At 32.3% G+C, this 72089-nt stretch overlaps 3 protein-coding genes and 2 pseudogenes across 3 annotated transcripts; all 5 read left to right on the top strand.

Annotated features, from left to right (window-relative positions):
* Positions 1–13598: 13598 nt before the first annotated feature.
* LOC122580959 lies at positions 13599–15832 on the top strand (annotated as a pseudogene).
* Positions 15833–24929: 9097 nt separating this feature from the next.
* LOC122583849 (SAP-like protein BP-73) lies at positions 24930–27850 on the top strand. The gene is made up of 3 exons (XM_043756226.1): positions 24930–24959; positions 26134–26457; positions 27529–27850. Exon 3 carries the CDS (start codon positions 27603–27605, stop codon positions 27837–27839), a length of 237 nt encoding a protein of 78 aa, XP_043612161.1. The 5' UTR covers positions 24930–24959; positions 26134–26457; positions 27529–27602; the 3' UTR covers positions 27840–27850.
* Positions 27851–33366: 5516 nt separating this feature from the next.
* Positions 33367–34436, top strand: LOC122581677 (tetrapyrrole-binding protein, chloroplastic). The gene has a single exon (XM_043753928.1). It carries the CDS (start codon positions 33463–33465, stop codon positions 34252–34254), a length of 792 nt encoding a protein of 263 aa, XP_043609863.1. The 5' UTR covers positions 33367–33462; the 3' UTR covers positions 34255–34436.
* A 7192-nt stretch (positions 34437–41628) lies between these two features.
* Positions 41629–47809, top strand: LOC122582920 (peroxidase 19-like). The gene is made up of 3 exons (XM_043755348.1): positions 41629–41910; positions 42001–42201; positions 46918–47809. Exons 1-3 carry the CDS (start codon positions 41647–41649, stop codon positions 47494–47496), a joined length of 1044 nt encoding a protein of 347 aa, XP_043611283.1. The 5' UTR covers positions 41629–41646; the 3' UTR covers positions 47497–47809.
* A 3474-nt stretch (positions 47810–51283) lies between these two features.
* Positions 51284–57975, top strand: LOC122583249 (annotated as a pseudogene).
* Positions 57976–72089: the final 14114 nt, after the last annotated feature.

Genomic DNA, 72089 nt, shown 5'->3' with positions numbered 1-72089 from the left:
TGAAGGTTACAAATACAGAACACATTATAAACTCCACTCAAGTCTTGAGGGACTTCCAGACGACACGCTATCGGGCCATTTCGATTAAGAATCTTAAATGGGCCAATGGGTTGACTAGCGTCAAATCTCTGTCCACGCTAGTGGTGATCTACATTTTCTTCCGAATAAGGCTTTAAACGGCTCCATTTGGATACTAACATGCTAACTATCGTCATAGGATAATTCGTCAAACGGTAACTGCATAACTCGACTGCCACCAAACTCGATGGCGCAAGCTCTTAACATACTATCAAGCGTTTGAATCGTCCTTTCACTTTGACAGTCGGATTGTGCATGGAACGCCGTACTCATATCGATTTGAGTGCCCATCGCTTTTGGAACGCCTTCCAAAACTTTGAAGTATATTGTGTATCCCGATCGGCTATTACGGAAATTGGCACTCCAAGTTTGGATACTACTTCTTTGCGGTACAACGTGCCATGGTGTCAAATTTATCACCTTTCCGAATGGCTAAGAAGTGGGCTGTTGTGCTAAATCGAGTCTTAAATTTATAAAACAAGAACCACCTACAAACTGACTACTATGCACTCATGGGCAGTGGACCCGATCGTTTGTAATATAGTATTGAGGTAAATCCGAGATCGTTCGCAGGGATTGGTTTGAAATAACTGTATAGTGAAATGGTTTGGAAAACCGGGTGTTGCTTTAAATCTCCTTTTTGACAGAAATTAAACTTGTTTGAAACAAGAACATAAAATAAAAAGAAACATCAGACAATATAATTAAAAGTCATCCACCTTGACTTCCCTCAACTTCAAATGTGATTGCATTTAATTAAGACCAAATTCTCTAGAGTTTAAAGATAATCGTGACAAGATTAATGTGCTCACGTGTTACCACCAACCGTGAACAAATTACCGAATCACCTAACTGCTAGTTGAATTACCCAAGCCGGTACCACCAAAGCGAAGACAACTTTTTCCAACAATTAGTTATATTGACTACCGAATTATCAATTGTACCTATGTGACAACAACGTGGTACCACCAACCGCTATCAATCACGTTGACAAAATTAATCTTTTCTTAAATTGACATTCACTATCATACCATGAACTAGTGATAATTACTCATAAACAAGTAACCGTTTTAAAATCACAAACACATTCAACTTGTACTACCAACGAAAAATTATATGCAACCAATATCAAAATTAATTAATAAAAAGAATTAAAAGCATCAAGATCACGGAACAACGATAATTAAATAAACTCTTTTGAATTAAAATATTGCAATCACATTATCCGTCTCGTTTCATCAAGGTGAATGATAAATTGTTTAGCCACTCATGCTCAAATAAAAATAATAATCAATAAAAGAGAAGAACATATTGTACCAATCGTTTGAAAAAATAGAAAATTTCAAGACAGTAATTAATACGATCTAGATGGGTGCCCATGCTTCTTCGATGACTCCGCCTAAGTGAAAACTTGCTTGGAGAAGGAAGAAACCTTGTAGAACAGCTCCTAGAAAGACTTTGGATACTCGAAAGTTCGTCCTAGGGTTTGTATTTATACCCCCTTGAAAACTGATGCATAAGTCGGCCTAAAAGACCTCGTTGACCGACCTCTCACTGCGGCGCAGTGAAGGTGTGATGTCCCCCACTGCGGCACAGCCCAAAATCTCTGTCCATTTGCTCACTTTACTTTGGTCTGACTGCGATGAAGTGGCATGGTTACTATCCTGACTGCGGCGTAGTCAAACTCTTTGACTTAGTGCCTGTTGACTTCTGGATCACTGCGGCGCAGTGGGACTCGGTGACACCCACTGCGGCGCAACTCAAATTCTCTGTTCGAAATCCTTTCTTGTCCTGATGACCACTGCGGCGCAGTGGACATGTGTAACCCTCCACTGCGTCGCAGTATTAAATCTCTGATCAAAATTTTCTCTTGCAACGATTACCACTGCGGCGCAGTGGGAATGTGTACCCCTTCACTGCGTCGCAGTCAAGCATATCTTAACCGAGTTCATCTTTTTCCAGCTTTTAACCCCAAATTACATTCTCTCTACCACTTCAAGCTACTCTCATTATCAAGAATCTTTATCTTGGCCAAAGATCATCCGAAAATGTGCCAAATGAACGCGTAACCTGTTAAGCGCCTGAAAACACTAACAAACACCATAAACGCGCCAAATGCAAATAAAATCAACTTAAAATACTCAAATAAATAGCCATTAATGATGTGGGTAATGGGTATAAATTAGTCACATCAAATCCCCCCACACTTGAGCATTGCTTGTCCTCAAGCAAATCCAAACTTTAAGTAAAAACATTCCTTGACAATCAAATTATCAAACAAGTGACAAGTATCAAAAAGAAGCAACACCAAGCATTTCAAATGAAAAAAAGCGGGTGAAGCAGTTTTAATCTTGAATGAAAACTCGAAATGTTTGACCATACCTGAACAATCCGCAAGTCACGATAATCAACTAAGCATAAATGAAAACAAATGATCCTATCAATATCATTCTACTCCAACAAACTTACTTTCGGGGTTGAATATATGAAGAATCACTCATAGCTCAGTTGTAATGTATACTCTTTTACCATAGGCTTGAACTAGGATCGTCACTCCACCATTAAGGTGCAAGGATCAAGTACATCGTCAAAATAGGCATAAAGGGTGGTTGTATAGTTAAACTAGGGCTATGTATATAATGATATGGAAAATGGAAAATTAGAGGTTACAAGTAAAAGGTAAGAATCAAAAGTATATGTGAGAAATGTACAAAATAGTCTAACCAAACCCATACCATTGATTGCCATCAAACCACTAATCCATAAGATGCTATCCCGAGAACATACCTCCAAGTACCAAGCAAAACCCGACACCATTGTGGTATATCAACTTCAAACAACTTACAATCAACCAAGTCTTCCATAATAATGATACAACAACTTTCTAGACATTTGAAAATGAGAAATACCTACTAGTAGCCCAAGTTCTTTTTCTTCTTCTTTTTTTTCTTTAAATTTTTCTGTTTTTCAATGCTTTTTATTCTTTTTGAACCATTTTCACTCTACTAGTAGATACCCTCTTACAATGATGAACATGTCTAATACTCTTCCCTTCCTTTGTTTGAACAATCCAAGAAAATCTTCAATTACTTAACCCGTTTACGTATTCTCATAGACAAGAATATTCCACAAATCAACCAAGAAACTCCCCCAAACCATCCAAACAAACCATGACAATCAATGGCCCCCCAGATTAGACTATCGGTATAGTTAAGTGAAGGTTACATGTAAAGGTGGATTTGTAGGGGGGAAAAGCTAGTTAAATGGATTTATATGTGTATAAGGTTGTATAGGTGAAAATGGATATACAAAAGAAAAGTGAAAAGAAAGGAAGAAAAAGTATGGTCAAACCTAAATGCCAATTCATCATCCGATGTACTCGTCACGATCACCAGGCCAAGTTCTAGAATCAACACATCACCAGCACACTCTATTCAATAGAAGAACCCGGAAATGGTTTAGAAATACCTCAAACACGCACATCCTAGTGCAAGGCATCAAAAATGAATACCGTTACTCCCGAATAAATCCAAGAGCCTAAGAGAGGGACGTATTTACGAGGCAAACGAACCAAAACTGTCACCTGGACAAATATATATGAAATGATGAAAACTCACAATTTGATGTTTTGGATATATATGAGCATGCAAGTAATGTTATCAATCCCGAAGGACTAGCCAAATAACCGTTCAGAACACACTTCGCCAATTAAAAACTTTTGTCAAGGAAAAATTTTGTATTAAAATTGCTTAATAAGTAATCAATTAAGTGTCAAAAGCAATTTACCACAAAGACAAGTTCAACTCAAGTTTAAAAATCATATCAACTTCTATTATCCCGCCAAATTGATAGCACCAGTTTCAAACATGCACATCACAGTTAAGAGCTCAAAAGAGAGACTCATACCCCTAGATAGAATCCAAAGGCCTACGAGAGGGACATGTCAACAAAAACAATAGAAATCTTAATGGCAAAACAACAAAAGTGATAAAACCCGGTAGCTTAAACCTATTTGCCACCCCCCCCCCCCACACTTAAGATGGACAATGCCTTCAATGTCCATATTCGGTCAAACAAAAGTAAATAGGGGTAAGCGACATAGAAAAATAAGAGCACATACCGGAATAAGGACACATTCCGTTTTGAAACAAGTTATCGACCCCGTGTCACAAATGGCACTTCCAAAATAGGAAGAACACTTTGGTTGGCGGGATAAACAACTTGTACCAAAACGGAAGGTGCGAGAGTTGTGTGTGCATCAAACATACCAACAACAAATATGGCGCTGAACTTACTGCCAGCATATGCACAGCATCACATAATCAACACATTGATGCCATAGAATAGATGAGAAGAGAATCCAAGGGTTCCCCCCCACACTTGTGTTGCGCTATAGCCATCAAATAAATAACCTGCTTCACATTGCATTAGAACTAAACCATAACAAATTCTAGACAAATCTTTATCCTACTGTTCATGCAAATAAACCTAAAGAAAAAGAAAAAGAACCAAAATACAATGTTTCATCACCCTGTAGGGTGGATACTACAGAAATAAAGAGGAGAAGAAATAAAGTATCAAGTACATTCATCCAAATACCAACGTGAATGTAACCAATCAACCATCACATGACCCCATCCGACGGTGCCGGATGGAAGTCATCATCTCGCTATCATCATCAATCATACTGTCCGGGACGCATGAAACTAGGTGGGGCAAACAGATCTGTCACCCAATTGCGGTCCTCCTCCTGCCCGAAAACTGAACCACCATAGCCACCTTCCCCCTGATCACCCGCCTGTCCCGAACCACTAGCGAAACCAGCAAACCCTGCGGTTGTACCTGCAGAAAAACTGGGCATGGAAGAGGATATACCAGCATCACCACCTGTATAATGGCCAAACTAGACCGGCCCTCGGGGAGATCCTCCCAAGTCATGGGGCCGTGGGAACATCTGGTCGGGTGTAAAGAAGTACGATCCACCATCCTGTCGATGTGGTGGAATATAGATCTGTGGTGGTCTGAAATCTGGTACAGGGTCAGGCCTGACCCACGGCGTGCCCGTATACTGTGAATGCCAGAGGGGCTGATAATAATCCGCAACATAGCTCCTGCGAGCCTGCTGTGATCCTAACCATGACATCTCCTGGTCCATGCGCCTCTGGTAATCATCGAAGGCCTGGCTGCTAGCCCGCTGTCCATCATAAATCTGCTGGAGCTGCGTCCCTATCTCTGTCAGCTCAAAAGCTCGACCTCTCTTCCTCTGGGGTTGTGGCTGTGGCTCCTGCTGTGCATCCTCCATATCCTCATCCTCTTCCTCAACTTCTGATGGTGGTGATCCAATAGCTCCTTCATCATCCTCCAACCTCTCGGGCACACTCCCTTACTTCTTCCTCACAATCTTCGCCCTGATCAACTCTTTACTAGTAAAATCTACCTGATACACGGGATGAGAGAGATATGTCTGACAATCCTGTGAATCAAAGATCCCCATCCTCTTGTAGATCCTGGTGATGAAATGACCCAAAACAAGCTCTGAGTCGGTATGATTACACATACGCTCAAGTAAAACCATCGGTGGTAGGGCAAACTTCCTAGGAGAACCTTCCGTAAACAATTTCATCAACCACAAATCCAACTGATAGGCCTTATCCCAATGGGTAAACCTCTGAATGAAAGATGTCACTAAAATCCGATGAAACAACCGAAGCTTTACACTCTTAATCTTGTTTACACTAACATAACCCCCGGTAGGCCAATCCTCTCCACCCGAAATCCTAGTCCAATATTGAGGAATGGACTCATCATCTCCCAAATCCGCCTTCAAATAATAACCTTGCCTCAAAAGGCTCCTCCAATCCGGGTTACTCAACTCTTGCATCGTATACATACCCACATAAGCCCCAAATTCAGCTATGGAAGCCTTCTGTTGGACTCCCCCACACATGAACACTACAATTCGCTCTTCGAAAATATCCTTTACCTTGTGTAATTCCTTGGTCAATCTCAAGGTCGAGTAAAATTTGAAACAAAGCTCCCTATAAACAGGTTCTCTATTCAAAAACACATTATCCCAGATTCCACAATTCACCACCCGATTACCTACTCGCATTCCCATTGAAAACCATTGACGAAAATCAGCTTGAAGCCCAAAGTATTGAGCTTGGAATTGAGTAAAGATCTTTGGTGGGCACACTTTATGTCTCTGGAGCTTGTACAACTTGTTCAAGGCATTGTTCTAATGAGGTTGAGCCATAATATCAAACTGCAAGTAAGCGTGCCTTTCATTCAAATCATCGATAAAAACAAGTGGTGGTTCCACAACTTGACGCCTAGGGCGCTTAGGGGCGGTCCTACTTCCTTGCCCAACCTCCGTTTGGCGTCTCTGTTCGGCGGTCTGCAAACACAACCAAGTAAACAAACAAACATTAGAGAAATGTAATGCAAGACCGTTCCTCAACTCAAAACGACTAATCCCATTTCCGAACAGTGGTATCCCACTGCGGCACAGTGGGCTCACTTCAACCTTCACTGCGTCGCAGTGAGACATGGGTCGTATACAAGTCAAAAGTTACCACTGCGGCGCAGTGGCATACGCACACCCACCACTGCGGTGCAGTGGCCTTGTTTTCCTGGGCAAGTTCAACTTTCCAATGACATAAAGCTAAAACTTTTGGGTAACTAGCTAGCTATCCAATTTCAACAAGCATTTAATCAACACATAATCGACCATTAAAATTATTTAATTTGGTTAGTGTATTCTTTTCTTAGTAAACTTTTAAAATTATTTAATTTGGCCATCATGAGATAGGAAGCTAGAGAAGAGGTTTATGATGGGGGAGGAGGAGGAGAAGGGAGTGATGGGGCAAAAATTGAATGAATTTCATGAGAGGGGGGCCAAATGCAAAAGAATAGAAAGTTTTGTGGCAGAAGTTTAAAAACAAAGAAAGTCACTGTAGTTAACAATGTAGCTAAGGAAAATAGGGGCTGATGGAAAGTTGGGGGGGGGGGGGGGCAAAGTAATAAAAACCATAGTTTTGTGGAAGCAGTTGGAAATTGAAAAAGTGTACTTTACTCACATAGTTGACTTTTGTGTTTTGTTATATATATATAATATATACTAGGTGCGACTTTTATAGATATAGTTGAATTATTTGTTGGACGCAAGTTTATAGTATAGTCGTCTAACAATAGTTATTAATTTGTTTTTGTAGTTTAATAACATAATGTTCATGTTTTTTAATACATGAATAGAGGTAATAATTTTAGATGCAAAAACAAAAAATAAATGGATATCATCTTTCGACGTAAGAATCTGTCATTAGTGGACAAATATGGAAACCTTGGATATTGCAGAACATCTTCATACATTCATGACTTCATGTACCATTCAATATAGTAAAGGAAAGATGTGATATTCAATGAGGAGATTAGTTAATGATGTAAATGTTAAAAGTAGTTAAAGTTTAAGATTAAACAGAACATATATTAAGACCAAAATGGATGTCATTAAAAAAAATTGTTGAATAAAACTTACACCAAATGAATTTCATTGAGATCAGTTAATGATTGTTTTGCAACTGTGATTTCTTAAAAAATAGCAAAAATTTCATTGAACATTGACATTCACCTAGGCAAAAACTTTGAATGAAAAACAAAAAACTACATAAATTTAGCGTAAAAATGATGGCGGACTACAAATCAAGATCCTACAGAATGACCAGCAAACATATTTTACATTCAAGTATTAATCTTATGTTTTGTTTTTCATTTAAGCATTTCATCGAACATTAGGTGTGCTTAAGATAAAAAGTGAATACTCTAACATATAAGTTGATATAAACAGCAAGTATAGATCAAAATCAATCAGATAAACAAATATTTTATTCCATTTATATGAAAACTAATATGAGAGAAATGATTGAGAGGAAGAGATGTGAATTTTCACACACAAATTGTATATTCATACTGAAATATACACACATATAACGTATTTATAGGAACGGCTAGTAACCGACCTAACAACCCAAGTTCCAACTTGACACTTCCAGTGCCTCTACTTCTAATATTATTATTTCTAGTCCTAAACTCATATTATTCGTAACAATACTTCCCCCTTAAAGATTGTTTGTCCTCAAATAATCACAGGAAACAGAACACACCTAGACACACAATATAGAAGATAGAACATAGAATAAGCTCCAAGTCACACATCAAAGTCTGGGAAACGAAGTTGGAATTCATCAACATCCTCCCAAGAGGCTTCTTCCAATGGTAAGCCTTCCCAATGAACCAGTAGTTTGACAGAAGCTCCATTGCCTTTCTTGACCAATTTCCTATCAATAATGGCTCTTGGCTATAAAAGAAATCTAGGACCTTGTGGAAGAGGTGTAACCACTGACACAGGACCAGTAGCCTTCTTCAATAAAGAGACATGAAAGGTGTGATGCATTTGAGATTCCTTTGGTAACTCAGGCTTTATAAGCCACTGCACCAATTTTCTGAATTATCTTGAAAGGCCCAAAGTATTTAGGAGATAATTTTCTGTTGTGATGTTGTTTGAGTGAATTTTGAGCAAATGGATGCAGTTTAACCAAGACCCAATCCCCAACCTAGAAAACTCTATCAGTTCTGTGAGAATCAGCCTGTTGCTTCATTCTATTCCTAGCTACCTCCAAGTTAGCCTTCAATTTAGTGATCATAGCTTCGCTATCCCTGTGAAAATCCTCCACGGCAACCACATAAGTATTATTAGGAATGTATGGCAAATGAATTGGTGGTTTAATTCCAAACAAAGCCTCATATTGTGTCATCTGGATGTTGGAATGCTAGGTAGTGTTATACCACTATTGAGCTAGTGGTACCCATTTTACCCATGTCAATGGTTGATCCATACACATGCTGCGTAGGTAAGACTCTAAACATTTGTTTAATACTTCAGTTTGACCATCACTTTGAGGGTGGTAAGCAGAAGAATAAGCCAACTAAACCCCTTGTAACTTCATAAATTCCTTCCAAAAGGAGCTCAAAAAGATGGGGTCTCTTTCAGAAACAATAGTCTCTGGACAACCATGAATTTTGAAGATAGCATCCATGAAAACTCTGGCAACTGAAGCAGCTGTGTAGGGGTGAGACAAGGTAAGGAAATGGCCATACTTGGATAATCTGTCCACCACCACCAGAATAGTGTCTTTGCCATTAACTTTAGGTAAACCAGAAATAAAATCCATGGAGATATCAAAAAATAATGTTTTTGGTACTAGTAGGGGTTGTAATAGGCCAGGGGATGCTACCCTCTCATACTTTGATTTCTGGCATACCAAACAATCTTTGATAAAACTCTGGACATCCTTGTAACAGCCTTTCCAATATAATAGTTCTTGAATCTTATGGAGAGTAGGTGTGATACCAGAATGACCACCCACTGCTGATGAATGAAGTAGCTCAATAATCCTCTTTTTGAGATCATTATTGTTAGCAATAAGTATTTTATTCTTCCTTCTCAGCAATGTGCCATCCCATGATTTATTAGGAATAACTACACCCTGCTCCAACTTTTGAATGAGTTCCCTTGAAGTTGCATCATGCTTCCAAGAATCTTGAATTTGTTGCCATAAATCAGTATTAGTGGAAGAAATGCCCATCTCTAATAAAGCTAATCCTGGCATTCTGGATAAGGCATCAGCTGCATCATTGTCTAAACCCTTCTTGTAAGCAATCTCATAATCAAATCCCAATAGTTTAGAAAGCCATTTTTGTTGCAGAGGGGTGATGATCTTCTGTTCTAACAAATACTTGAGGCTATGATGATCAGTTTTGATCACAAAATGAGTGTTCATCAAATAGTGTTGCCATTGTTTTACTGCCATTAAAACTGCCAATAATTCCTTTTCATATACAGATAATGCTTTCTGTTTGAATGACAAGGCCTTACTTACAAATGCCAATGGATGTCCCTCTTGCATGAGTACAGCTCCCAATCCCTTAGAGGATGCATCAGTCTCAATAACAAAGGGTTTTTTGAAATCTGGTAATGCCAAAACTAGAGGAGTGCTCAATGCTTCTTTTAATGATTTAAATGCAAGTTGTGCATCAGCAGACCAATTAAAAAATTCTTTCTTCAACAAAGCATTTAAGGGCTTTGCAATACTTCCAAAACTCCTTATAAACCTCCTATAATATCTCACTAACCCCAGAAATCCTCTTAGTTGTTTTACAGTGGTAGGAAGAGGCCAATCTTGTATACATTTAATCTTCACAGGATCAGTAGCAACTCCCTCTTTGGAAATAATATGACCAAGATACACTACATGATTTCCAGCAAAAGTGCACTTTGATCTCTTAGCTCTCAATTCATTTTGTCTCATTATTTCCAACACAATCTCTAAATCAACCAAGTGTTGTTTCCAGGTTCCACTGTAAATCAGGATATCATCAAAGAAAACCAATGCACTTTTCCTTAAAACTTCCTTAAAGGTGTTGTTCATCAATGATTGGAAAGTGGCTGGGACATCGGTGAGGCCAAATGGAAGTACCAAAAACTCATAGTGTCCCATATGAGTTTTGAAAGCTATTTTATGTATATCCTGCTCACACATTCTGACTTGGTGATAACCAGTTCTCAAATCTAACTTTGAAAACACTACAGCTCCTTGTAATTCATCTAAGAGATCCCCAATCAACGGTATGGGAAACACATCCTTAACAGTTGCTTCATTGAGCTTCCTATAGTCCACGCACATCCTCCACGTACCATCTTTCTTTTTAACAAGGACAACAGGGGCTGCAAAAGCACTAGTACTGTTTCTAATTACCCCTGTATCAAGCAACTCTTGAGTCATCTCTTCAATAACATCTTTCTGATGTTTTGGATACCTATAAGGTTTCAAATTGAGGTTTGGTGCATCGGGTTTGAGGATAATCTTGTGATCAATAGGTCTAGAAGGAGACAGTCCTCTAGGAACCTCAAACACTCACTATATCTAGCCAACAATGTTTCTAACTCTTGAGTTGAGTCTATTCCCCCAATAACAGGCTCATGCAATGGTTTATCACTTCCAACTGGTTGCAACACAAACAACTCGGCTTGAGCCACACTCTTTCCATTGTGTAACATTGAAGTGAGTGTTTCAATGGAACAAGAACTCACATTCTGTCTTTTTGTTCCTTTTAATACAAAATTCTTACCTCCCACAGAAAATTTCATGGTTAATTTCTTAAAGTTCCAAATTATGTCATTCAAGGTCTCCAACCATTGTACTCCTAACACAATATCATAATTGGTGAGTTTTATGATTAGCATATTTGCTGTAAAATAATTCCCTTGCATTGTTCACTTAAAATCCTTACACAATTTTGCACAATTAGTATCATTTCCAGAAGCCACAGCTACCTTCACCTCAGAAATTCCATTTGTGATGCACCTCACTTTATTTGGAACTAAATCACTCATAAAATTGTGTGTAGAGCCACTATCTACCAATATATGCAAACACTTAGTCCCCACAGTTCCAACCACCTGCATAGTGGAATAAGAAGGGATGCCTAACATAGCATTTAATGAAATTTTTGGCTCTCCTTGGATCAATGCTGCAGAATCCATCTCAGTAACCTCAATAGAATCATTTTCCTCATTATTATCCTCTATTTCCACCAAAAATAATTGTTTCTTACCTTTACCAACTCTTTATGGCCAGCCACAAACTTCTCATCACAATAAAAGCATTCTCCTCTACTTCTCTTATCCTCCAACACCTTATTACTTATTTTCTTAGGCACAATAGCAATTGAAGGTATGGCAGTGATAGGAGTAGGACTAGGCAGTAAAGGTTGTTTAGAATAACCAGTAAATGCTGAAGATATACCTACATTTGATCTAGTAGTAGATGAAGATGCAACACTAGAGATCCTGCCTAAAGCCTTATTTGCTTGATCTTGCAGCTTAGCTAAGGAAATAGTATCTTTCATAGTTTTAGGCCTAAACATTCTAATATGACATTTCAATTCAGGCTTCAAACCCTCAATAAACAGGCTAGCAGAATACTCTTCACAGATACTAACCTTATTGAGAAGCATATCAAATTCATCACAATAGGTGTCAAGCTCTCCAGTTTGAGTAAGAGCTTTGAGAGCTCCCACAGCATCTTCAACGGCAACTGAACTAAATCTAGCAGTAATAGATCTGGAATATTCTTCCCAAGGTATCTCCTCCATTTCATGACCAGCAGAAGTCATATATCCTTGGTGCCATGACAGAGCCCTACCGGACATGTGAATGGCAGCATATCTGATCTTACTTTCCTCTGGTGTGTCATCAATACTGAAATAATGGCGGCATTTGTACATCCAGGCCTCGACATCATCACCATCAAACTTAGGAAACTCTAGACAAGTTAACTTGCCTGCACTAGACTCTCCGTGTTCACCACGCGCCATCGTACCTTTCTGTTTAAGCAATTTCTCCATATCGCGCTTCATCGCCTCCATTGTTGCGTTCAAATTAAGGATAATCTAACTTTGATCCTTAATTTCCTTCTGTTGCGCTTGATAATCCTTCTGTAATTTCTCCATATCTTGATTCCTTGTTGATATCATCAGTTTTTGAAAAAATTTAGGGTTAAAATTGGGGATTTTTGCAAAAATCAATGAATTATACTAGAATGAATGAATTACAACTGAAATTGATGAATTAATACTGGAAATTTGATGAATTAGGGTTTTGATTGAGTGAAAAATGATTTAAGTGTTTTCGTTTTGGTGGGTTTTTTTTTTTATATCACTCATAGTGTCACCCGAGAAGAAGAAGTCGCCGGCGATAAGAACGGAATCGAGGCCGCCGGTGAGGAAGAACGGCTGAGCTCTGATACCAATTAATATGAGAGAAATGATTGAGAGGAAGAGATGTGAATTTCCACACACAGATTGTATATTCATACTGAAATATACAAACATATAACGTATATATAGGAACGGCTAGTAACCGACCTAACAACCCAAGTTCCAACTTGACACTTCTAGTCCCTCTACTTCTAATATTATTATTTCTAGTCCTAAACTCATATTATTCGTAACAAAAACGAAATAGATGAAAAGTTTGTTAATTTATTTACCTCACGTCAATGTCGTTGTTTCCAGCCTCATAATCATTTAGAATAAACCTATAGAAATTCTAAAAACAATCGCTCATGTTTCAATTAGAAAAATCGCTCAAGATGATTCCCAGTAACTCGCAGTAACATGAAACCTGCCCCATTATAACAATTGGAAAGTGGAAACAAATTAAAAATTTTAAGACAAACCCATTAGACTATAAAACTATAATAAACAAACATAAATATTGATATTACATTTGCATACGATTGAGAAAGAACAAACTTGTGATGGCAGACCGAATATGCTATGCAGAGGGTCAGAGGGAGGAGGGAGGGTGATCGGTTAGGGATCTGATAATTTGGAAAAGATAAAAGGTTTAGTTTAGGGTTGGTTTCGCGGGTATGAAAGGCTCCGCGTGTTTTAACCCATCAATCATATTTATGGATGAACCTACAACTGGGCTTGATGCAAGAGCAGCAGTAGCATTTGTTATGAGAACAGTGAGAAACATCGTGGACACCGGCATAACGGTTGTTTGCACCATCCATCAACCTGGCATTGATATCTTTGAATCCTTTGATGAGGTAAATCAAAAAAGATACATTCACCTTATTTGCATAATTAATATCAAATACATCGTATGTAACTTTTTAGCCTTGCACTAGCTACTACTGCTGAAATCAGAAGGAGAAGTGATATACTCGGGACCATTAGGCTTGAAGTCTGAGAACCTTGTTGACTATCTTGAGGTACTTACCATCTTACAAGTTGCTAGATGTCAAAGGTACTTACCTCTAGAATTTTGCACTTTTAGAAGTAATCTCAAACTTCTAAAACTACAAAATCGATGCAAAAACTCAGGCCAGTTTCACACTTAATCGCAAACTTAATCAGACTACTTCACATTTACATGATGTGAAATGTGTGTAAACAAGTTATACATGCCTACGTAATACGTATGTCCACATGAAAATATATGAAACGGAAACAAAATTAATGACCTAACTTACCATGCATATATTCTAGGGAATTCCTGAGGTACCAAAAATAGCAGAAGGGCAAAATCCAGCAACATGGATGCTTGAAGTCACCTCAGTTGGAGTAGAACTCAATCTTGGGATTGATTTAGCGCAGCACTACAAGTCATCAAGCGTTTATCAGTACGTGAAGAGACAAGATTATACTGTCATAAGCGTCTTTGTTTCACTGTTATTTCATACTAACACAAATGTTTTCTAGCAGAAGAAATAGTAGTCTTGTAAAAGAAATAAGCATGCCTCCTTCAGGAGCAAAAGAACTTTTCTTTGGAACTCAATATTCCGAGTCAATGTGGGGACAGTTCCAGTCTTGTTTACAGAAACAATGGCGTAGTTATTGGAGAACTCCAGATTATGATCTTGTTAGATTCTCCTTCACCCTTGTTACTGCACTATTGATAGGGACATTTTTCTGGAAAGTTGGTACTAAATGGTCAGTCCTTACTCTATTATAGAATCTACAACGTAGACTGTGATTCAATCGCCTAAATCGCTTTATCCAATACTGCAAATTATTTGGGTGATTTACTTACTATATTTATTTAAAATATAGAGACTATATCGCTTTTGGGTCAACGAAAGCCAACTATTAGCCCGTTGTAGAGAATGATCTAGTTTGACTTTGACCTGAATCTGTTTTGACTTCTGACCCAACTCGGTCGAACCTCCGCATCTTACCACCCCTAACATTATGTATTACATTTCATTTCAGGGATAGTAGCACTGACTTGACAATGATTTTTGGGGGTCTGTATGGTGCTATATTGTTTGCAGGAATCAACAATGGCAGCACAGTAGTGCCAATAGTAGCCTTCAAAAGAACAGAATTCTATCGTGAAAGAGCTACAGGGATGCACTCAGCCTTACCATATGCAATGGCACTTACAGGTTACAGAACCTTTTCACAATTAATTATAGTTCACACATCTTGACAAAATGATTACTTTTCTACTTGTACTTGTGAAGAGAACACTTTGTTTATTTTGTTAACAGGTAATTGTGGAAATACCGCACGTGTGTTTACAAACAACATACTACACGCTTATTGTATACGCCATGGTGAGCTTCCAATGGACAGCAGCTAAATATTTGTGGTTTTTCTTCATACACTTCTTGACGTTCCTCTACTTCACATACAACGGGCTAATGGTTGTTTCACTCACACCTAATGACCAACTCGCATCTATCCTCACATCTGCGTTCTACTCTCTCTTTAATCTTTTTAATTCTCAGGGTTCTTCATCCCGAGACCGGTAATTTACATTTTAATTTATTTTTCTTTAGTCAAGGATAACTAACATCTTGAAACTACCATACTATATCTTATTATGTTTTGTATGACGAATTATCAGAATATTCCCAAGTGGTGGGTATGGTGTTACTGGATGTGCCCACTAGCATGGACGTTTCAAGGATTGATTGCTTCACAGTATGGTGATGTGAAAGACACTATTAAAGTGCCCGGTATGTCGTATGACCTCACAATCAAATGGTATGTTGAGAGCCACTTTGGATATGAAGAACAATGCTTGGGACTAGTGGCAGTAGTTGTAGTTAGTTTTGCAGTGTTCTTTGCAGTCATGTATGCATACTGCTTGAACAAATTAAACTTCCAGACAAGATAGACAACAAATCATGTATGCCAGTTTAAGTTGATTTGCACATAATTGTGATTTATTTGTATGCAATTTACTATTTGTAGGCCAGTTTTTTGGATCCTGACTCCTTTATTATAATAGATTAAAGAAAGAACATTGTACAAGGTTTAAAAATATGCATGGGTGAACATTATTTTTGTATAATGTGTGTTATGTGCTTACTTGGTATTTCGATATAAACCATAATCAATGACTCTAGCTACAAAGTCCAGTTCATCATCATACTAGGAGCATCTTAACCATTTTCAGAGTTTTAAGCACACCTATAAAATAGGATCTTATTCGAATCAAAAGTTAAAAAGAAATGATCAAGATCTCTCCCCTTGGGTTAAACATGAGAGGTCGTGTTAAGCTAATATCAACACAGAAATTAAATTAGAAATACAGATGTTGGGCCATTTGTGCGTATCGGGGCATCATCCTAATAACCGTTTTGGGCTAAGTTGTTTAGAATACTGATTGGTTAACATTTGGGCTCCAACCGAGACCTATATGATATTCGATGTGAAATTTCCTTTCTTGGTAATGTTGAGACCTTATATACAGTTGTCTTAGCTTTGAGTTTTCTGGTCCTTATTTACAGGTGGTGACGACAGGAGCATAAACTGAAAGTAGTTCATAAGGTTAAAACCCATATCTAATTTCTTAGCAAAGTGTTGTATTTAACGACACATGTCCTATTAAATCTATTTTAAAAAATCCTATTTTTTAAATATCATATACTAGTCATAATACCTGTACGATGTACGGTAGTTATATAGATTGTGTCATAAAGAAATTTAAATATGCCTCATACAAGATTTGTGAGTATGAAATAAATTGTAGATAAAGTAAACCGATAATCGAAACTAAGTTATAATAAACAATAGGGATAACTGCAGAAAATAGAAATGAACTTTACTCGATTTTCACGAAATTAGCAATATCCTTTGAAAAACTTACTTTTTAGAAATCATCTTTTGTTTATTAGCAGAAAAAGTAACATCTGACCTGGTAACTTGCTGACGTGTCAGTTTAATTTTTAATTCACGAAATTAGAAATGAACTTTGGATAAATTCGCATAATTAGCAATGTTATTATTTTAAGTAATACTAATAATAATAATAATGATGATGATAAAAAAATAAAAAAATAATAATAATAATAATAAAAGCACTTTTATATATAGTAATAATAATAATACAGTGAATTATTACTTTATATTTTCAAAATAAATCTAATAGATAAATTAATATTTGATGAAACTAGACTTATGTCAGCGCAATGCGACGGTGGTGGGGGTAGTGATAGCAGAGGTGGTGGTGGTGACAGTGGGGGGCGGCAGTGGGGACGATGATGGGGGCGGCGATGGTGGTGAATGTAAAGTAATTGATGTTAAAGGTGGCATTGTAGTTATTTTACATGTTGGAGGATTTATACTGTAAATTATTTCATGAAGATAGTGTTAGGACCAGTTTTGACTAAAACTAGCCAGTCTCCAGTTGCATCTGGAGACCAGAAGATTTGTCCAGAAATATAGAAGTCCAGTTGCAATGTACAGTTTTTGCAACTGACGACTTCCTCTAGTTGAAGATCTGACCAATACATTTGAAGACAATTCAGTTGAAGTCAAAGACATCAAGTGGAAGAAGGAGAATGTCAATGACAGCGAAGCCCAGTTGACTTTCTACCCAGATCAAGACTGGAGAGTATCAGTGTAAAGAACTTACAAAGCTTTACACTGATTACGAGGAAGACCTTTTTACTTTATGCACCTTTATCCTGACATTATCAATTGTCTTCGATTAAAGTACAAAATTGCATAAAGTAGGTTGATAAAGTGACTTTATGTCTTACTTTATCCAGCATTTTCAAAGGATTTCAAATTGAATCCTTAAATGCTAGTAACCATATTTAGGCGGCGAAGTTGGAATTCCAATACCAACTTTGCCTATAAATAGAGGTCTTTGCACAACCAAGAAACCACTTTTGCATATTCAAACTTTGCATATTCTTGGTGGACTTGTGCAATATTCTCTCAATCGCAAAAAGGAATATTTCGAAACTTTAAGTGTTTCGATTGACAAAGAGAATTTCCAAGTATAGATCAATTGTATTTCATAGGTTGTTATGATATTTACATCTTTGTATTATTTTGGTTCCGCAACAACCTTGTATTTTATTTAGACATCAATAAATAAAATACACTTGAAAAATTACAACTTGGTCTCACCATATTTACTTTAATGTATTTACATATTGCATTGTTTTTTACTTATTGTCACCATAAGTAATCTTTTCAAGAACTTGGTATACATTCACTGCAACTGGTCATCTCCAGTTCAGTGTTTATATTGCAAAGTAATTTCACCATCGACATAGAGGTGTCTTCAGTTAGTATCATCTCTTGAGTTGGGACTTACAGATATTATATGTATATTAGATGGAGATGTTTAAATGACTGAAACTATATAATGCTAAATATATCAAATGTTAATTTATCTATTAGATTTATTTTAAAAATATAAAGTAATTATTAATTGTATTATTATTTTTACTATTTACAAAAGTGCTTGTTATTATTATTATTATTATTATTATTATTATTATTATTATTATTATTATTATTATTATTATTATTATTAATTAAAATAATAACATTGCTAATTCTGTGAATTCATCCAAAGTTCATTTCTAATTTCGTGAATTAAAAGTCAAATTAACACGTCTACAGGTTACCAGGTCAGATGTTACTTTTTCTGCTAATAAACAAAAGATGAATCTAAAAAGTAAATTTCTCAAAGGATATTGCTAATTTTGTGAAATCGATTAAAGTTCATTTTTATTTTCTGCAGTTATTCCTAAACAATAATGATAAATATAATATATGTTTGGTTAAAGTTTTGGATTTACCTTAAATTTTTAAAATCAAATCAAAATCGGGACGTGTAAGCATATAGGATGACAACAAATATCCTTGTAATTTCGGATCATAAATTCAATTTTTTGAAGTATTCATGTTATTAACTTATCATAAGTAATATAAGTAATAGGAGTTGAAAAATTAAGAAAGAAAAAAAAAGAAAATTTTATTAATGAGAAAACGATCAACTAAATAAGGTTATAATGTGTTTTTTATCTATAAGCTAAGAGTTATAAGTCTAATAAGGAAATTTAATCTATATATAATTAAAAAAGCTAATTAAATAAAATAAATCAATTAAAAGGACACGTATCGATCAAGAGTTATGTCACGTGTCGTTTCAAGAACATCTCAATCATGTTTTAATTTATTAGTAGATATTGATAGATCTAAAATATATACAATGGCAATTATATATATTTAATATATCGTATTTGACATTAAGTAGAATACTGGATAGATATAAATTAACTCAAAATACTAAATATCTCTCAATAATAATAAAACAACCCCCTAAATTCATTTTTAAAAAAGTCATAGCCTTTAGATGAGAAGCATAATTGAATTCTAGCCCTTGGATTACTTTGCTTGCATCATTTATCATTTTTAGAATAATTCTTTAAATTACCAAATAATAAACTACTAAATAATAAACTACATTCCCTTTTAATGAGATTTACATATACCCTATATATTAAGATAAAGTTTTATAAACTTTCTAAAATATATCAATGAATTCCTAAATATATTAACGAAGGATTATATTTTTTTTAAATTTACCTAAATACTTTTATTTGTATAAATTATATAGTATCATCATAAACATGTCAAAACAATATTATGTACTCGTGTGGCCATTCATCTTCATGCGAGAACATACCACATGACCAAAATAATGACTTTATTAATTTGTTGGTTCACATATAAAAAATATTAAATGATTATTTTTAAATTCAATTAAATATTTAACATTCAAGTGTTTTGTTTCTTTACTGTTGCTAAATAAAAAATAAACAAACAAACTTTTTTGGTTTCTTTTGACTTCGACTGTTTCAAAGATAAATAATGACTTCGCCTATTGAAAAGCAAAAATAAAAATATGGTATACATATACGTTTGTATTACTATCGATATTTTTATTTATATTTTAGTTTCATATTTTCGGGGAAAAAAATCAAAAAATATACATATTAACTTTTGTTTATATCCATATTTTTTATTTTTCATTATGAATTATGACAAAAGCAAATTTTAATTTGATGAAATTAAGCATTTTTATTGATTAATGAGTTATTAGATCAGTTGTCTTTTAGTATACAAAAAAATAAAGATACATATAAAAAAACATAACACGGTGTCAGTGTAAGCATATGTCAAATTCTTAATGTGTTCATAAGTTATCATTTAAATACGAGAATGGATAATATTTGTCATCTACTTTTTACAATATGTTTTTCATTTAATTTAATACACTTGAAATTTTAATATCTTATTTAAAAGTTATTGATTTATAAATAATCATATAAATACTTCATATGTGGATTCCATTAAAAAATATTTTTAATCTTATCCCTTAATTTCTTTCAAATGTCATCATTTTATAACTAGGTTGATTTTTAGATTGATTTATCATTATCATTTATCAATAGAAAATGATAATTTAACCTAAATCATTAACCTAAAAAACAATTTAAACCTTAAAATTTGGCATGTGAATTCACTAAGGGTGTGTTTTATAGCGGAAATGAACGCAAAAAAATGGAAATGAAATAATTTTCTTGGTAGAGAAAAGACGTTGAAGACACATAGATATAAATTTCTTGGAAAATAGAATACTTCATGTTTTATTTTCATCATATTTTAGAAAAAATCATATTCATTCCAAGAATTTCTTCATGTTTACATACTTATAAATAAAATGACTTTCAACAAAGGTATAAATATGTGATTTTTTCACATTTCCATCAAAATTTGAAATAATCATTTCATCTTCTAGCCCTCTTTCACGTATGATTTTTAAGAATTTTTTTTTTTTCAAATGCCACTTCTCCATTTTGATAGAGAATGAGTATAATTATGAAGGCCACATGCTCACATTCTATTTTTTGTTCTACTGTTAAAATCTTATTTTTGGATCATCTTTATTGGTATTAGTTTTGCTTTGATTTGCAAAAGTTGAGCAACTTATGGTGATTGGGTTCATTTCCAGTGATAAATTAAATAGATGTAGGTTTAAATTAATTCAATGTTGTATGTTGCGTACTTTTTAATATGTCGTCATCTTATGATTAAGTTGATTTTTATATATTTTTTTAGGTTGGTTTATCATTATCTTTATTTATAAGTATGCATCTATAGTATTGTAAAACATTAAAATGTCATTAGTTATATATGTTCACTTTAAATTAACTCAATGTTGTATGTTGTGTACTCTTTAAAATGTCATCATCTTATGATTAAGTTGATTTTTAGATTTTTTTTTAGGTTGACTTATCATTATCTTTAATTTATAATTATGCATCTATAGTATTGTAAAACATTAAAATGTCATTAGTTATATATGTTTACCCGCGTATTATGCGGGATAATGATCTAGTTTAACAAATAAAAGAAACACATGTCCATATATATATATATATATATATATATATATTTGTTTCTTCAACGGATTGGAAAAAAAAAACTATAACAACATGAATAAATAACACACAATTAAATATTTTGATAAAATAAATATATGATGATGTTTATATAATAATCAAAGGAAAAAAAAACAGATCCATATAAACATAGAGTACATAATATTACATACCATACTTAAGAAAAATATGATCCATATATAGGATGCCAGATTAAAGTGATAGAATTTACTTCATGGGTTACGCAAAATTTTATATAAACATTAGTATATGTATAAAAAATAGGCAACGATGTTCATGGATGGATTTAATATTGTATTCCAAGAAAGTAGTTTCCTAATAAAATTAGGATTAATTAATATGTAATATCGATAGGTGATCTCAATTTCATAGGTAGATTTTTTGTATGGAATTAATTATTATTAGGATTAATATGCATGTTAATAAGGACACGTGTCGTTTAAATATTATGTTCGTTTTAAAAAACAGCAATCCTGTTTTAGTTTATTAATAGATAATTAAAGTTTTTATTTTAATTAGTATAATATAATATATCTGAAATATACAATTAAAACTCTTATATAAAAAAATCATAATATATCCGTTGTTATAAATATAGTATTTCATCACCATTATAAATTTTGATACTAATTTTTAATTTATAAATTATATATAATCTATTTATAAGTAATAAACATTTATATTTTGAACTTAGAAATTATACTGACTATTTAATTATCAATTCATCTATTAATATAACGATGTGATTAAAGATTGTAAAACGATGTTTTACATCTTTTTTTGATTAAGTAATATCATTACCATTACTATTAGATTTTGATAAATACTTTTATGATATATGTTTGTTACTATTAGGTAATTGACCAAATCCATGTAATTGAGTATCTTCAGATTTTTCTTTCTTTATAAAAATTCAATCGTATAACATATATAGCCAATATGTACATTGTACGGGTATTAACATCAATACGACATATAGAAGAAGAACAACCGTATGTATGACACAGCTTGTGGATAAATGTTGACACAAAGAACAGATGTGAAATCACACACTTACATAGCAACCTCTATTCTAACTTTTATTAGAAATGATCGAAAAGAAGCCTAAAAGATTTTTCGACTGCCAATCTATTCGTTAGAAAACATAACCAGAAAAGTTAGGTAATTTTTAATACAATAACTCATAATGAACTTATTTTCAGCCTGTTCTGACTCACTATTCTTTTTCACTTCTTGGCTTTAGTTCTTTATAATTACCATTAACTTCCTCTATTTTCCCCGTACAATAGTGTAGAGTCTTCTCTTTTTCATTTCTGGAAGTAATTAGGGCAACTCACTCTTCTAATTGTATTATGATATCCGTCTTTATCGCAAAAACCCATTAACCAACTTTGCCATTGACTAATCCATACTTAATGTATAACCAAAAATTGGATCTAATGCCGCCATATAGAAGTTTAAGAGGATTAAGTAGTTGTGGCTAGTGTACATTAACTGTCCAATCCACTTCAGTTCATGCTTTAAATAGATCCCAAATTTATTGGATGTGAAAGATTATTGAACTAGATTTTTACTATGATATCAGAAGGGAGAAAGACTCTACCTAGCTTTCATAGGGAGGTAACAAAGGAAGTTAATGGAAAATTACAAAGAATAGAAGCCGAGAGGTGGAAAAGAATAGTGAGTTGAAAAGGCTGGAACCAAGTTGAGAATGAGTTATTGTATTAAAAATGACAAAATACATCCTGGTAATGTTTTCCTTCATGGCTTGCAGCAAAGATGGAACATATTTTAGCAAAAGAATTGTTGTGTTTATGTATGAATATATGTATGATGAGAAGCTTGAGGGCTTCAAGTACATGAAGTGGCGTTGTTGGGCACTGCCAGGCGAAGCGGTTCAATAAGGCTCACTTGTGTAAAGGGGTGTTGTGCATGTAGGAAACTCATGTCACAACCAACTGTGCTTGTGCAATTGATGGTTCCATTGACATTATAGTCAATGATCAAGAAAGGTCCTGGCTGGTCGCGACATTATGCTTTGTATCTGTATTGTCTCTCCCCAATTTTGGTTTATGCATTTTATCAAACACTTTATGGGCTATATTCACTTCTATTTCTTCTAGTGTCATTTTTTTAACCGCCAATTTCAATCTTATCAACCTTACTTGAGGATTCTCATGTTTGAACACTAAATGTGAATTGTTGGATTTTAGCCAAATGTATCATCCACAGGCTTAGGATCAAGTAGGGATGTGCAAATGGCCCGACCCGGCTTGGCCCGTGACCCGCAAGTGCATGAAAATAGGAACCGTGACCCGGCCCGTGAAGGTTCGGGTCGGGTCGGGTTCGGGCGGGTCGCGGGCGTGTCACGGGTTTCCTTCACCTTTTTTTGGTTTTTGGCTTGACCCGGCCCGACCCGACCCACGCAACCCGTGACCCGAAAATGCCACAAAAGCTTGACCCGTGACCCGACCGTTAGCCCTACGGGCGGGTCGGTTCTGGCCGGTTCCGGGTCGGGTTACGGGTCACCTTTTTTTTCTCATCTCTAGGATCAAGCATGTTCACATAATATCGAATTTCTTCATTCACTTTTATACATCTTTTTTATGCATATAATAACATATTTGTGTTATCACCATTTCAATGGGATAGTAAGAGACTATGTTTCTTTGGAAGATACCTAGGTTCAAATAAAATCACTAGTACATCTTGGTGTTATAATTGATTTGGGATTTAAGTATTTAACCATTCTTACAAAAATATAGAAGAATAAAAATAAATAGCGTATTATTGTCGTATTCGTATCATATTTAAAATCTCAAATGAATTAGATATCTTTTTTGTCGGGTTCTTTAATACTTTGTATACTTGCGATAATGTGTGAATACAAAAAGAAGTCATACAATTCTAAAAAAATGGGAGTAATAACCACTTAATTCGAATGTTGGATCAAGAATTGGTATTACTGGGTCATTATGAGAAAAAAGAATTAAAATGTGAATTCTAGATGGGGAGAATTATTATTTAAATGAAAGTTATGTATGATTTTACTTTTTACCACTTTAGTCTACTTAGATAGGTGTTTATAAAACTAAAAAATCCGACCCAATCCAAATCTTAAGCAAGAAAACCTAACCTGGATATCATAGAAAGAAAAAACCAAAATTTATAATAAAAGATTATACTCATACTAGATTTTGCATACAGTATTACATGTTTCTAAATTCGCTTAGCTTGTAGATCCATATTTCCAAAAAGAACAACTTTGTGGAATCACATGTTAGAGATCAACTCTATGATCTAATGATCCAAATTTTATTACAAATGATTTAAAGATGCCTAAAATGTTTTTTTTTTTAAGGACTTTGTACACATATATCTTTGTGTATCACTTATTCTTGCAATTGCTTCCTATAGGCCATTAGCAGCCAGTTATGGGATCAATTATCAACTACTACTCTCAGTCTAACTATACTTGTTATAACAACAATTCCAATCAGGAGCATCATCATCTTCTTTTTTCTCACAAAGGTATTTTGTCTTTCTTTTTTTTTCTTTTTTTCTTTTTTTATTTGTTTTTTTTAATAATTATTACTGTTTCGTAAATCTCTCCGCCTTCAGTAGGGGTGTGAATGTTTACATCTCACCGCTCTCATATCTATATTTTCCTCACCTAGATCTCTATTTAAGTGATTCCTAAAGATTGTAGAAACAAAAATAGATAAATAAGTTGAAAATAAAAGAAGAGAAGTGTAGATTATTTTATTAAGATTCATAGTTGAGTAGTGATGAATTAAGCCACAACATCACAACTGTCAAAAAGAACTAAATCACAAACTCATTTAGTCCCCAATTTATTTCTGTTTTTGCAAGTACGGTATAGTTAAAAACTCAATGAATCCAACTACCAGATCACACTAATTATGCTGTCAATCTATCATGAGAGAAAAGATATGAATATAAGCATACAGTGAAATAATGGCTAATGGGTAATCACACGTTTTGTGTGAACATGATGGGGCGCATTGTATTAACTATATATTAACATTGCCATCATTCGATTCGTATTTTTCGTTTATCTGCTGCAAGGTTTGAAGCATTAAGCATTTTGTCCTAAGAAATTCAACCTTCATTTCATTTCTGACACAACTGGCAATTTTGACCCATTTACTTATGAGTGATGTATACCATCATTCCATTATTAGTCTCTCTACCCTCGGGTAGAATCGTAGAGATATAGTTGTCTAAGTCTCAGCTCTCCATAGCTTTTGGGTAGCTTTGTCTTCCTCGTCGATCTCTTTCATAATTAGACTAGATGGATAAAATGGATCAGACAGATTAAGGAAGTTGACTTAAAGTGAAATGGGTAAAACACGTCAAAAATGTATTTTAGATTCATATCTTATTAAGAAGTTAAGATTATTTGTTGAATTATATACGTTTCTATATTTGAGACGCTAATTATTATTGAAAAAACTGAAAGTTTGCAAACAGAATATAATATGCGGGTCAAGCTGATCGTACCCATTTCTACTTGTAGCATAGAATTGTCTGCTTTGAATTGTTTCCTAACCCGCTCAACCCACCCGTTTTGCCACATCTAGTTTGAAGCTCGACTAAAACTTGTTTGAGACTTTGAGTAGGAATGTCAAATGGTTTTTTGCATACTGTGAACATGTCACTGAGAAACAATCTTTTGATGCAGCTTGTTAAAATTTGGCAAACATTGCAGATGGACCGCTCTTTCTTAGACACCAATGTCCTGTATTTAGCTTCAGATCTGATGGAATTAGAAGAGCAAGACTTGTCCTAAGGAATTCTGAGAGTAGACAATCAATAAATAGTGATGATAATGTGAGACCCCAATCATCAGAAGGTAAAAGTTATAACAGAGAAGAGATACTTGCCCTTTTTAGAAGAATTCAGTCTTCAATATCGCAAGAATCTACTGCCTCCAGAGGGAAAACAAATAGTCCAACTGCTGAATCAGTTTTAGAAGTTCTGCGTCAATCAAGGGAGAAAGTGAAAGGTATTGCACTTTACATCAAGCAATATAGTTAGTTTTCAATAACCGATCCATGATACATACGATGTAAACTACTTGTACATTGTCAACATACTGTTTGTTATTACCAGCTAATTAACATTTTTGTGCAAGTATATGCATTTTTTTACATTAAAATATTAAATGGTAAAAACATGCTTAGTATTCTGCATTTATGGCTAGCCATTGCATAGGTAATGCCTTTCTAAAAAACGGGGGAGGGGGAGTTCTAATATCTGGCCTCAAGGCACATGTTAATAGTATGCGTTTAATGAACTTCATGCTTTCAAAACTATCATGAAATATGCATTAGTTGAATCTGAAAACTTTCTTTCCGAATGAATCTTAATGTATGTATTTTTAAGTAGGAGTTCAACAAACGTATATTAACATGTGCCCCGAGGGCACAAGTTAGAAAAACCTAATGGTGTACCGGTGTTAGATTGTCATGTCTTGTTAGTGGTGGCATAGTGTTATATGTTGGCACATCTTTTGGGACTAGTATGAGACTACATCAAAAACACCTATAGTGTGAAAACCGGTGGCACGATCTTTTTAGGTGGGGATTTTTCTTATGTCCAGTTTAGCGTAAGTGGCATGAATTTTTTCATCCCTTTTGGTAGTCTTTTCAGTCATAGTCTCAGGACGATTCTAGTTTGTGAACTTTGTTGTATCTTTAGAATTTGTTTCACTTTGTACTTGTGATTTTCACATCTAGGAACTTGCTAGTAGTGTGTTTCTAATATAATTTCATTCTGCCGTTTTAAAGAAAAGTATGATGGTCCATTGAAAGGCTGCATAGATTTTATGAACATGGAAGTATGCTAAATTTATGAACTATTTTGGTTTAATATATAGTTTATCTAGTACTCCATAGTAAAGAACTGAAGTGGTTCTTGTTTTAGAGTCAACATGACCCGATCCTGAAATGGCCCGTTTTAACTTGCCACTGAACTCAGTGCTCCCCTGTTAGCACTTAGAACCTTTAGAACAGAATCCAGTCTTTGACTTGAACCTATTTCCATGTTTCTATTTTAAGTGGTTCTTGTTCTATAGGGAAGATTTCAAACCTCGAAGGTAGCACGGGATCTAGTGAACAGGAGAAGGAACAGAAGAAGGATGAAGATCAGATGTTACATCAACCTAATGAAAAGAAAAGTCGTCCGGCTTCAAATTTTGTGAAGAGATCACCTATCCCATCTTTGTATGCAGAAACACTAGAAGATGAAGTGAAGAGTGTTAGAGATGGAGAAGAACTAGAAATGATGAAACTTGCTGAGCTTAAAGAATTAGCAAAATCTAGACGGGTTAAAGGCTATTCAAAACTGAAGAAAGGCGAGCTTATCAATTTGCTAAAAACCTTGTGAGTATCTTGAGAAACAGCTACCAGGCTTTTTTATTCAGGATTTTTGCCAAGTATTCTTGCTTCTTTTATCACTTGGTTTTATGATAGAGTTTCATTTGTGTTTATTTGCTACAACAATTATGTAAAATTCACAAAGCTCTTTGAGTTGCATAAATTCCATAATTATTTTTTTGATTATAAAGTAATTGCATTATGATATATGTTTTACAAGAGTTATGCCCGTTCTTGCGGCAGTGGTGACAGTGACAAGTTGTGGTGGTGCACGGAGGTGACAGCGGCGGCGGTGGCGAGGACAGGCGGTGGTGGCGGGTAATGTAAGTTATCTATACTATATATTATAAAGAAAATAGGGTTTCAACTTTCAACTTTCAATTCAACAATTACTTTCCCAAAATGTCCCTTCTATCAATTATATATTACAAAACACCATTTCTCTCTCATCAAATTTTAATCAATCATCTTTTTTCTCTCTCATCCATAAATAATTTATTCCTCCAACTCGTTCAAAATCTTTTATCTCACAAACCGTACATCGATAAATTATTAAAATTATATGGGTGTTTTTAAAATTTCATGCTCTTTCATTAGAGATATTATTCGATATACTTTCGACGAATTTTTAAATTCGAGGGCGGAGCCCGTACGGCTAAGACATTTGGCTATCACACTCTATGACCTATCACCCCCATCATCTCACCGCCGCAACGCGCGGGTACTTGCTCTCGTTGATATAATGTAGGTTTGATAAATTGTTGAAACTTAATATTAATATTGAAATTTAATTAAGTTCAATATTGAAACTTAAAAGGAGATTTGTTTAATAATATAGTAAGATAAGATAAGATTAAGATATAAAGGGTCTAAAGAAGATATCCCTTAGCTTGGATGATTCATTTAACAGAAAATCGCGACAATAGCCAATTTTCATTGCGATTGTACCAAAATAGCCAAGTTTTTTCAAATTATCACAAAATAGCCATATAAATCACAATAACTAGACAAAATCGCATAAAGAACTTTAAAATCGCTACGAGATCTTCAAAATCGCTACGAGATGATGCAAAATCGCTACGAGATGTTGCAAAATCGCTAAAAGATCTATAAAATCGCTACGAGATTTTCAAAATCGCAACGAGATTCTGAAAATCTCTACGAGTTTGCAAAATTGCAATAAGTTGACTTTGACCTTTTTTTTTTTGTTGCAAAATCGCAATGTGTTTTTTGTTGTAAAACCTCGATCGTATACCGTCTAGGGGTGAAGAGAGGAAGACAACAACATGCAGTCGTTGTAAAGAACGTGATCATACAAGGTTGAATTGAGGTGCACCCATGCATCACAAACATCTTTTCCTCCATCAAGAGAGTATGGATCTTCATCAAGATCAAAATCAAAAGGGAAATCAAAATCGACTTCACACTCTTCTCTTTCCAGGACTATTAGCTTAGGGGATTATTAACACGTCTCCATTATGTTTCTTATGTATTTGAAACTTTGTATTCATGGACTATGTAAAATTTAGTATGTTTTAAAAAAAAATTAAATCTCAATAATCGCAACAAAACACATTGCAATTTTGCAAAAAAAAAAAAAGAAGAAAAGAAAAAAGTCAAAGTCAACATATTGCGATTTTGCAAAATCTCATAAAGATTTTCTGAATCTCATAGCGATTTTGCAAAATCTCGTAGCGATTTTGAAGATCTTGTAGCAATGTTAAGGTTCTTTATGCGATTTTGTCCAGTTATTGCGATTTATATGGCTATTTTATGATAATTCGAAAAAACTTGGCTATTTTGGTACAATCGCAATGAAATTTGGCTATTGTCGCGATTTTCTCTTCATTTAAATTGTTAAACTAGAAAATGTCTCCGAGAAATCAACCATCAAAATTCTAAAGAACCAAAGATTGAACGAAAAGTGGAGGTATATGAAGACCAACTCACGACATACTTACCATTTTTTTCATCTACAAAGAACCGAGGTAATGTTGTTTTTGGAGCTGATATTTTATAATGTGCATTAAAATGTACTATGAAGATACCGGTCAACAATTCATGTTTGTGTATGTGTGAAAAGCTGTAAAAGGGCAACATAAATGGCTAAATCCCGACACGACATACTATCCAACAAAAACGAAAAGATGTAAAAGTGTAAGCTATTTTTCCACAAATGAATATTGGTCTTTCACGTTCTAAACTCAAACGAAGATGTGCTATATCAAAGGACACATCTTCCTCGTCCATAAGGGTCGGATCTTCATCTCATCAAAAGACGATAGAGGTTTTACCGACAATCTACAATTTCATGTGAGACCATGAAATTTATATTAAATACCTAATGTGTGTGCGAATATCAAATGATTTAGAAACAATAATGAACGAGTTCATGTTTGAAAATACCGAATTTGAATCTTAATTAAATAAGGAGTTAATTATAGAAATCGTCCCTGTCGTGGTACTCAGCTTGCAGGTTTCATCCCTAACTTTCAAAAATTATAGTTTTAGTTCAAAAAACTTTGCTCCGTCAACAGTTTTAGCCCTGGTCATAAACGTCCGTTTGAAACCAAGTCACATGATTTACACGTGATGAGTAATCTCGTAAATTGACTTAATAATACCGAGAGTTAATTACAGAAATCGTCCATGTTGTAGACGGTCACTTGCAACTTTCATCCCTAACTTTCAAAAACTTACAGTTTTGGTCCAAAACTTTTATTCACAATCTATATGAAAAGAAACATTTACACACACACACAAAATCCTAATTATCCAACTTCTTCTATTTCTATCAGATATAAATTCACAAACAATCTTAACTTACACCCTACTCTCTTTTTGAAAATTAGAGATTCAGACTCTCTTGGATTTAAGAGTTTATGGGTTTTAAGTAATTGATATTTTTTTTTTACTTAGTTTTATTTTTGTTTTGAGAACTTATAAAAACAGAGGAAGAGCTAAGAATATTAACGATGGTGAGATTTTTGTAAGATTTTTTTGTTTATGAGTTAACTATATATACTGAATAGATCTAATATATATAATTATATAGTATGTTTGTATACAGATCATGTATGGATATGAAAGTAATGAGATTTGGAGTTTCATTAAATTTTGGATTAAATTTGTGTTTGATTTTGAATCTGGGATTTTTTCAGTGATATATGTTATGCATTAGAATTCCAAATGATTTTGTGTTTAATTTATTTTGGATTTTGGACCAAAACTGTAATTTTTTGAAAGTTAGGGATGAACGTTGCAAGTGACCGCCCACAACAGGGACGATTTCTGTAATTAGCTATGGGTATTATTAAGTCAATTTACGAGATTACCCATCACGTGCGAATCACGTGACTTGATTTTAAACTGACGTTTATGGTCAGGACTAAAACTGTGACGGAGCAAAGTTTTTTGGACTAAAACTATAATTTTTGAAAGTTAGGGATGAAACCTTCAAGTTGGATACCACGACAGGGACGATTTTTGTAATTAATTCTTAAATAAGAGAAGAACATAAATCCATGCTACATGTATTTGCGGATTTATTATGTATTTACTGAGGGTAAAAACCACGGCGACCTAAGATATTTTACTGCGGATTTGTATATATATTGTATATTATCATGTTTTTGTTGAGTAATGTAATCAACATCTTAAGACAAATTTTTTATACCCGACAAACCCAATTTACTAGATCTACTTGAATGTATAGAGTTTTTTTTACGAAAGTAGTCTTTTTTTAGGTTTTCAAAATTAATATACTTTATTTTAAATTAACATTAACATATTTTTATTTTTTTTATAAATACGTTTTTAAATCAATGTCATTTTTTCATCCTTACGTAAGTGATCAAAAATGTTCTACTATTCAAAGCCAAACGTGGAAATAGCAATTTAATTAAATACCAAGTACAATAAAAGTGTGCAAATGGACCCAATCTTAAAAGTGTCAAGTGTCCCTCGTAATGGTATAGGAGAGTGATAGAGCGAATCCACTCTCACCCAATTCCAGCCAATCGCCTCACTTCTTACACTCATATCTTATCTCCTTTATTATCTTTATACCTCATCCCATTCTTTCTTGAAATTCCACTTCCAACCCCCTAAACTTCTATTACTATTAGTTTGTATTAGTTCTTATTTTTGCTTTCAGCAGAAATGATCAAAAATTTTAGTCGTATATAATACCAAATAAACCTTATCGTTGTAAAACAAAAGCAAATTTAGCTCTCTTAAGACATACTACAACAATAAAAGTTTTTATCAAATGTCACTTTCTTGATCAAGACGGCCACAGAATGCTTATTATTTAAAACAAGCCAGAAACAAAAACCATTAAATTAAACGTAACAAAATAAATCATACAATATATTTTTAGAAAACAATAAAGATTGTTATATTAATAAACATAACATAACTTTTACTCAGAAAAGGTAAATAGAAAACCTTCAATAAGATTTGATTTTACAACCTAAAACCAAAATACACTTATCTCAAAGACTATCTCACCGAAAGTTTAATATTGAGTCGGTCGGTTATAACGCCATAAAACAAATAATAAACAAAGCTAATGGTAAACGACTTGGTCGGTCCACCAACAAAATGTTTGGTAAAAAAAATTCAAACTTGCTTTTAAAAATTATGTTATTTTATTTTTACTTGTTTTTATATTTGTTTCAATTTGTTTTATTAATTTAACATGGCAATATGAAGCTTTTAAACGCTTTATTAGTTGAAAATCTATATATATCTAAATTAAATAAAATACCTAAATAAAATTTCTCCATTATAAAATACAAAATAACGATATAGATATATTGAATTATAATAGTATTTTTAATATTTTGATTCGTCTTTATATAAAAGAAATATTAACTGAAATAATTATTATATGTTTTTCTTAAAAATAGTTGGTTGGGTTGTTAGCGAGGTATAAAAATTTGGTTTAGTTGGGTTGAGTAACTATAAAAAAGAGAAATTAGCTTGTTAAAAAATAAAACTGTTAGGTTCGGTTCTAAATACGAGTAGTCTAATGTTGTAACCATCCGACTCAAATGCATATTGATTAACTAGTCATATGGCGGTGTGATGCAGTGATACGGTGATGATGACGGTGGCGACGGGTGGTGGTGGCAGTGGCGACGGGTGCGGCGGCGGTAGTAGCGTGATTATTAATATAAAAATAATTGATATATAAGTAGGTATTGTAGTTATTTTAGTGGTTGAGAAATGCATATTGTAAATAATTTTATTAAAGGTATTATAAGTATATTAGGTAGAGATATTTAAATTAATAAATTGATGAGATGAATTGTTTGGGTAAATCAAATTTTCTTTTAAAAAAATAGAAGAGCTATATGCTTTATAACTAGTTAAGAATTAAGATAAAGGTTGAGATACTCATCGTATCTTTCTAATTTTCATTGAAATAAAAAGATTGGCAGGACATAAACGTATTATCTATAAACCTTAGGGGAAGATATAAAAATACTCCACATGCTTCCCATTCTTCTACTTACTTGTATGTCCACTATTCTTCCGATTGGCAAATTATATCAATCACTCACCACACTTCTCTCACCTTTCACCCCAACAACAAAATTAAAACACTCTTTTTCTATAATAACAAAATGGCCACCAATTCTCTCCAATCTCTAAATTCCATGCATCCACTTGGCCGTCGCCAATCACTAGAATCACAATCACCACCACCACAAACACAAACACAACAACCACCATTATTTCTCACAAAACCAAACACCACAAAACTCTCCATTTCATCGTCACAAAAAACATTTTCGATTTCATCATCTTCTTCTTCTTCATCAATCTCAACTTCAATTTCAACACAATCCTCATCCAAATCATCGACCTCATTCGACCTTTTGCACCGTCTACTCTCGGCAAATGACTTCCGAGAAGCGGACAATGAAACCCGCCGGCTACTCATAGCGTTAGCCGGCGAAGCCGCAGTGAAACGAGGTTATGTTTTTTTCTCAGAAGTCCAATTTATTTCCGAAACAGACTTGAAGCAGATTGATGAACTTTGGACAAAATTTAGTAACAATAAATTTGGATACAGTGTCCAAAAGAAATTATTTGACAAATCAGACAATGATTTCACAAGGTTTTTTATTAAAGTTGGTTGGATGAAGAAACTTGATACTGAAGTTGTGCAATATAATTATAGAGCATTTCCTGATGAATTTATTTGGGAATTGAATGAGGAAACACCTGAAGGACATTTGCCATTGACTAATGCATTAAGAGGGACACAATTGTTAAGTTGTATATTTAGTCATCCTGCATTTGCTAATCAAGATGATGAAGTAAAAGAAGAAGATAAAGATGTTGTTGAAGAAAAGGAAAGTAAAAAACAGACAGTTGGCAAAGGATTGTTTAAGACAAATTATAGTTTTTAATGATTATTTTTTGGTTTTATATTTGTCACGTGTATTGTTCCTACTCCACAATAGATTTTTGTCCTCATATTGGTGATGGACAATTGGTCACTGACACACATTTATATTTTACTATATAGTTATGCTCTATTTTTTGTATTTCTATCTCTCATCAATTACTATTAAAATTTGTAGCTTGTTAATTCTTTTTAAGTTAATAATTTACATAAATTCTATTTATATTTACAAAATATTCAGAATAGAATTATAATGCTTGGTTCATTTGAATCCATAATTTCCCATGCATCTCAAGGAATTAATCTTAGCCCTTAGATCCTTTTTATTTATGGCTAGGACCAACACTTATCATCTATATTAAAATTTGGGCAGAGGGGTATTCTTGTAAATTTGCTAAATAAAACAAAAAATTTTTTTTTCCTTCCTTTCTTCCTGATGGACACACACACACACGGGAACACATATATACACACAAACACACACTCTCCCCCTCTCTCCTCTCCACAGACGACGGCAACAACCACCACCACCGCTTCTGCCATCATTCTTGTGCTCCCTCTCTTTGTGGATCTCCATCTCAAACCACTAGCAACAACAACAAATGGATGATGATGTTTTAGATATCACTAGAGTGATATTTTATTTAGTTTGTGTTTTTTATATAAAAAATGGATAAACAAACCATTTTTATCCATGATTTGTAGTTTTTTTCTATCATTTTTGTTTTTTCATATGATAAGAAGTTGTATCTTTGGTTGTTATTGATTAAAATTTTTAAATTGAGTTTTGCCCACAAAGTGTTTATGAAATGTCTAAACCAAAGTGTATGTAACAAATCAAATTTGATTATATATATACGTATTTACTGATTATACAGTCAATCATACTTGATTTAACATAGATCTATTTTTGAATTTGTTTAATTTTATTAGTATTTAATTGACTTTGTTGTTTGGTACAATATTGTTTACAAAGTGTTTGATAAAATGACTAAACCGAAGTTTCTTATATATAATTTAGAACCAAATCACATTTGATTGAGTATTGCATACAAGGTGTTTGATGGAATATCGAAACAAAATTTGATAATAAATTTGATCACTATATATTTGTGAAGTGTTAATAGTTAATTCAACTTTTCTAACTCTAAATGTAGTATTTGTTGTAAACAATGTATATAATAGAATCAATATATAGTCATTTAGTAAATAAGCTATTGAAAATTATAATTGATTTTACCTATACAGTGTGAAAATCATAAATGATTTTGTGTAGCACATTGAGAAAAAGCAAAATGAGTTCCATAAAAATCAAAATCAAAAATGATTTTATGCATACATTATGATTTTGTATAGCACATTGAGTCAAAACCATAATGAGTTCCATAAAAAGAAACACATTTAAAATATGATTTTAAACATACAGTATGAAATATCGATACAAAATCATATTTGATTTTATTCATACATTTAGACAAAACAAATGAGTTCGGTATCATTAAACATATTCAGAATCATATTTGATTTTACGCTTACATTGTTAAGGAAATATACAAAATCATAAATGATTTTTTATAAGATAATGAGACAAAGCGAATGGCTTCCATACAAAGAAACCTATTCAAAATTAAAATTGATTTTACCCATACATAGTGAAAAACCAATACAAAATCATATATGATTTTATATATTTTCTTGAAAAATGTATGCGTAAAATCATAAATGATTTTGTCTAAATGTATTTTATATGATTTTATATATTTTCTTGACAAATGTATGCGTAAAATCAATGTGCACACAAAATCATATATGATTTTATATATTTTCTTGACAAATGTATGCGTAAAATCATAAATGATTTTGTATAAGTTTTTCACACTCTATGCATAAAATCAAAATTGATTTTAAATAAGTTTATATGTATAGAACTCATTTGCCTTGTTTCAAATTTATACGTAAAATCATATATGATTTTGAATAAATTTTTCATAGTGTATGCTTAAAATCAATTTTAATTTTGAATAAGTTTATTTGTACGGAATGATTTTGAATATGCTTAATGATATCGAACTCACTTTTTTTTGTCTAGATGTATGAATAAAATTATACATGATTTTGTATAGGGTTTTGACACTCTGTGAGTAAAATCATTTTTGATTTTATATGGTTTTCTTTGTATGGAACTCATTTGGTTTTGTCTCAATGTGTTATAAAAAATCATATATGATTTTGTATAGGTTTTTCCCAGTGTATGCGTAAAATCATTTTTGATTTTGAATAGGTTTTTCACAATGTATGCGTAAAATCATTTTTGATTTTGAATAGTTCATTATATATAGGATTTTCACATTGTAAGCGTAAAGTCAAATATGATTCTAGGTATAAGAACACAAGTAACTAAAACCTTAAACTTGATTGTACAAAACAAAGTTAAAAAACACAAATCTATAGAATCTATATACAAAATCAAATATGATTTTACACATACAGTTCAAAAACAGAAATCTCTATAATCTCTATACATAATCAAATATGATGATGAACATAAAAGTAACAATAACAGATAACAAATCGAATTTGATGATACTCATACATTTTCACAAAACAAATGAAATTTATATCCACAAACCTATATACCAAAAAATTTAATTCGGAATCATAAAGTTGATTAAATCATATTATCAAACATTGATTTAGACATTTCATCAAACACCTTATGCAATACTCAATCAAATGTGATTTGATATTAAATCATATATAAGAAACTTTAGACATTTTATCAAACACTTTGTAGGCAATATTGTACCAAACAACAAAATTAATCAAATAGTCGATAAAATTGATTTTAAGCAAACAAATGAGTTCCATACAAAGAAACCCATATAAAATCAAAAATGATTTTAAGCAAACAGTGTAAAATTCCCATACGAAATCATATGATTGACTTGTGTTTTCCTTGACGAGTCGTTCATGATTGACTTGTATAATCAAGTATGATTGATGATATAATTAGTAAATACATGTATAATCAAATATGATTTGATACATTCATTTTAGTTTAGACATTTCATCTAACACCTTGTGGGCAAAACTCTTCTAAAAAATTGTAAACAACGATAACCAAGGATACAACATCTTATCTTACCAAACAAAAAGAATTATGAAAAAAAACTATAAATTATGCGTAAAAATGAATTGCTTATCCATTTTGATTGGAAAAAAAGAAACGAATTGATGTCGTTAGTTTCATGCTACAAAAAGTGAATAAACCACCATATTACAATCAAATTGCCTTATCTCGTTAATTTCATGCTACAAAAAGTGAATAAACAACCATATGCAATCTATACTATTCCAGACTAGCACCAACTTAAATATCTCTTTAAACATTATCCAAATTGCCTACACCACTACACACTGCCAATGAAAATCACATGTGATTGTTATTAGTTATTATAAATAAATTCGTAATTGATCTTCCTTTTCAACAAATTCTTCGTTGCTAGTAACGTCTTCTTAGCTAACAAATCATCCTGGATCCATGGTTTCAAACTATTTGACGACGGCGCTGGAGTATTTTCGAGGCATTGCGATTCCGATTATTGATGATGAAGATCGTGAAGATGACAATTTTGGTGCTTGCTCGGTAATTTCATGTGTTGGAGATGATGATAGATACCAACGACGGAGTGATTCAATTAGGATTTTGGATCCCGGTTGTGTGTTGCGAGTTCGTTACGGATGAAAGTGTTTTATGAAGGTGGTGATGTTTTTATAACTGATGAAATGAGATAAATGCCCTTTCTCATTTAATATGTTGATTTCATCCTAGCCATGGAATATTATTGATCTAACGGTGCAGGTGGGTTCCTTGGATTTCACCAAAATATCAAGATGCGTCTGATCACAACTCTAGAGTTATAACCAACATCTTAAAGATGGTTTTCAGTACGGAATCATAACGAACTGTATCAAAATTGAACCGACAACATTGTAAGAACTGAATTCCATAACGATTACATAAATACGAAAATGTACTATCTTGTACAGTTGCACTAGTACCCACTAGTATTGATTCGACCTCTTGTTTATGGGCTGTTAATAGAAATCGAAAGCTCCATGTCTCGTGGAGGATTGGAATAATAATTCGTTGCAATTGTATCTAGCGCTAGTCTTTATGTTTCAAGTTTATGTCCTCGATGCTATTGTTTCGTTTTCTAGATTGTATCTTTGTAATGTTAATAAAATTTACCAAATCTATATCGGTACCCTTTTTTGGTATGTATATTGATGGATATCAAAAGCTTAATCAAATGTTGTTGGAGTGTGTTAAAAAAAAGTTAAAGGAAAATAGACTAATCCCAAAATCACATTGGATTTCTATTATGATCACACCGTAAGATTTGGATACCGGTAATATACCTTTACTCAATACCCATATGATCTGGACTCCTTAAGGATCAAATCTATTGTTGTAAAACTCACCATGTAGAGCCGAGTACTCGCTACAAGGTAGGGTGTCGAGTCGGCCGATTACTTCGAGTACTCTCTGACTTGGCTACTTTGACCACCAAGTACTCACCGCATACACCCGAGTACTTCCAACTCGCTTGTCAAGCGACCTGGGAGCGATTAGCGACTTACGCAACCTTGATCAAATCCAAGTCTCTCAATTTCAGATATAGACTCAAGCTTTATTGGTAACGGGTATCACTCGATGGATTCTTTGTTGGAGTGTGTTAGTTTGAAGCTGCTCCATGTTTCATTTAACTGTCAAATGTACAAGAGTATATAGAATGAAATAAAAAACATACATGGATTGCGTATAAATAATTTGAATTATTCATCTAATGAACGTTTTATGTACATTTTTATGTAACCTCTACAGAAAAAAATGTAAAGATCAGCATGTTTATAACCTATGTTTTCAATACGGTGGTGTTGAACCGTGTTATTCCGCAACCAAAGTTTGTTAAATCTGGGAATTGAACCCGATACCGAATACCACCGATACGGTATTTCGGCACTGGTACGGTTTCAATTTTTAGTAATTTGGATAATCCTTATGCTTATCTAATATCTAATATTATCTTATAAAACATTTTACCCCTTTTTTTTTAAGAAAGGATGATTTGAACTACCTAAAATATCCATATTCTTTATTTACTAATTTAAACATTTGTACCTAATATACCTATAATACCCTTAAATCTCAACCACTCATTTTATTTTCTCTCATCAAATCTCAACCACTCATTTTTTTTTCTCTCTCATCCATAAATCATTTCATTCCTCTAATTATTTCAAAATCTTTTATCTCAAAAACCGTATACCGATAAATTATAAAAATTGTATGGGTGTTCTTAAAATTTCATGCTCTTTCATTAGAGATGTCATTCTATATACTTTCGACGAATTTTTAAATCCGATGGCGGAGCCCGTACGACTAAGGCATTTGGCTATCAAACATTCATATTTTATGGTTTGACTTATCACCCCCACCATCTTAGCGGCACAACGTGCGGGCACTATCACTCGTATCGTAATAAAACAGAAATCATATATACAAAAACATTTTTAAAAAAACCGGCTTTTGGGCGTTGGAAAGTTTCCTGGCTATATGGGCTTTGAGCTTTGTCCTGGTCGTAGTAGGCTTTCACGTAAAATTTGAGCCTGTTTAGGACTTCCAGGCTGGCCCAATCTTTGGGCTAGGATTTTCAGACCGGGCTTTTTCAGGACCTCTTAATTTAAGAGAATAAGAATTTTCATACTCGTATAGTCGTATTTGTTATCAATTTATCATCATGGAATCTTTGTTCTTCTAAAAAATGACATAAATCAATCCTTCAGGCGATGAGATTTAATTTTGGTGGGCTGTGAATTTATACACGTAAAGCTTTCTGAGTACCTTGTAGGCTTGTATTTATACGAAGCAAAACATAACCAATGTATGATGTTTTCTTCATTATGAATCTAAACTTAAGTGGAATGTATATGTTATGTGACACTTCAAGACTCTGATCAAACCACTTGGGATTAAGTTTAGGGCAACATTTATTTAGATATCAATTTATTTATAGATTGTCTTTTCACATTTTCAATCGAATTCGTCACATCATCTATCCATAATGTCAAATTGTCAATCGTCAATTTTCCATGTACTCTTTTCTTTAAAAGGGCAACATCAACATCATATATACAAATTCACACATTTGTTCATTACCGGTTTATAATTCCCAACCTTTTGGTTATATTCCGTGTACTCTATAGTGTCGTTAATGTAATTGTAGGGATTTTGATAACAAAGCTTCCTTCCACTCCATTGCTTGTAATTCGAGATTTAGGCTACTTGTACTTCCAAAGAGGTTTATTTTAAAATAAAAATAAAAAATAATCAAATTCTGCGTGCATTCTACTTTGTAATGACATACTCGTATATTGCAGCTAAACTATTTATTTGTTGTTATCTAGATAGTGTTTCTAACTTTTCGACCCTTTAATTTGATGTCAAAAGTTACCCAACTGGTTTACTTATCTAGAAAATTAGATAATGTTTGTCATTTGTCAATGAAATGATGCATCACACACACACTTAGGGTAATCGTGTAGTGTTAATTTTTATCGATTGATAAGTTTTGACACCAATTTTTAACCATTGAGATATTGGCAGGTGGTTTTACCAAAAAGTGCCAAATTGTAAGGAGTATAAAAATCTATGTGTCAAAAGTTGCCGATAAAAAGATAAAACACAAAAGAAAGAGTAACTTTGCATGCTCCCAACGGTCATGTGCATCGGCTACAGAAAGCTGATTAGAATTGCCAATTTTGCCACAAAATAAGGGGTAAGGAAACCAAAGTGCCAAAAGTTGCTAATGAAGAAACTGATAGAAACTAACCGATTACACCCTTCACGCTTATAATATAGGGCAAAGTGGACAATCGTCCAGCACGTGATTGGGGGCCTAAGTTTTATAAATTGTCCATGTAAGTTGTCTCATAATGTTTTTACATTTATAATCAATAATGAGCATTTTGATCGGGTGGTTAGGAAACATCTAAACTAAGGATCGGTTTGGGCTCGTAAATCCTCAGTGTTGTCCCAGTGCACAATGTTCTCACCATAAAATGACATTCGTATATGGTCAGCAAAACTTATATGCTTATACATCGCATGAATCTATTTTTTGAATATTAAACTCAAGTCGTTCATTTAGGATAGCTCTCTTACGCACCCGAATATAAACCAATCAATTGAATATTTTCTGTATATAAGTTAAAAATTAAATTTGATCAGACACATGGCTATTAATGAAGTGATACATCAATTTTCCCATCTATTACACAAACCAATTCAAGTACTCATCTGATATCTGAAAACTATCATTTAATTACCACCATGTCTCTATGCTACATTTCATCCACAAGCCTCAAAATACTCTTCTTTTTTACCCTCGTAACAACCAACCTCTTTTCTTGCCAAGCCATAACCAAAGTAAACATTTCCCTAGTCCACCACGGCTACCTCACGGTCGATTACTACGCGAAAACATGTCCTCAAGTCGAACAAATTGTGGGCTTTGTCACTTCTACAAAATTTAAAGAATCTCCAGCTATTGCTCCTGCCACAATCCGACTTTTCTTGCATGACTGCTTTGTTCAGGTATTGATTAGTCTTAATTGACCACATTGTATATAAATGTTATTATGAAAATGTGCATAGGTATAATGAGCCAATAATGATGAAATGCAGGGGTGTGATGGGTCAATATTGATATCAAGCAAGCCGGGAAGCAAAGAATTGGCGGAAAGGGATGCGCAGGATAACAAGGAGATACCGGTGGAGGCGTATGATGGCATAGAAGAAATGAAAGCAATGGTAGAGAGCAAATGCCCTGGTGTTGTGTCTTGTGCTGATATATTAGCAATTGCAGCCAGAGACTATATTCATCTGGTGATTATTCCCAATTCCTATTTCTTCACATTACTTTTTTGGGATTAGTTTTCTGGATTTTAACTATCTTTGACCGAATGTCTATAGTAAGACTAAACTAAAGTTATGTGTATTGTATGTAAGCAACTCGAAAAAATGTTTATTGTATGTAAGAAAACATATGTGGCAACCATATACAAGTGCCGCTTGTCAGATTTTAATTGGTTGAAACGAAAGTCTTACATACAATAAACATTATTTCGAATTGTTTACATACAATACACACAACTTTAGTTATTTCCTACTATAGACATTCGTTCAAAGTTTCTTACAATCCAGAAAACTAATCCCTACTTTTTACTCGCAAAGTATTATATAAATTAATTTAGACACCATATTTATTACTGTAATTGATTTAAGAGGGGTACGACCACTGCATTACAACTTTAACTTACATGTGTCAAATTGAGCAGTTATAAGTTAGAATATAGGTTGACAAGTCCGGGTTGGCCCATTTGTAGAGGCTCTTATCTCTTGGGGAAGACAGACCTGAATTAATAATCCCGGACAAGAATTAGTGGCTGTTCAAAAATAAAATACTAACTTAGAACAGGTTCATTAACAAACTAGTATTAGTTTAGATTAACTAATCATAAATAAGTTCATAAATAGATTATGCAATTATATAGTCATGCCAAAATACACTTATTTATGAAATATATATGGGAGTGATCGAAAAGGCGAATTTTATTTTTGTACTTTCTGTCAGTCAAACTAACACATGTTGTCTTGTCAACGAAAATTGTAAATGAAATTAAACAAAAATTTGTTAGTAATAAGTATGACACCCACGGAGTAGGAAGCCATGATAGATTCACAGATATTGTGTGTACAAATATTATGTGCATATATCATTATAATTTTTGAAGTATATGCTATAAGCCTAATACATATTTATGGGCTCGAGTTGCTCTGATGTCAATCTCGCACAGTGTTTCAAAGTTTGTAGCATTAGGCTAACCCACATTGACTATATGAAGAAAAAAATAATTGACACAATTTTTAATCCATTTTGATTAATATTGATAGAACATTTGATGTCATCGAGTTTACTTGTAATTTCTATCTCCCACGTCAATATGTTGTCTTCACTTACAACACATTAGGATGTCTTATAATTTTTAAATTAAATAGATACTTAATGTATAACTTTTTTTTGATATTGTACATATTTAACTTCTAATTATTGATAATTACCTTAATAGCTTTATCAAACTGTTTAATAATAACAAGAAGGATGCTGCAGATGCGGTCAAAATTAAAGGACATTATCCGTTCAACCAAAGTAGTTGTTCTGTGATTGTTATATAACATATAGAATTTGGTACACGTTATATCTTTATTGTATTATTTGTGAAAAGCAACCTACCCCGCCAAATAGTGCTAAAAAACAAAAGCATGATTAATATTCTCTGCTTGCGATTGTTTTCCAAAAATTAAAAATAAAAACCGACCATTGAAGTATAAGTGGTTGGATAGAATGTGTGTGAACTTTTAAAGATATAAACGTCACGTATCTATGAAAATCTTCTATTAGATGATCACAATCAAATGTAATTGAACAATAATAGTTAACTAAATGTGATTTTCGAACTATGATGTAATATAAATTTTCAGTTCAAGCAAAAAGGAAGAAATATGTACATGTTATAATTAAAGATTTCAGATAAAATAAAACAAATATTAAAGTAAAATATATAAAATAACAAGTTTCTCTTCACTGAAAATCACCGTGCATCATGAAATTTATCGTGCATCAAAATCTTTGTAAATCTTCGTGCATCAATTTAAGCATGATCTAAAGGTCACGATATTGTCGTATATGATCATATTTCTCACTGACCATTCTCATGACCAACATATTAAAAGATAAGTCACTTGAAAGTATTATTAAAAAGCTTAAAATGAAATTCGAACCAATGACATATATGCACACCATAACATTTCATTATATTCTGGTGCACTTACCTTTTTATATAATGACAAATTATATATAACTAAATGTGATCAAAGTTCAAAATGCATACTACTTAGAATAATCGAACTTTTTTAGTTGTTTTCTCCTCCATATTAGATTAGATTAGGTTAGTTTTGTAAGTTAGCAATTTGGTAGCATCTCGTGATCAAGCATGTTGATTCAAAGTCTATGAAGAATCTTTCATGAAAAGTTAAAAGTCAAGTGTTGAGGGCCTTCAATTCTAGATGGTAAGGATTCTTTACTTAGAGAAAATAAATCCAAATTTTGTTTTACCATAAAAAAAGAAGATTTAGTAATAGACTAATAGTTGTTTTGAAATATTAGAAATTGTTGTTAAAATTAAATTAAAAATATCTTCTAGCTAGAGGAAAGTTAGTTTATCATCATGAGTAATACCTGGGCATATCAAAGATATTTAGGTGATGAACATACAAAATATGTATACAAAAATACAACTATTTACATCTTTATAAAAATTGACGAAAAAAATAAAGATCCATACAACTGTGGACATGCTAATATTGAAAATTCTAAAAAAGGTGACCAACACTCGCACCAAAATGTTTTTACGTAGCACAAAGACGTAAAAGTGTTGATCAGATAAATATTAATTATACTCTTATTTCTCGTACTATACACATGTCTAACAAAACCAAATTAAGTATAATCAATAACGTAACACATGTTTTTTGAAATCAGATTTAATTGAAAGAAATGATAATAATAAAGTTGAAAAAAGAATAAAAATAAAAATAATAAAATGTTATTTTTAAAAAATGATATATGATTAGATCTTCAAAAGATTATGTTATCTTACATTAAGTTTGACTATTATTGAGAAACTTTTTAAAAGGGCATTATAAAACAAAATTTAATATGATGTCATAAATATAATTATATAAAAAAGATAATTTGTAAGAAAAAGCCTAGCTAAGAATGCCAGATAAGATATTTTTTAAAAATAATAATGTAATCAAAATCTTGTTTTATCTATGTACTAGCTAATTAACTCGGGTTCAACCCGGACATATTAATAAAAGATTTTTAAAAATGTATTATCGTTGCTGAAGTTACGACAAAATGGACTGAGTCTATTCTGAAATATCTATGCGATAATATGCTACAACATTTTCTAATTTTGATAAACAAAATGCATATGACTACCTTTAATGTTGCATTCTTGAGTTTTTTTTTTAAAGAAAAGAAAGGAAAAGATAAAAAATTTCACCTTTTTGCATTCTTGAGTTTTTTCCACAAAAGAAAAGAAAGGTGCAGGGAAGGAAAACTTAGGGTTTTTTCATCCCAAAACTTTCTGGCCATTTTTGGCCTGATTTGGATAAAAAAGAAAGTGCAGGTGGTGGAAGGGGTGGTTGCAGGTGGAAGGGGTGATTGCAGGTGGTGGTTGTGTGGTGGACGTGGTTGCAGGTGGTGGTTTCTTTATTCGTTTGTCATCACTGCACCTGACTTCCCTCCAAACAAACCTAATCTTTTCTTTCTTTCTGGCAATCGATTTTGTATGTATGAAGATTTTAGGGTTTCTTTGTTTCCTGTCGAATGCAGCAAAAGCAGGTTTACTCATTCTTGTTCCATCAAGATTACATCTGTGTAATAACTTTTGTAATCATTCGATTTCCTTTCAAACTCGAGAATGTGTTTTTTAATGTAATCTTCTATCTTTTCCTCCCCTATCCAATCTTCTCCTTTCGTTTCTTTTAATAAAAACTCGAGAATGAAGTGTTAAGCTTTTGTGTATCAAATATACTTGGTCACTTAAACAACAAACATAAATATATATCTGATGATAAATTTTTTAATTTAAACTTCTTAAATCAAGCTATTTCTTTTTCTTTTTATATAAGATACTTAGCATAAAAAAAACAATATTTAGTTATATATTTTAAACTTCAAAATATTCTTTTAACTTGCAGATAAATAGAAAATGTCTATACTTATTAAAGTTCATCAAGACTTAAATGTAAATTACAAAAATATATGAATTATTAATGAAGTAACATACTAAGATAGTGTTAAGATTGATTAATTTTTTAAAAAACTAAAATGTTGCTAAAATTATTATTTCAAATATGATGTTATAATTTCTAAAAACATTTGTAAGAAATATTGTGAGTTTGTTACATAGGAAACTTTTTATAAAAAACCAATTAGAAACAATTCTCTTTTATTTATATAAGAGATTAGATTAGATAGTTGGAAAAAAAACTGGCTAATAAAATAAGTTAGTTGATAATTAATAAGGAGTAGCTTGATTTAATAATAAAATTTCTCATATTGATCGATAGAAGGTTTCTAAAACCTTTTTGTTATCTATACTATCAAGTTTTATTAAGTTTACACTCAAAATATAAGAAAAAGAAGATCCGAAAATTACTTTTAGCTACGGTGCCTCATTTTCAACTTGTTATATATGACTTCAGGGCCTCCTAAATTTTTATAAATGGTTTCATTAATGAAAATAGCTAGGTTTGTGGAGATAACGCGAGGTACACATACTAGTTTAGTTGAAAGTCACACTAGAATTAGAATAAGTAAAAAAAAATTATTCAACGAGTTGATACTCCCAAACCTTAGAAACGTCCCCACTAATGCATTTAGATAGGGGAAAGGATTTCTTTTTGTTTTGCTCTTTATTATATACGATTTATTTATTTATTGAAAAAATTGTATATACTTTTACATAGACAGGAGGACCTTATTATCAAGTGAACAAAGGCAGGTGGGACGGACGAACGTCAATGGCCAAATTAGTTTACTCAAACATTCCCCACGCAAATTCCACAATTAACGATCTCCTCAAACTTTTTGCATCAAAAGGTTTAACACTTAATGATCTCGTGGTCCTATCGGGAGCCCATTCGATCGGATTCGCGCATTGCAAAAACTTTGTCAACCGTCTTTATAATTTTCAAGGCACAAACAAGCCTGATGTTGATATGGATCCAAGACTTCTCAAATCCCTTAGAATGTCTTGTCCACAATTTGGAGGAAATATTGGTGTGGTTGCACCTTTTGATGCCACTACTCCTTTTATTTTTGACAATGCATATTACCAAAACTTGCAAGATAAATTGGGCTTGTTGGTAACTGATAAAGCATTATTTTTTGACCCGAGAACTAAACCTTTGGTTCAAGAATTGGCTAAGGATAAAAATAAGTTTTTACAAGAGTTTTCATTGGCTATGGAGAAGTTGGGAAATGTTGGAGTTAAAAGAGGAAAGAAACATGGTGAGATAAGAAAAGTTTGCAATATGCATTTATAAGTTATCATGTCCATCTCCCTTTGAAGTAAGAGTGGACGTGATGGTTGGGGTCGTCGGTAACGTCATGCCGAATGACGTATTGATTTTCGGTGCCGTCTATTGTCGTTTCAACAAAGGTTAAATTATACAATTAAAGTCGTCCAACTTTATTTGATTTGATTTAATTTTTTTTATTCTTATCGGGTATTGTGGGTTTATTGGGGTTTAATGGGTACAAATTTTAGTGTAAGTTGTGTGTTGTTATGTGGTTGTTAGATGTGGAGGATAACTTTGATGTAGTAATTGATTGTTACAACTTACAATGGCTCTAAACTTCAGCTAAGAAGTTGATTTTTGTTTATTCTTATTTCCATACGGAGTATTTATTATACTTTTTGAAACTATGATATGAGTGTGCGAGTTTATGTAACTTGAATATTCAAATATTATCCCGGTTAATAGTTGCTTTTTAGGGTTATTGCATGATTAAATTTAAAATCATAAAAGTTTATGTATTATTGGCTTTAATTATCAAAACAGAATGCTAATAGTCATTTTTTTGCGATATAGAAGCTAACTATGTATGTAAATTTAAAAGGATTTCAAACCACTTAGTCATAGATCAAATGGTTATCTGTCACTTGTGACACTCGAGTCCACACAACATAGTTACAACGATATTCATATTCGCAAGGAAAAAGCGCATATCATATCATATGTAGTATATAAGTAGATGCATCATGTATATATGAATCGAATTCTTTGTTAGTGTAGTAAGAATCATAGGTAGAATGTATCAATAGGTAGCATCCTCCTGATTTTATACTTATGGGAAGTTCGCATAAATTTGTGTCTACTGCGGACAGTTCCATTAGACCATTATTACTATCAATGGTGAAGTGCTTCATATATAAAAATTGTTGCACTGCATCATCGGTCATAATATATATATTCATCCACTGGTCTATTGACTTTCTACTTATTAAAGCCGTTATTCTACCTCATTTAAAGAAATTAATAAGCTCTAATATCTATCAAAACCGAAACTGGCCAAGCATGAACTTAGTTTGGAATTGTCATTTATAGTTTTGTCTTTGTAATATTTTTTACTTTCATTATTTATAGACTCATGAGATGAGATTTAGATTAACACGTTAAATTCCGTAATTATATTGTGTACTTAAAAGTTCCTGACATGGCCACAATGTCCAACTCTTCCATCATATATAGCCAATTACGCTAAAGAAAGTAAACAACGAATATAATTACCTTGATACAATTAATAATTTGTCTGATCTCATGTACAAAATTGGACACCTCTATGTATTAATCATTTATTATTTCTATCAATATAATAATATCTCGTATTTTGGATTGCAATATGACCACATTTAAAGCAACCTTTACCACCTGGCTGGTCTGGCTTGATTGCCTTGATTTACGCATGGTTTGGTTCCATAACTTTGAAACGCTTTGACTGAAATCGATCATCTATCAAAGTATTATCCATCTTGTAGTATGCTTGCTCATAGGCTGCTTTGTCTTGGAACTCAATAAAGGCATAGCATAAGCTGTCTCCGGTTTTGAAGTCACGAATTATTTCAGCTGATGTAACTGTTCCAAACCTTGAAAAGATAGTGTTGATATCCTCATCTTCAGTTACTGGGTTTAGTTTGCATACAAAGAGCACGTTATCAGGAGGCTTTATATCAGCAATGGGAATGTCTTCTAAATATTCAAGCACAACAGCTCTAAAATGTGCTTCCTTTGCATCTAATAATTTTTCATCTATTGGCACCCAGTCGTCTTCAAGCCGCACCTCAATAACCTCATCTTTTGGCTTTCCTTCCGGAATATGGTCAGGTAGTTTTGGAGGATCCTCTATTTATATAGATTAGGGGTTATCCTACGAGGTTTCCTAGTCTAATACAAATTCTACCTTAACCTAGACATTCCATATTAATTGGTTATTTGACTTGCACTTCAGGTAAAACTCGACTTTACATATTTAATTATAGTCTAACTCGAATTAACATTAAGCCTACATGATTAAATTAACTAACATATTTTTACAAATCCTAATTGGAATACAATTCCATATGTCAAAATATACATCAAAGCTTCTTGGACTCTAACTCTGTCGATCGGTTTAACATATATATATATACTAGGTATTTTACCCCGCGCGATGCACGGCTAATTAAAAAAGTTATTTTATGCATTAGTAAATAGTTAATCTACAGGTTTATCTTGTGGAAATCAATTATGTTAAAGTTCATGCCTTTATGGTTAAATCCTGGAACATTCTGATCACCTTTTATCTTTTCTGACATCACAATCGATATCACAGTCATTTAACATACTTTGGTGATTACACACCCTTAATAATCCTAAATACAATTAAGAAATAAGATATTTTATCTCCGTTAATCCAAATCCCATTTGTAAAACTCAAATAACTATTGTTATTATCATTATATTATAGACTTTGTTTTGTGGTTAGAATAACAACCAACTTCTGTTTGGAATACCGTTCGGGCTAGGGAAGATGAGGTACCATGGGTGAATCTGGTCTGGTTCTCTCATTCGATCCCTAGACATGCATTTACTATGTGGCTTATTTTAAAGAGGAAGTTAAAAACTCAGGATTGCTTGAAGCCTTGGGAAGTGGGAGGTGCAACAAATCTGAATCTTATGTGTTGTACGTTGTGCAAACATGGTCCGGATTCCCATAACCATTTATTTTTTGAATGTCCCTTCTCTAAACAGGTGTGGACGCAAGTCAAGGCTATGGCCGGTATCTCCCAAGTCTCGCATTATTGGAATGATATTGTTCGAAGTCTCATTCTAATATCCAAGAAAAACAATATCAAAAGTGTGATAGGAAGATTGCTTGTAGCAGCTGTGGCGTATGTCATATGGCAAGAGAGAAATCGGCGCCTATTTTCTAATTAAGAGCGTAGTGCTGATCAAGTAAAGGAAATCATCTTGAAGACGGTTCGTCTCAAACTGGTATCGTGTTCCTTCAAGAAGACTGCCAAGGATGCGTACCTATTGAAAGCTTGGAAGATTTCAGAGTCAATGATGATGTAGCCTTTGTTTTCTTCTAATTCTTCTTGTATTACGGCCGTTGTAGTATAAGATTATAAATTTGAATGTGTTGTTTGGCTAAGTTACTTGTAAAAACATATGCAGCCTGCTGCATATGAACTAATGTGGCACTCAGCCACGTTACTTGTACTTATATGTTTTCTGGGTGTTGTTATAAAATTCACAGGGATAACCTTTACCAAAAAAAAAACAACCAATTTGATTACTTTATTTTATGTGTTTCCGCCAAGAGAACGAAGGAGAGAAACAACACAATTGTGTTGGAAAACTTTTTATTCTTAATTTAATATGAGTTTTGAATTTTTTTTTTTTATATCTTATGTATATAGTTTTGATGTAATATTTTTATATGATATTTAATAAAATAAATTATATTGGTTTGAGAAGAAGTACTATAAGATAAATATTATGAAAAATGTATGAAAATGCCAAATAAGATAAAATTCTATGTGGTAATTTAAAATTAATGTATTACCACAAACTTAATTAATAAACATATTCATAAGTATTAAATTAGAAACCATAAAAAGATGGTATAAATGTATAACGATGGTATAAATGTATAACATACCAATACTAATAGGTGAAGCCTAAATGGGGTTTCTACAGTTGAGCTAAGGGATGATGATGTTTGTGGATATATACAATACAATGGTTGCCCGCTTCGACTACCATTAAGTATACAGTCTGTAAAATCATGGACGGTTTGCTTTTAATTTTCGGTAAATTGCTTATAATATATTAAACGTTTGATTCAAGGTGATGAATAAATGACCATAACTCGTGGGTCTTTGAATGGTTATGCCAAAAATTATATACACATTATATGTTTTAAGCAAATATTATCAAATAAGGATATTCATGAATTTTACGTTATATATAGCATATATGTGAATGATCACAATCCATAAACAGTTTGTCAAATATGTTTACCAAATTTAGATCTAGTGGATCTAAATTTTCAAACAAAGGGTGCTTCTTTTTTTATTTACGTACGTAACTTATTTATTTAAATATTGTATATATATAGTTTCTATATATTTAAAATTCAGTAATGTATTTAATTTAAGATAAATATAGTAAAAAAATTATGAAGATGTCACGTAAGACAAAATCCTATGTGGCAATTTTTAAAGCTAGCATTAAGTTGAAAGAAGGCTTTAGAAGACCAGAATTCTTACTGTTTTAATCCTAGGTATTTTACCCAAGCGATGCGTGAGCTGTTATAATTAGTGTCCAAAAATACTTAAAAATAAAAGTTCAGATGTACATGTATTCATGATTGGTTCATGATGTTTTGTTGTTTTTATTGTTATATCACCATATTATACATAACCATTTGGTAGATATTTCTAAATTATACAAAATTCATAAGATAAATAAAAAAAAAGAAACATTAACGACAATCACTTGTATTCCAATTTTTTTTCTTTGTGGCTCCATCCTAGGATTGGTAAACAACTATCACTTGCAAATCACAAATACTGATAAAGCTAGTCAATAAAAAGTTTCAAATCATACCAAGTCATTCTCACTCGTTACTCATATAAAATGTAAAAGATCAATAATATTATCAACCAAAGGCAACATACTCAATAAACTTATGGTTATGCAATTATATTTTATGGTTATGCAATTATATTTATAATGTATAATAAAACTATGTCAAGAAAGAGTTTCAAATTGTTGGTTTAGATTGATCTTAAATACTTTTGCTACAATTTCATGGGGTGTTGCTCGTTCTTCAAGCATTCAAAATAATACATAAAAATTCGATAAAAAAATATATAGTTTTTATATTAATGCAATTTGTAAACAATATCAACTACTAAAACTTGAAATATATAATTCTCTATAATCTTGAGATTTCATGGTATAACTTCCAAGATTGCATTTTTTTCCTATACACGTACGATGCTTTTTTTTATTTTTAAAGCAACAGGATTTCCATTGTTAATTTTGTATTGTATAGTTTCATTTATTTTATTAATATTTACTGTACTTAACTTTAAAGTAATAAGTTATTCTTGTATTTAATATTTAATTTGATTAAAGATATATAAATATTGTCAAAAAAATTATAGAGATGCCATGTAGGGAAAATCCTATGTGGCAACTTTTTACTATAGGTTTAGTTTTAAAGATGTCTTTAAAAAGTTTGGATTACTACTTTTTTAATAATTATATATATATAAGGTTTTTTACCCGCACGATGTGCGGTTATATATTTCAAAAATGCTTTGATATTGACATTAATAATTTAGTGTGGACAAATGTGGTGTTACAAAATAATTATGTCAGTCCACACTAAAAAGTGTTAACTTTTAGTTCTACACACTTTTTAGTGTGGATAAATTTCTACACACTTTTAGTTTTATATATTTTACACACATAAAAGCGTGACAAAATTTTTAATTTGTTCACACTAACTAAAAGTGAGGACAAATACAACATCATTTGTAGTAATTTAACGTAAATACGTAATAATGTTAATGTGTTGTTCATAGTTATAACTATGAAGGGATTTTTGGTTATGCCTTATGAAAGGCCATCAAGATAAATTAAATCTGATCCAAAATTAACGGGTTTAAAATCAATACAAACAACAAAAGAATATGTCAATAAAGTACCCACATGATGCGCGAATAATTGACTAAAATACGACAAAAATAATTAGTCATTAATGGTGTTTAGGAAAGAATCCATACTTTGTGTTTTCTAGATTTGTAGACGCTAAAATAAAACATTCGTCTTTTTGTTATTTAAAGTTCATCTACTATATCATATTGAAGTATACGACCGATAATATCTGCATAAAAAATAATTAAATTATATATATATATAGTTTAGTATATATATTATAGTAATAAACTGCTTGATAGCATCTCTGTGATTTACTGATAACGAATTGTAAAGTTCACAATATTATGCACGAACAAAAGTTGATGTTCATTAGTAAAAAAAAAAATATATCTAAGATAGTTTTATATGACATAAACATAGTAGTATCTATATAATATAGCTCCGAATAAAATCAAATTTATTAAGATATGTATAAGATTGTTTTATATGACATAAAAAATAAAATAATTTATTGATAAAAAAAAAGGATATTATTTATTTAGTTAAAAGATTTAATAGTAATAATTATTATAAATATAACTTCTTGTTAGATTTTTGTTGCCAAAGTTAACATATAATAAAATAAATCCTATGTGGCAATATTTAAAGATAGCGTTGAGTTGAGGTGGATAGTCTTAGAAAGCTAGGATAACTACTATTTTATTATATATATATATATATATATATGGGGACAATCAAATAATAACAGTTTTAAAATAAGAACGGTGAGAACACTTAAAAAACATCATTTTGATGCATTAAAAGTCTATAACACTAACATAGTGCTTAACTAATTATCATTATTTAAGTGTTTAACAACACATTGATCCGTCAAAATCAAAAAAATTACGTTTTTTGGTGGATGCATTATTTTGAAGAATATGCATCCAAGATGGATGCACAAAACAAAAAACTTGATTTTCTTGATTTTGACAGGCCAATGTGTTGTTATACACTTAAATAATTATAATTAGTTAAGCACTATGCTAGTTTTATGGACTTTTAATGCATCAAAATGATGTTTTTTAAGTGTTCTCACCGTTCTTATTTTAAGACTGTTCTCACTGGAGTGTTACCCTATATATATATATATATATATATAGGGGGATGGGAATATAAGGCTATTATGTACCTAAGCTTAGATACCGGACACTCACATATTATTTTTTTAAACCATAAAAATCGTGCGGACCCAGACATTTATTCATTAAACAATATATAATAAAATATTAATATGTGAGGGGTTCCACACCTAAGTTTAGGTGTGGAACCCCTCACATACAAATTTTTTAATATTTGTTGAATTTTAATTAAATCACATGGCGCCCATGAATTTTATGGATTAGAAAAATAATATGTGAGTGTTCCACACCTAAGCTTAGGTACCTAACAGTCTTATATTCTCATCCCCCCCACATATATATATACACACACACACACTAACTGTGAGTCCCAAATGTATAAGATATGACCCGACTGGCAAATACAATCAAACTGAAAGAAGACCAGTTTGATGTATGTTCCAGATGTGGATACAAATAAATACTGAAAGTAAAGAACTTAAAGAACAAGTGCAGAAGCTATATAAATATTAGATATAGTCAAGTATGTATCATTGAGACACTTAGTATTCTTTTCAATGTATTTTCTTTATAGATATAAACAAAATACAAGGGTTGTTGCGGAACAAAGATAAACACAAGAGTGTAAATATCTAAACAACCCCGGAATACAAGTGATCTAATAACTTGAAAATACTCGTAAGAATTACTTAGGGTATATCTCACAAGTTGCAATGCAAGAGTTTCTAGCAGTTTGCAAAGTCTGAAAAGTCTTGTATATATAGGCCAAGATGTCTTGATGACATGGCAGATGGCCGTACAAATACGGTTGAGTGCATTTATGGGTTTGTAAACCAAATCCATAACATGCTCGTTTAAGGTAAGGTGTGTAAGTCAATTGATGTGACTTGACACACTTTATTCCCAACCTTTTACTCAAACTAGCACAATACCAGGTGTAATGCTATTAACCGGGTAATGGCAGTTAAAGTATTGTAACAAGGCTTTCTCGACTGTAACAAGACTTTCTCGTAATCAGTGTAAAAGTGTTGTAAATACTTTTACACTAAGCTTCTTCGGTTTCGTCTTCAGATAAAATCTTCTCTGAGCTCTGCTTCTGAGATGATTCTCTTTCTTCAGTCTTCAGTATTTGACTTCAGTCTAAATGCTTCAGTGGTGTTGTTTCTGAAACTGAAGTGAAGCTTCAGTGAACTTATTTCTGAAAGGCTTCAGGATTATGTACAATTGTCTTCACTGAACTTCAACTATTTCTGAACAAATTATATTTGGTCGATTTTCGACCCAACATATACAAAGTGTTGGGATCAAGTGGGAACCAACATATATGGTGAGAACCGTGAGAACCATTAAAAACCATCTCCAAGGACTTTGCCCTTAGGGCACGTTTGGTAGGGAGAATTTTGAAGAAATGAAATGAAGCAGAGAAAAGAAATAAAAAGAAATGAAATTAGTGGAGAAATCAAATGATTTCTAATGTTTGGTAACACCAGAGAAATTAGCTTGAGAAATACTAAAGAAAATAATTCTAATGTTTGGCAGGGGGAAAGAAGAGAAATAAAAACTTATATATATATATATATATTTTTTTTTGAATTTTAGCTTTTTTCTTTGATATGCTAATATTATTTGTATACAAAATTCAATGTTATACGTTAACCATTTAAATAAGTTATAAAAAAGTCACAAATACAAGATAAAATGTCCAAGGTTTATGTGTTAAACAACAACCTAAGATACCTTACTACAATTTATATAAAAACCAACAAATATCAATTATACCATGAACATTAACATACCCATATAAAACCCATACAAGGAGAAGTACATAACAAGATTCCAACCTCTTAACAACATAAGAGACTTTACATATTGCATCACATTAGGCAATATATATGTTGATGCCTAATAAGCTTGCAACATAGTGCATAGCCGTACACCATCAAAAGCCATCCAAAGCCATCCTAACATCTAACATTCATACAATTCAAAAGATTATAGTTTGGCATGTTAACTTAGAAGTCTAGCTTATGGATTTTCTCGCAATGTTTTGTACAATCCAAACTTTCTTTTCTTGATCATACCTAAAAAACATTTCAGTATCTAAAGAACACTTTCCAATAATCTATGTTGCTTCAAAAGCTTTGTCCATTCTAACTAATAATACACTTTCCAATAATCTGTGTTGCAGACAATAAAGCAAGTATATACAAATCATGAGTGTCTTGCTGTAACATGAGTCTTTGTCCATTCTTACTAATTGTTAGGTCCCGTTTTGGTGAAAATTGGAGCGTCTCCAGTTGAATCTGGAGACCAGAAGATTTGTCCAGAAATATATAAAGTTCAGTGGCCAATGTATAATTGATGTCACTGGAGCTTTACTCCAATTGAAGATCTGACTAGATATGACAAACATTCCAGTTGAAGTCGAAGACAACAAGTGGAAGAAAGGGAATGACCATGACAATGAAGCCCAGTGAACATTCTGTCCAGATCAAGACTGGAGATCCATGAGTGTATAGTATTTACAAAGCTTTACACTGATTACAAGAAAAACCTTTTTGCTTTATGTACTATTATTCGGACAATAGTAATTGTCTATGATTAAAGTACAAAAGTGCATAAAACAGGTTGGATAAAGTGACTTTATGTCTTATTTAATTTAAAAAATATAAATTCTCATATTGATCGATCAAAGGTTTTTAAAACCTTTTGATCGATTACACTATTAAGATTTATTAAGTTTAGACTCAAAGTAGAAGAAAAAGAAGATCTGAAAATTACGAAGTACCATATACGATTAATTGAAATAATGTATAACTTTTACATGGACAGGAGAACCTTATTATGAGGTAAAAAAGGCAGGTGGGACGGACGAACATCAATGGCCAAATTAGTATACTCAAACATTCCCCACGCAAATCCACAATTAACGATCTCCTTAAGCTTTTTGCATCTAAAGGTTTAACACTTAACGATATTGTGGTCCTATCGGGAGCCCGTTCGATTGGATTCGCGCATTGCAAAAACTTTGTCAACCATCTTTTTAATTTTCAAGGCACAAACAAGTAGGGATGGGCGTGGGACCGGTCCCGTCCTGTACCGGTCCCGAAAATCCCAAAAATGTGGTACGGGTTCCGGTCCCGGTCCCAAATAAGGCGGGATCGGGACGGTACCGGGAAATCCCGTAGTTCGCGGGATTTTCCCGGTCTCAATCCCGAAAACCATCAAATTCCAATACCGGTCCCGATCTCACTTGGGACTCGGTACCACTTCCCGGTACCAAGATCGGAACGGTAACGGAACGGGACTTAGAACTTGAGATTTTCGGCTCATTCCTACAAACAAGCCTGATGTTGATATGGATTCAAGACTTTTAAATCCTTTAGAATGTCATGTCCACAATTTGGTGGAAATATTGGTGTGGTTGCACCTTTTGATGCCACTACTCCTTTTTATTTTTGACAATGTATATTACTAATACTTGCAAGATAAATTGGGCTTGTTGGTAACTGATAAAGCATTACTTTTTGACTCGAGAACTAAACCGTTGGTTCAAGAATTGGCTAAGCATAAAAATTAGTTTTTACAAGAGTTTTTAATGGCTATGGATAAGTTGGGAAATGTTGGTGTGAACAGAGGAATGAGACATGGTGCGATAAGAAGAGTTTGCGATGTGCACTTATAAGTCCAAGTCGATCATCATATCCATTTCACTTTCAAGTAATAGCCGACGTGATGGTTGGGGTCGTTGGTGGCGTCATGCCCAACGACATAGTGATTTTCGGCGACGTCGTTTCATCCAAGGTTTGGACAAAACAAAGTTGTCCAACTTTATTTTATTTTTGTTAGATAACAAATATATACTAGATCTATACCCGGTCGTTGACCGGGTTAAACAAATATTTATATATTTTATAGTTTACGAAAACTTTATTTGAGTTAGTTCATCATTATTAGAATAGACATAAAATGAAACAAATAACTAGATTCAAGAGATTATATATATAAAAAAAATAGAATTAAAGAAAAAAATTATCGCTTACGTGACGAAATCTGGATAAAAAAACATTGCATGGTCCTAATAACATGATACATTATACAAGATTAGATATTAAGCTAAGAGTTTATAAATGAGTTATGTTTATGAAACCATGAATATTATTTTTGTAATCAGTTGCATATAAAATGTTGTCAATACCTTAACATTATAAAGCTATCAATACTTGATCTAAGTCAAAATCTAACTTACCAAAAACAACTAACCCAAAAATAAGTCATATGATTTACCAGCCCGCTAACTCATTTGATTCGAAACAACTCATTTGACTAACTTAACTAAAACCAATCAATTTAACCTGTCATCTCTTTTAACCTAAAAACTACCAATTTGACCATGACCTAAAATCAACCCATTTGAAAGCATTAACATTTAAGTCATTTGAGCCCAAAGCAGCCTATCTGACCTGTCAGCCCTCCAACCCATTAATTAATCAAGTCGACTCAAGGCCACCCTGATTAACCCGTATAGATCCAGGTTCTAAATTGAAATTTATAATGGGTCGAGTTAGGGTTCAAGCTTTTCTTTATGTTAATTCCCCAACTCTACCAAGCTTGTTAGGCCAACCCGTCAATCCAAAAATCCTAATTATTACCGACGAACTCTACCTAAAACCATAACATTTCACCTGTCAACTTGGCAACCCACTTGACCTAAAAAGCAACTCATTTGACTCACTTGATTTAAAACCAACCTACTTAAATGCATTAACATTAAGCCTACTTGAATGAAACCATTTTATTTGACAAGTCAACCCGCCAACCCATGTATTAATCAGGGGGTCGCTGGATTGAGTTTTTTACCATGAAACTTTTAATGGATTGGGTTTGGGCCAAAGATTCTCAACCCACCAATTACACCTAAGTCTACCTGATTGATAGCATTGCTATAAAGCATATAAGCCGGTCTTAAATTATTAAATTTGAAGGATAATAATTCTACCACATTACCCCTGTCCTTACCAATGGATCGTATTTAGGTAATTTCAAATTCGAACCCGATTAAAATTCTCACTCCCAAACCTGGACCTAGAACCGCTAAATTCCGACTTATTGGGTATTGGGGCCAAAAATAATTGGGGATTTTTTAACTTTATTTTTGTTTTTTTTTAAATCCTTTTACTTACTATATATATTTATCTAGTTTTTCTTAAACTTTTTACTTGATATAATCGGGGATTTGTTATTTTATTTATGTTTTTGAAATCCTTTTAGCCATATACCCATTTGATATTGAATGAAAAAAAGTAAAAGGGTGAAAACCCTCGGTTCCCATGTAGTGTTTAGTACCTAGAATGTACATCCATAAAACTCATGTCTAGTGTCTTACAATTCTCACACATAAATCACAAGATGTAGTTTTTCCACTTACTTTTGACAAATTTCAAACATATAACATTCCATGCCGCTGTCAATTCTTTATTCTATTTTTAGCTTCTAGGATTTGTTCTTATTATTAATTTATTATTTTTTTTTCGAAAACATTTTATCATTAACGTTGATACGAGTATTTAGTTATGAATCAAATCCAATTATTGTATCTTTGAATTTATTACATACTATAATAAAGGAGTATCATGTGAACAATATTTTTTTTTGTCTTTATCTGCATTTTAAATATAAATAAGAGATTTAGCAAATATGAAACAAAGAACAGACTTGGTAGAGTGGTTGGTGTCTATGCCCGGAGGTTATGGGTTCAACCCCCCCCCCCCCCCCCGCGCCCTTTTTTTAGTTTGTATTTAATAATAAATATTGACTCTTTGGCCCCTTTTTTTTTTCTTCTTTTTACTTTTTTGTTCCTCCTGTTTCTTTTTTATTATTTAACCCCCTAACTTTATATAATTTATGGTTTTTTTTAACTTTTCTAATTTTTTGTTTTTTATCCATTTATTACATTTAACATTTTTTTTATAACTTTTTAAAATATTATATATTTTGGTATGTACTATTTTTTTTTCTTTTTTAAAATTTTTTTGTTGCATTATATATCATTCGTACTTTTTTAAACATTTGGTTTTTATTATTTTTTCAAATGTAACATTTTTTTTATATAACTTTTTCATTTGGTTTTCGTACTCTTTTTTGTCTTCTTGGTTTTCTTCTTTATCTTTTTTTTAGTATATTCTTTTTGTATTTTTTTAACATTTGGTTTTCAATATTTTTTATCGCTCATAAATTTGTGGTTTTTTTACCCTACCAATAAACATAAACGCTTCAAAACCTTACGTCGTCCGGGCGACATGTAATTCCTAGTTTACAATAAAGCTGAGAAAACCATTGGCCTATGACACTTATGGTCCTCGTAAATTAGCATATGTGCCTTTTTGATATACTGTAAATATGAGTATCATGTTACCATAAATATAGAAGTATATAAAATAGTTAAGGTCTTGGATCTTAACCATCATATTTAATGAGTTGTAATCCATTGGTAAGGTATTGGATCTTGAAAAATTTTACCAGGGTTTGAATCTTACTTTTTACATTTGTAGGAGTGAATTATTAAGGGAAGGAGGGTTCGAGAGTTCTGAATTTCATCCTAGGTATACGTGATGTCTCAAATGCTAACTACTAACCACTAACAAATAACTCGTTGTTCAAATATATATATATATATATATATAATATATATATATATATATAGATATATATATGAGAAAATTGAGTATGAGGTTGTTCCCCATCTAAGCTTAGATGGGGAACCCCTCAGATACAAATATTTTATTATTTGTTTGAATTTAAAACAAATACATGGTCCCCCCATGATTTTCATGATTATAAAAAACAAATGTGAGTGGTTCCCCATCTAAACTTAGATGTGGCACAACCCCATACTCACTTCCATATATATATATATATATATATTCCACCTCACACTCCATCGGTCCTTTAATACAATCACTATCTTTTTTTAACATATACAATCACTATCCCTTCCATTTTTATTCTTTTCTTTTATTATTATTACATTGTATCATACTACTAATAGTGTTGATTTTTATCATAAATTGTTAAAACGTAAGACCATTATATTCAGGAAAAAAAAACATGTATGAGGCTTTTAGGGGGTTTTTAATTAGGAGCTTCAAAATCCTAAGTTTTTAAAAAATAACTCTTTTAAAGAAGATAGACTTGTTTGGATGTGCATTTGAGATTAAAAGTCTCAGCTCGAAAAAGCTCCTAAAAGCCCCTAAAATGTCTTTAAAATAAAACATTGTGTAAGCATGGTTGAAATAGAAGCTCTAGCTCCGAGCCACATCATCAAGCTTTAGCTCCAAACTTCTAGCTAGAGTCCTAGCTCGAATCTTTTCTACCAAACATACCCTAAAACTTAGTTAAAGTCTTAAAGTTTATGTTTTCTATCTATACACTTAAAAAACATCATAAATATTAATGAAATCCTATATACAATATCTATGTTAGAATGTTATGCATTTGTTAAAACACCTCAGTCATGCTGGAACGTCTTTTTCATAAGCTTTTGTTACCTCCACCTATCATTAGAACATTCTTAAAAAGTTATTAACTAACTTCACGTAAAAAAAAACACACTAACATAAATAAGGATTGTTGACAACAAAAATTGGTATATAATATCAATGTATGCATGTAAATGTCCAGACAACTTCAGGAAATGCAAATCTTCTCACTACAACATTTGTCAAACTTTAATAGGCAAGATTTCTAATGTAATGGTATAATAATAGTTACATTAAATATCAAAAAAGATTTACCATAGTTAGATATCATAGTTGACTTTCAATTTAGATGGTGGAGATTGATTTGTAGGTTTATTTTTAATGGTTTAGATCAAAAGTAATCTTATTTTTTTCTCTTTGTATTGGTAGCCATATATATATATATATTATATATATATAGATTACATATTCGTCCCTTAATTTTAGCTATCCAATTAATTAGTGATTGAAACTTACCTTAAATGTGGGATTCATTCCCTCTATTTATGTAACCATGTAATACAGTATTATACATACACATGAATGAATAGTCTCTTCGTTCTTAATCTTCTTCTTGTTCCTATTCTCTATTTCTCTTCTTTATCATTGTGTTGTTGATTACTTCCATTGTTTCTTGATCCAAGATCATAATATTCATAACACGTTATCAGCACGAATTGCTCTCACAATTTTTTTTTTATTTGATGATCTTCGGAATCAACAAGTTATCTCCGATTCCAAATTCATAAATATATGAAGGCTTGAAGAAAAGATCTCTACCGCCAATAGAAAGAATGTATGAAGAATCAAAATTCGTCTCTCATCAATTCACGATTCAGATCTCAAATCTTTTTTTTTCGTGAGGTAAATATCAAACCTTGATTTTATTTGTCTTATGTGATGAATTAATATGCCTTTAATCAATTAGATATATTAAAAAGAAAATTACATATATAAATCATGGTTGAACCGATAGCTTGCCTATACATACAACTATGAATCCTTTTTCAAGTGATTATATTTTTTTTACAAACGATTATATGTTTAGTTTTATATATTGGACTCATACAGTTTTGCTTATTACATACAACTTGACGTATTAGTTTGATGTTTGCATAAATTGAATATGAAAATCCAAGATTTTGTATACATGATGCATATCACGATTAAGTAAGCATATTAATTTATTTAATTTTTTTAAAAAGGGAAGACTGAAACTTTCTTTTTGATATGGTATAAATCTTATTGATGTTAATAATGATGAAGTCCAATCCATTGACCGACTTAAAGTTTGTTACTATGTGTATTGTGATATTGCGATTAAACAAATTGAATACTATGTTTTTACTTCGTGTTCCATATATATACATATTTGCTTTGCTTGTCAACATGAGCCTAAACTTTTGCATGATATACATAGACCTATGAATAGATAAATAAAGAATCAATGGTAGGTGAAACCGTAAAAGTGATTATTTTATTAATTGTTATCGGCATGTTTACAAACATAATTTTGTTCATTGATTACTGTTATGGACTATGCGTTTATTATTCTTCATACTGAAGATGATAGAGTCACCTACAACTAGTACTCCATGAATGAGTATTTGTAAAAACTCAAATCTATATTTTTCATACATATACGCTTAATTCTATATTGACCAAATATAAAGTATTTAATACAAATTAATGTAAATTACAAACTTGACTCAAGACATTGATGTGATAGAATTGTATGATTTGTTTCCTAATGATGTTTCCTTAACATAAGGCACTACATAACCTATTAATTAATATAGAATTTTATAAAAATAAATGGTTAAAACTTCATTGGAATAGTTTCGAATTTTCTCAAATCGAATCTACATGTAGATTTATGGTTGTGTATATGTCTGTACTTGCATAATACAAGTAAATATATGAAAGGACACCACGTAGCAAATTTATGGTCTACTTGACCCCCTGTTTCTATTTTTAATATACACTTTGGTAGTTTGGCTAATACTTTGGTTAACAAATGTATCAAATTAAAACATGGGATTATGACCTAGGATGTAACTAACTATGCCAAAATATTTATGTTATGTAACTAACTACAAAAACGTTTATGTAATGTAATAAACTACCTGTTTTCGTCTATCGTAGGTAAATTACCGGTTACCATAGGTAAGTAACCGGTTGTGCTTATGGAGATAGCAGATTCTGAGGACACAAGCAGATTCCAGCGACACCAGCAGATTCCGACGACACCAGCAAAACAAATAAGATCCTCATCATCACTAAGATACAAACCCATCATCGAATTCCAGTGAATCCTCCTCGTTAAGATCCTCATCATCACAAACATGCTCACAACCAAATATATACATATACATATAAAGCAAAAACCCCAATTCAGAAAGAAAAGAAAAACAGAAACAAAAAAAAATACACACTCACATACGCATAAAGCAACAAATCTTATTCCTCAATTTCTCAAAACAGTAGTTGATGCTACTTCAAGTACCGATAATATACATCTTACGCAATTATAAACATATATATATATATATATGAGGGAAGGGAATATGTGACTATCTTGTACCTAAGCTTGGGTATAGAACCCCTCACATGTCAATTTTTTAAACCATAAATATCATGGGGGCCATGTGATTTATTTATTTTGCAACAAATATTAAAAAATTAATATATGAGGGGTATACCCAAGCTTGGATACATAATAGCCATATATTCACTTTTCCATATATATATATATAATATATATATATATGGATGAGTTATTTTGAGAACTCCTAAAAAAAAGAACTCAAGAACCATTTTGGACCACACATTCTTTTCCTCTTTCTCTCTCTTCAATTAAATAATAAAATTCACTCAAATCATTCAAAATGTTCTAACTCACAAACCGTAAATCATTAGACAAAACAAAAAGCACGGGTAGTCTTAAAGTTTCGTCCTCTTTCATTAGAGATCCAATTCGATATACTTTTGACGACTTTTTAATTTTCGTTTTCTTTTTGGTAGTTACACATAACTTACACATGTGTAGGTTGAACTTACACATGTGTAGAGTGAACAAAAATTATGATTCGGAACGGGATTCGCCCTTAAGGATATTCATAAACCAAAGCTAGTGGGGGTGATAGGTCAAAGAGGGTGATAGGTCATAGGGTGATAGGTCATAGAGGGTGATAGGTCATAGGGGGTGACCAGTGAGGGGTGATCTACCTAACGGGCTCCGCCCTTAGCCGCTATTCCTCCGCCATGGACTTACGGGCTCCGTTATCCCTTAGCCGCTATCCCTTAGCCGCTATTCCTCCGCCTTGGTTTTCATGGCTCTGCCATGGATTGACAGGCTCCGCCCTTGACCTTCATTGTTTTGTACATATGTTCATTTACTAATTTACACGTGGAAACAATGATCTTACACATGTGTAGGATGAACCTACACATGTGTAGGATGAACGCGATGGGAAAAAAAACCGAAAATTAAAAAGTTGTCAAATTTATATCGAATTGGATCTCTAATGAAAGAGGACAAAATTTTAAGACTACCCATGTTTTTTGTTTCGTCTAACGATTTACGGTTTGTGAGATAAAACATTTTAAATGATTTGGGTGAATTTTCTTATTTAATGGAAGAGAGAGAAAATATAAGAAAATTAGTGGTCCAGAATTATTCTCGCGTTATTTTTTATTTGTGAGTTCCCAAATAACCCTTCCTCTCTCTCTCTCTATATATATATATATTATAATATCTATTTATATATTACTCGTACATCTATTCTTTTTTCATACAAAAAATAATTAAATATATAAATATATACCTTTTGATGCTAAAATCTTCACCTGGAGGCAGTCAAATGAAATCCCAATCAACTGAAGACAGATAGATGTTTAAACGAGCAACTTAAGATCTAATGTCTTCCATTGACATGACGTCAACCATGATTCTGTATATTTTTTTTCCTTTTTTTTTAGAATTTATTTAAGAAGAAAAAATTAGGGTTTTTGATAGGAGAGGAGAAGAAGCTGCTGCAATAGTGTAGAGATTCTTGCTTTTGGCCAACATCATTGGTTCCAATTTCATAAATAAATTAGTGGTACAAAGTTGCACACCAAGTGTTCGACAAAATGCCTCAATGAAAACCAGTGTTCGACGGTGGTGGTGGCGTTGTTTGCGGCGTTTCAAGGGTTCTTCTGATTCTTCGTCGGAGGAACGACGGTGCTTGCGCTCTTCGTTATTGCTGGCCATCGGAAAATGCTAGGGCTAGGGTTAGTTAAAAAAAGGAGGGCGAAATTAAAGTAGATATAGATATAGATTATAAATAAAGATGTATAGATATGAGAATTGTGTATGTAATGATTAGGTTAATTGGGGTAATGAAATCGATATGGTTTTGGGGGGATTAAATTTTCTGATCAAAAAATCGATATGGTTTTGGTGGTGGGAATTTTCTGATCAAAAAAGCAAGATAAGGGAGAGAGATTTTTGTTTGGATGTGAAAGTGGTGACTGGTAACCTTTACAACAGGTTACTTGTTGTGTACTATAGACCAAAATAGGTAGTTTGTTACATTATATAAACGTTTTTGTAGTTAGTTACATAACATAAACATTTGACATAGTTAGTTACATTCCCAGGGCATATGTGTAAAATTTACTTTATATATTTGTCAAAAACCTTAGCATGTGCGGATACTATATACACTTAGCGGAATAATATACACTTATTTTTTCAATTTTAGTTTTTAGACATCCAGTATAGAATGTGAGAAGGATGATGTTTATATCTCTTTTAAATAAAAAAAATACAAGTAACCTTTATTGTTAGGAATGAAACAGTTTCATATTTACTTTTCTCATATATATATATATATATAGTTTATATGGATTGACTTGCTACATATATTCTTGAACTTTTCTTTGCAGTTCCCCTAAATATGAATTCCTAATGTTATTTTTTTTATTAACATAGAATCGGTTAAGACGCAATTTCCTGTTATTGAAATTACCTCTAGTTAAATCATGGACCACACAAGATGTTATGGAATTCCCTGACATAATTGCATTATATTCCTAAATTATTTTCTCATTTTAATAGAATAAATTTACTTAATTGCATGATTTGCGTCGCTGTATTAGCTGTGCATTACCCTCACATATTTGTTGCCGCTGGTGATTGATATGCCTTCACGTTGATATAATAACCCAAGCTTTTGTACGGTGTCTCTTATATATAACTTTTCTTGCGAGTTATTGAAGAAATTTTTTTTTTCTTATCATATTAGGCGTCAATAGTTTTATAAAGGACTCTGAAAAAGTCCATAATAAATCTACCTTTGGGTATTCAAATAGTGTATGACGCATTTTATTCAGGTTTAGTCAGATGAAATTTACCGAGTTCTAAAGTATTCAAAAAAAAATATTGTTCATGACTAGCTAAAAGCTATATCCTCTGGGTTATATTATACATAAATCCTATCGAATCATATATGGTGCATATTAGAAAAATATTCGATAAGGATAAATTTCATACATAATATGACCGTATCGGTCATCTTGGTAACATATTGAGTATACATATCTTCCCCACGATTGGTTTTTAGAAGAGAACCAAATCGTCTCAATTTAAAATTATTGGTTGCGCGGTATATGTATCAATATCATCACATCGCACCAAAATAGGACCAAAAGTAAGACTGGGCATTTATATATTAGGTTTTTATTTCCCCATAATTATTAAATTGTTTATAACCATCAATTAATGACATATTTGCGGCATTTTATGCTGATTGTCAGCTTGGTGAAAAAGTATTCCTAGTCTTAGGGGGAGAATAATATATAAAGACTGGTAACACAAGAAATAAGTGAATGCATCACCATTATCAAATCTTGACCCCAAAAGTAGTCACATATGAAGTCCAAAATAATATAAATTACTAGATGCATTCACAGATACAAATAGAGTGACAAAAGTCACATATACCAGCATCAAATGCATCTGCTCCAATTAAACGTGCGAGGCCAATCGATCCAGAGACAAAACCCACGAAAAGAAATGAGCAAAAACATAGTTGGTGAGAATTTCCACATAACATTAATGAAACCTCTACAGAGGTAAATATCCCAAGGACATACATAATAACAGAGGAAAATATAGTCCTTGATGAAATACTAGTTCCGAAATGAAAAATGAGATCTCAATACATATCATCAGTGCACTATGGAACCTGGCAACACATGCATGTTGACAATATATATTTTCATATGGTATAGCAACAAACATTATAAATACGTATATAAAACTCTGGATATATGCATGCACAAAGATGATTAGCCCAAAATGGCAAGAAGCCATAAAATTCGCTCAAAAGCAAAGTATCTTTCGGACCTATAGGCCGCACACCCATAGACGTCGAACCAGTTGGTTATAAATGGGTGATTGAAATAAAAAGAATGAGATTATATAAGGCACGATTAGTTGCACAAAGTTTCTCTCAAATCCCGGGTAATGAGGAAACATATTCTCCCGTAATATATGCAACAATAGATAGATATTAATCGGCCTTACAATCTCTGAAGGACTTCATATAAAACTAATTGATGTCTTTACTACATATTTATACGGGAATGTAGAAAATGACATCCATATAAAAATCCCTAAAGACTTAACATTGTCAAAAATATTAAAAATCAAGATCACGAGATATTGCTATAAAGTTTAAAAGATCATTATATGGTATTAAATAATCTGGTCGAATGTAGTAAAAATCGACCCATTGAATATCTCGTAAATCTACCTTTATACTTGAGATGTATATAAGCGTACCTTGAAAGTGTGTAGGTTCATGCTTTGATTCATTTCGAACCTGTCCTCTTAACCGACAGTAGTATGGTTCTTTTAGGTATGAATTGAAACATGAAAGAGGTATTCAGCCTATATCTGAATATGTTGGCAATATCAACATGATTGAATCCCCTAAAGAAATACAAGAAACATGCAAGATCGAATCAATCAAGAAGACTCGAAGACCATTTATGATGACAATGTTGGTTGCATAGCTTAGATCAGAGAAGGGTACATCAAGAATGATATACTAAAGCACCTCTCACCAAAATTCTTCTCAACATATGATCTACAAAAAGGAAGAAGAAATATCCATGCAACAAATTGAGTCAAGTGAGAACTTGGATGACCTATTTACAAAGTCGTCAATTTGAAGTAGTTTCAAGTCGTTGTCATATAAGATCGGGCTTCGAAAATTGAAGACATTTGCTCAATTCAGGGGGAGTATTACATGCGTTGCACTCCTTTTCCCTTAATTATGTTTTATCCCGCTGGGTTTCTGTTGGAATTTCCTATGCCCAAGACTCATATTAAATTGACGTGGCTAGTATGTGATGATCCAAGTCAGGTCATACCCAATAACAAGTTAGACAAACACTTATGATATTTATTTGTATGATATGATCTTTAAATAAATATCAATACTTGAAGCATTTAGAAAAATGGGTTTCTAAATAAATGCACTTGAGAAATATAAGTAAATTATATGGATAATTTATTTTGAGAAATATGTGAATGTGTTTATTTGGCAAAATAAACACTTATGTGTGTTATGTATAATACATAATATGTTATATAAGGTATATAACATGTTATAATACATTTATATATATATTGTATAAAAGAAAAATGCAAGTGAATTTTGAGTTGGTGAGACCCATGTGATCTCACCTTGAGGCCGGCCCCCTCCCACCCAAAACACACATGCATTTGCTTGTTTTATATAACCCACTAGCTACATTGGAAACACACACTTAAGACATGTATTTGCTATAGTGTTCTCTCAACTCTCAAGTGCAAAAACTCTCTCTTTTTCTCTCTTGATTTTCGGCACAAACAAGGAAAGAAGAGAAGGGTTTTTCAAGTCTAAATCCTAGCATATTTGGGTGTTTGTTGGAGGCTTGGGGTATACAAGCTTGAGGTACTTCTATTTTGAAGACTTGGCTTATTTAAGAACTTCATCTTCTTCATATCAACCTTTTCATAAGCTTGGAAGAAGGTAGTCTTCTAAACACCCTATGGTTGTTATTTTGATTGCATGACATTCATATACATGGATCCTTATTGTTTGGGGTTTTTTTTATAAGTTAAAATTTGGTTTTAACTACATAAAACATAATGAAAGATTCATTTCTTCCGCTGCGTTTTTCATGTTATAAGGATAATATGACTTTGATAAAACCCAAAAGTCCCAACAGTTTCTTAGTAAGGTTTTTAATATGGCAATACATCTGTATTATATATATATATATATTTAAGGGGGAGTGTTAGATAACAAATATATTTATGTAGATTACATATTCGTCCCTTAATTTTAGCTATCCTATTAATTAGTGATTGAGACTTACCTTAAATATGGGATTCATTCCCTTTGTTTATATAACCATGTAATACAGTATTATACATGTGGAATGAATAGTCTCTTCGTTCTTAATCTTTTTCTTGTTCCTATTCTCTATTTCTCTTCTTTATCATTGTGTTGTTGATTACTTCCATATTTCTTGATCCAAGATCATAATATTCATAACAATGATTTCCTTTCTTTGTATTCTGTCGGGTATTGTGGGTTTAGTGAGTTTAAATTTTAGTGTAACTATTGTTAGATGTGGCTGACAACTTTGATGTGGTAGGTTGATTGTTACAATGACTCTAAGAAGTTGATTTTTTTTTATTCTTGTTTTAATACGGAGTATTTATTATTCTTTTTGAAGCTATGATACGAGTGTGCGAGTTTATGTAACTTTGATATTATCCCATTTAATAGTTGTTTTTTGGGTTATTGCTTGATTAAATATAAAATCATAAAAGCTTATGTATTATTGGCTTTAATTACCAAAACAGAATGCTAATACTCATTGTTTTGCGATATAGAACTAACTATATATGAATGTAAAATGGATTCAAACCACTTGGTGATAGATTAGATGATATTATCTGTCACTTGTGACATTCGAGCCCACGCATAAAGTATCTAGTATCTACTAATATTGGATGCGGGTTCAATCCTTTGATCATACTATATGCATGCTTGAGGTTTTAGGTCCAAGTGATTAAAGATTTAAAGGCATGAATCTCTTCCAAATAAGGAGACATAAGTACGAATGTGACACCTTTCAACAATTTTTACCAACCATCAAGGTAAAAGTATTAACATCGAACTTATTGTCTCTTCGTAAAAATTAGTGTATCCAGGTAAATTTGCATTTACGTTCAAAAGAAGACCCGTAAAAGGATTGATCCTCACGTAAAAGTTAGTTTAACTTAGGTGAATTTGCTTGGTTATCGTAAATATTGGTATACAAATATACAATTGATTTATATCTGGATTTGGCCGTTTAGGTTTGTCAATCATGTTCTTTTTTTTTTTTCAATATTGTTTTGACGATTTTGCAATATAATTAAGTAAAATGATAATGACAGTTTAAGACTGTCACAAACAACTTATTACATGTTTAAAATATTATGCATTATATATTTAAAACTACCCCATGTATTTTTTAACAGTGCTATACAAATTTCAATAGGCCAAATTAGTTTTTACTGATAGTTCTAAAAGTTGTCATTAACAAAACCTTAGTTAATACTTAGAGAAAAATATGAATTAATAATTTCGGGTACAAATGTGACGTGTTTATATCTCATCTTCTTATACCATATCTTTGATAGAACTGTTTCTTGTTGAAGTTAGTCGTTACGACGTACTACTTGCGAAGATGCTTCCAATTTTTTTTTTTTATATTAAAGTCCCGTAAATTATGTTGTATTGAACAATTACTTTTATTGGGAGTAATGAACAGGACCTAAAACTAACTTACAAATTATATATAAACCTAATAATACAATTATTTATATGAAATTGTGAAATGTGTCAAAACTCTCTAGCTTATTTTATTATGCTTTATGCTAAAAAAAATAACATAGTAGTATGAGCAATGTAGTAATATATACTCGTATTAATACTCGTGAAGAATAAAAAAAGCACAATATTTAGAAGTAAAAACCCTTTCGTTATAAATTATAAACCACTTATTTATACTATCTTAAAAATGTGATGAGAAGTATATTGATTTTCAAACTTTAATAATTTTTCATTTTATTCTTAAATAATTTGTCGAAATAAATTTTAGAACCTTTTTACGCCATGATCGATCCCAAAAATTAGTGAAATCAGAGTTATCTCTATGTTGAAACTATACAAATTTACGTATTTAT

The sequence above is a fragment of the Erigeron canadensis genome, chromosome 9 (genome assembly GCF_010389155.1).
Source record: "Erigeron canadensis isolate Cc75 chromosome 9, C_canadensis_v1, whole genome shotgun sequence".
NCBI classification, from domain to species: domain Eukaryota; kingdom Viridiplantae; phylum Streptophyta; class Magnoliopsida; order Asterales; family Asteraceae; genus Erigeron; species Erigeron canadensis.
Note: the sequence above shows the minus strand (reverse complement) of the source record. Positions and strands in the feature narration are given on the sequence as shown.

Bases quoted from the DNA above. Each gene is read 5' to 3' on its own strand.
- LOC122582920 (XM_043755348.1), top strand. From the start codon at position 41,647: ATGTCTCTATGCTACATTTCATCCACAAGCCTCAAAATACTCTTCTTT. The intron at 41,911-42,000 runs GTATTGATTAGT...GATGAAATGCAG, and splicing joins TGCATGACTGCTTTGTTCAG to GGGTGTGATGGGTCAATATT. The intron at 42,202-46,917 runs GTGATTATTCCC...ACTTTTACATAG, and splicing joins CCAGAGACTATATTCATCTG to ACAGGAGGACCTTATTATCA.
- LOC122581677 (XM_043753928.1), top strand. From the start codon at position 33,463: ATGGCCACCAATTCTCTCCAATCTCTAAATTCCATGCATCCACTTGGC.
- LOC122583849 (XM_043756226.1), top strand. From the start codon at position 27,603: ATGTTACATCAACCTAATGAAAAGAAAAGTCGTCCGGCTTCAAATTTT.